The 62770-nt window shown below is 51.8% G+C and overlaps 3 protein-coding genes and 1 pseudogene across 3 annotated transcripts; 3 read left to right on the top strand and 1 right to left on the bottom strand.

Annotated features, from left to right (window-relative positions):
• Positions 1–14593: 14593 nt before the first annotated feature.
• Positions 14594–19432, top strand: CCDC51 (coiled-coil domain containing 51). The gene is made up of 3 exons (XM_049777447.1): positions 14594–14983; positions 17530–17694; positions 18591–19432. The coding sequence occupies exons 1-3, from the start codon at positions 14672–14674 to the stop codon at positions 19344–19346; spliced, it is 1233 nt and encodes a 410-aa protein (XP_049633404.1). The 5' UTR covers positions 14594–14671; the 3' UTR covers positions 19347–19432.
• LOC126014610 (uncharacterized) lies at positions 15507–15625 on the bottom strand (annotated as a pseudogene).
• A 6579-nt stretch (positions 19433–26011) lies between the features above and the next one.
• Positions 26012–48622, top strand: PLXNB1 (plexin B1). Its single transcript, XM_049777293.1, has 37 exons — positions 26012–26254; positions 27540–28652; positions 30398–30580; positions 30809–30937; positions 31020–31120; positions 31272–31404; positions 31640–31796; positions 31988–32096; positions 32176–32284; positions 32700–33386; positions 33563–33685; positions 33830–33952; positions 34351–34444; positions 34527–34699; positions 34815–34966; positions 36414–36519; positions 36700–36836; positions 36986–37162; positions 37340–37511; positions 37685–37924; positions 38445–38621; positions 38701–38849; positions 40724–40824; positions 41379–41596; positions 41805–41983; positions 42142–42208; positions 42393–42539; positions 43788–43956; positions 44163–44266; positions 44344–44428; positions 44597–44769; positions 44857–45017; positions 45122–45269; positions 46563–46627; positions 46748–46823; positions 47194–47268; positions 47879–48622. Exons 2-37 carry the CDS (start codon positions 27546–27548, stop codon positions 47981–47983), a joined length of 6411 nt encoding a protein of 2136 aa, XP_049633250.1. The 5' UTR covers positions 26012–26254; positions 27540–27545; the 3' UTR covers positions 47984–48622.
• A 12355-nt stretch (positions 48623–60977) lies between these two features.
• On the top strand, positions 60978–61292 carry LOC126014112 (40S ribosomal protein S29). The gene has a single exon (XM_049777435.1). It carries the CDS (start codon positions 61006–61008, stop codon positions 61174–61176), a length of 171 nt encoding a protein of 56 aa, XP_049633392.1. The 5' UTR covers positions 60978–61005; the 3' UTR covers positions 61177–61292.
• Positions 61293–62770: the final 1478 nt, after the last annotated feature.

Genomic DNA, 62770 nt, shown 5'->3' with positions numbered 1-62770 from the left:
ACATTATCCTCAATTTAAAGTGTTGGGCTTTTTTTTTTGTTTTGGGGCCACATCCGGTGATGCTTAGGGGTTATATGCTCAGAAATTGCTCCTGGATGGGGTCAGAGACAGTGAAAGCGGTTTGCCTTAGATGCTGTAGGACGGTGGTTCGAATGCCGGCATCCCATATGGTCCCCCGAGACTGCTGGTAGTGATTTCTGAGCGTAGAGCCAGGAGTAACACCTGAACGCTACCGGGTGTGATCCAAATAACAAAAACAAAACAAAACAAAAAAATCCCTCCTGGCTCAGGGGACCATATGGGACACCGGGGATTGAACCCAGGTCCATTCTGAGTCAGCCACATGCAAGGCAAATGCCCTACCTGTGTTATTGCTCCAGCCCCAGTTTAAAGTGTTTTTATCCTTGGTGGTTCTTTTTTTTTTTTTTGGTTTTTGGGCCTCACTCGGTGGTGCTCAGGGCTTACTCCTGGCTGTCTGCTCATAAATAACTCCTGGCAGGCACGGGGGACCCTATGGGACACCGGGATTCGAACCAACCACCTTTGGTCCTGGATCGGCTGCTTGCAAGGCAAACACCGCTGTGCTATCTCTCTGGGCCCTAAAGTGTTTTTATTTTTTTTTTTGGTGTCACATTTGGCCTTGCTTAGGAGCTATTCATAGCTCTGCTCAGGTGTGACCTCAGGTGGTACTAGAGCTCAAACTGGGGTCTGCCACATGGAAGGCAAACAAGATTTTTAAACCCTTTAGAGTCATAGTCTGCCCTATGAATCTGGATTAGTCTGTAGAGGCATCAGGGAAGGTGCAGTTATACAGATTTGGGCGTGACTTCGATGACCCCTGTGAATAAGTTAGAATTAGAATAAGGGTGGTGTTACGGTTGAAATAGGGGGCTGGAGCAGTGGTGCAAGCAGTAAGTTGTTTGTCTTGCAGGCAATAACCTACGACAGACCAGGGTTGGGTACCCCGACGTTCAATATGGTCCCCCAAGCCAGGAGCGATTTCTGAGCTCAGAGCCAGGAGTAACCTGAGTGTCACCGAGTATGGCCCAAATACCAAAAAAAAAAAAAAAAAAAAAAAAGTTGAAGTATTGCAATAGTACAGTGGATAAAGCATTTAATTTGTAAGCGACTGGCATGGGTTTGACTCCCAGCACTCCACATGATTCCCTGACCACCTATGGCACAGGAGTAATCTGATTGTAGAGTCAGGAGTAAGCCCTGAACACCAGTGGGTATGACCCCTCAAAAAGGATAGTAGTGGTGTTAGTACTAGAGGAAGTATACAAGAGCTAGATAAAATTTTGCTAATGGAGTATTAGACATGAAATCTGGCAGGGACCTTTTGAACATCTAGTGGAAATGCAGAAATGCAGACCATCTGGGCTTTGACATATACTTGGGTCTTAGATACATTGGTTCGAATCCCTGCGTCCCATATGGTTCCCCGTGCCCCCCCCCACAAAATTACTACCAGGACACACACACACATGAAATTACTACTGTAAGGACCATACATTGGTCCCATATGGTCCCCCGTGCCTGCAAGCATACACACACACACACACACACACACACACACACACACACACACACACACACACACGAAATTACTACTGTAAGGACCATATGGGATACTGGGGATTGAACCCGGTTGGCCACATACAAGGCAAATGGCCTACCCACTGTGCTTTCCCTCTGGCTAGTAGGAATCTCCTTTCTGAAGTCTTATTCCTTTGACAAGCAGTATGATTTCTTTATCTTGCTCATGGGGCTAGAGAGATAGCACAATGACAGGGCATTTGCCTTGCAAGCAGCTGATCCAGGACGGACAGTGGTTCAAATCCTGGCATCCCATATGGTCCCCAGTGCCTGCCAGGATCAATTTCTGAGCCTAGGAGTAACCCTGGGCACTACCAAGTATGACCCAAAAACCAAAAAAAGAAAAAAAGAAATGCCATGGCAACAGGAAGTATTCGACCTACACGCCCAGACTGCATATAGCAAGGATCCTTCTATGAACAAATGAAATTTAAAGCAAATAACAACAACAATGACATAACAAAAGTGGATTTTTTTTAGAAAATAAATGTCACTCCACTTACCTCATATATTCTTGCTGGGTAGACAACTATACAAAAATAAAGCTATTTCAAATGAGTTGGTTTTAATTCCAGATAGTACAGAATATGGGACAGATTAAATACCTAAAAAGTATACTCAGGCAGGATTCTGGGCTAGGTTTACTGACTTTACAGGTACATTAAAAACAGCTGAGTGAGAACCAAACAGGATGAACAATCTGACGAATTCTTTTTTCTTTTTTTTTACAAAAGTTTATTCTTAAATGTACAATGTTTCAAAACACATCATTCTAGCTACTGTTGGCAATAGAAGCTACTCAAGAGAATCCAGATATTTAACCAGGAATAGAATTAAAGATCACCATGGTCGCCGGCACAATGAAGAGTTTACTTTTTGCCAGATTTCTTAATCCCACCAGTGGCTGTAAAAGAAAAAATAGTTTCCAGTTAGGGGAAAAATACAGATTTTTTGATTGTGTTTCTTTTATAGCATAGAAGATGAACTCAAGATATCATACACTCAAGGCAAGTGCTCTACTGCTAAGCTACAACCTTGGCCCCAAAGTACAATTCTTCTGGCACAAGTTCTAGGGGCCTAAAAAAATATCCCAGTAAAGCTTGGCTCCTGTATTGGGCATTCTTTTTGACACAACATGCACAGGGTTTTATTAACAGTATCTATTCTAAGCAAAAGCAGAATGAGGCAGTGCACAAGTAGAACGGTTTGATCTATACAATGATGTGCGCATCATAGATCAGTTTTTTTTTTTTTAGATTAGATTTTTTAATTCTTTTCCTTTTTGGGAGGGAAGAAGGGAGGAACCTGGGTTGGCAATGTGCAAGAAAAACAACATACCAGCTGTACTACCTCTCAGGCACAACTCTTAATTTTTATTACTTGTCAATCCCTTGCATAGATGACCAAGTTTTGTTTGTTTGTTTTGGGGCCACACCTAGCAGTACTCAGGGGTTACTATTAGTTCTGTGCTTAAAAATTACTCCAGGTGGGGCCGGGCGGTGGCGCTAGAGGTAAGGTGCCTGCCTTGCCTGCGCTAGCCTAGGATGGACCGCGGTTCGATCCCCCGGCGTCCCATATGGTCCCCCAAGCCAGGAGCGACTTCTGAGCGCATGGCCAGGAGTAACCCCTGAGCGTCACCGGGTGTGGCCCAAAAACAAAACAAAACAAAAAAAAATTACTCCAGGCAAGCTGGGGGGAGAACACAGGGGATGCTGCAGATCAAACAAAGGTTAAGCAGCATGAAAGGCAAATAATGAAGTCTATATTGTTAAAAGCCAGGATTCCAAGCTGAGTAGATTGACGACCTAGTCCATGTTCTTAATTTTGGGTTTGGGGGCAATAGAGGCACCCAAGTAGTGCTCAGGAGGTCCCAAGAACCACTCTTTTTTTTTTTTTTTTTTTTTTTTGGGTTTTTGGGCCACACCCGGTAACGCTCAGGGGTTACTCCTGGCTATGCGCTCAGAAGTTGCTCCTGGCTTGGGGGACCATATGGGACACCAGGGGATCGAACCGAGGTTCGTCCAAGGCTAGCGCAGGCAAGGCAGGCACCTTACCTCTAGCGCCACCGCCTGGCCCCGCAAGAACCACTCTTGGCAGTCAATCAAGGCAGAGTTCAAAGTTAGAGCCTTGCAGTGCTCAGGGGATCATGTGGACACCAAGGAGCAAACCCAGGGCCTTGTATCTGACCTGTATATGACCCTGTGCCCAGCTATTTCTCCACAGCCCCAAGACCTGATTATTATTATTATTATTCTTTATGGTACTGGAGATCAGATCCAGAGCTTCACACATGCAAGGCAAGTGTTCTACCACTAAGCTCCTCCCCTGGCTCCTGCAAATCCTTATCTTTTGTTTATTTTTGGGCCACATCCAGCAGTGCTCAGGGTTATTCCTGACTCTGCTTAGGAAGTACCCACTATATACAGGGTGCTGGGACTGAACATAGGTCAGCCACATACAATGCCTCACCTACTGTACTATCACTTTTTTTTTTTTTTTTTGGTTTTTGGGTCACACCCGGTGACGCTCAGGGGTTACTCCTGACTATGCGCTCAGAAGTCGCTCCTGGCTTGGGGGACCATATGGGACGCCGGGGGATCGAACCGTGGTCCATCCAAGGCTAGCGCAGGCAAGGCAGGCACCTTACCTCTAGCGCCACCTCCCGGCCCCTGTACTATCACTTTAGTCCATCCAAGGCTAGCGCAGGCAAGGCAGGCACCTTACCTCTAGCGCCACCTTCCGGCCCCTGTACTATCACTTTAGTCCATGCAAACCCATATTCTCTCCCCCCAATATTAGCTGCCATATCGCAACACATCACATCACAGCATTTACAGCAACCATAGTATATCACATCACAGCACTTACTCAATACCTTTATTATACATAATTAAAAAAATGAGTATGTGGGCTGGTGATAGCACAGGGGTTAAGGTGCTTGCCTTGTTATCACATTGAATCTAAAAATGCCTACATATTGGCACACAATAGGTAGAGAGCTAATAGTAATGTTAAGTATTACTATTACAGAAATAAAGACAAAAATGGGTGGTGAAAAATTGAATCTTTAAAACAGGTGAGAGCAATTAATACAGCAGGTAGGGCATTTGTCTTGCATATGGCCAACCTGGGTTCAATATGGGTTCAACCTGGGTTCCCATATGGTCTCTCAAGAACTGCTAAGAGTAATTCCTGTGTGCAGTCAGGCATGGCCCCTCAAAAAAACATGATGTGGGGCTGTAGTAATATATATTCTCCCTTTGTTTGTATGCCACACCTGGTGATATTCAGTAATCAATTATGAAGGTATCTGGGGGACTATATGGGATGCCATGTGCAAAAGCCCTGCCTGTTGTTATTGATTTGGTCTGGGGCTAGAGCAATAGTACTGCAGATACAGTGTTTACCTCGAAGCCAACTGGGGTTTGATTCCTAGCACCACACTTGGTACTGCCGTATGTGGCCCCAAAACACAACAAAAAAGTAGATGATGCTCTAAGAACATTGTATAGGATTTTACTAAGGATTAACTTTCTCCCTAAACAAAAGCACAAATTAAGGAAAGGTGTAAGATACGTTGCATTATTCTTTTTTTTTTTTTTGGTTTTTGGGCCACACCCGGTAATGCTCAGGGGTTACTCCTGGCTATGCTCTCAGAAGTTGCTCCTGGCTTGGGGGACCATATGGGACGCCAGGGGATCGAACTGTGGTCCGTCCAAGGCTAGCGCAGGCAAGGCAGGCACCTTACCTCTTGCGCCACCGCCCGGCCCCACGTTGCATTATTCTTAAACAACTAGAATATAGGTGACCTGTGAAAAAATTAGGTTAAAAATCTTGGGAAGTCCCAAATGACAGTTCCACTGTGCTACACTCCAAAGCCCCAGTGTGGCTCACAGTGATCAAACAGAACAAGGAAAATATGGCAAAGAGAATTTGTTTTGTAAATGTAAATGATCATTAAGAAGCACAAGAAATTATTACAGCTATGTTTTGTTTTGTGTGTTTTTGATTCACACCTGGAGGTGCTCAGGGGTTACTCCTAGCTCTGCACTCAAAAATTGCTCCTGGCAGGCTCGGGGGATCATATGGGATGCTGGGATCGAACCCAGGCCTGTCCTGGGTTGTCCATGTGCAAGGCAAACGCCCTACCACTGTGCCATCACACAGAAATTATTACAGTTAAAACAGAAACAGAGGCCGGAGCGATGGCGCTAGAGGTAAGGCGTCTGCCTTGCAAGAACTAGCCTAGGATGGACCGTGGTTCAAACCCGCAGTGTCCCATATGGTCCTCCAAGCCAGGAGCGATTTTTGAGCCCATACCCAGGAGTAACCCCTGAGCGTCAACAGGTGTGGCCCCCAAACAAAAACAAAACAGAAACAATACCCAAAAATATTGAAACTGTTGGCCCGAAAAATCTTTCTATATGTACCAAGTTCTCTTACATTCTAGGAAGAGGTGATTAGGTTTAGAGAAAGCATAAAGGACCCTAGTCTGTGCTTTGCCTGCCTGCCTGCCTGAGCCCTGGGTTCTATCCCTGGCAACTCCCCCAGCACTCAAGGAGGTTACTGCAGGCCAGACCATCTCCTCACCACTGAGTGTAGCCCCAAAAGGGAGGTAGAAATAAAGATACACAGCTGAAAGGTAAATTAAGGAGCAAGGAGCCTGGATTTCACCCTTCAGCCTGACAGCACCCCAAAATGATATAGTAAAAATGTGGGGAAAAAATGTGGGAATCCCCAGTAGTGCTCAATATCCTGGTAAATAAACCTCGGGATCCTGGGGCCGGAGAGATAGCATGGAGGTAAGGCGTTTGCCTTGCATGCAGAAGGACGGTGGTTCGAATCCCGGCATTACATATGGTCAGCCGAGCCTGCAGGAGCAATTTCTGAGCATAGAGCCAGGAGTAAGCCCTGAGCGCAGCTGGGTGTGACCCAAAAGCCAAACCAAAAAAAAAAAAAAAAAATCACCTTGGGATCCTGTGCATGCTTATCTATGCAGGGAGCACAAACAGATGAGCCTAGAATGAAATAAATGTGTGCACCAGGAATTTTAACTTCTTCGGGAGCTTCTCTAGTTTCCCATAAGGGAAGTCTACAGCCCCATATCATGCTATTTTTTGGGGGAGACATCTGACTACACATAGGAATTGCTTTTTTTTTTTTTTTTTTTTGGTTTTTGGGCCACACCCGGCATTGCTCAGGGGTGACTCCTGGCTGTCTGCTCAGAAATAAGCTCCTGGCAGGAACGGGGGACCATATGGGGCACCGGGATTCGAACCAACCATCTTTGGTCCTGGATCGGCTGCTTGCAAGGCAAACGCCGCTGTGCTATCTCTCTGGGCCTAGGAATTACTCTTAGCAGTTCTTGAGAGACCATAGGGGATGTCCAGCATGAACCCAGATTGGCCACATGCAAGAGATATGCCTGACCTGCTGTAGCAATCGCTCTCACCTGCTTTTAAATTAAGATTCAATTTTTTCTTACCACTCTTTTTGGTCTTTCTTCCTGTCCTAGTAATTCTGCAAATTACCATCAGCTCTTCCAGAAGGGAAGTCTACAGCCCCATATCATGCCTTTTTTAAGGGGGGGTTCAAACCTGACTGCACTCAGGAATTATTCTGAGCAGTTCTTGAGAGATCATAGGGGATTTCCAGCATTGAACCCAAATTGGCCACATGCAAGAGATATGCCTGACCTGCTGTAGCAATCGCTCGCACCTGCTTTTAAATTAAGGCTCAATTTTTTTTCACCACTCTTTTTGGTCTTTCTTCCTGTCCTAGTAATACTGCAAATTACCACTAGCTCTCCCATAAGGGAAGCCTGAGGCTCGAAAGAGAATCCAGCCCCGTCCTAATGCTCTTGCGAGGAATGTCGGGGCCCACTGGCACAGCAGCACCCCGATGCCCGGCTGAGCTGAGCTGAGCTGGATCGGGCCCTGAGGGCGGGACTCACCCAGGGGCCCCTTGCCCGCGGCCTTGGCCTTGAGCTCCTCGAGCTTCTTCTGCTCCTCCTTCTGCTTCTGCTTGAACGCCTTGTCTTCCTGGGGACGCAGAGCGGGGGAGCTTAGTAGGTAAGAGAAGATTCGCCCCCAAGCCCCGCGCGCCCGCCCGTCCACGCACAACCCCGGCGCCCACTCGTCACCTCGTCCATTTCCTTGCTCTGCTTCTTGGGCTGCTTCAAGGGCTTCTTCTTGCCACCTTCGCGGCCCGACATGGCGCCTGCCGCCCCTGGCCCAGACTCGGCCACCGGAAGCGGAAGTGGCCGCGCCGCGCTCGCCCGCTGATTGGCTCCCTGGACGGAAGTGGTGGGAGGTCGCGCGGACGTGACGTAAGAGGAAGGCGGGTGTTGGGAGGGTCAGAGGTCAGCTGAGTGACAGGCGCTGTTAGGCGAGTTTCAGCTCCGGTGCTCCGCGCGCCAGGTAACGTGGAGGAGGGTCGTGCGAGGCCTGGGGAGGATCCGGAAGCCGGGAGGGTGTTTTACCGGAAGCGGGGCGCCTGCAAAGGAACCCGGGGTGCATGTAGAAGGAAGTGCATGAGCAAGGGGGGTTTGCCAAGGAACTTTTATCTCTGTCCTGGAACCCTGGAAGACACAGGGAGGGAGATGGCATAGTGGGATGGGGTCAGGTCCCTTAACTTAGAGCTTTGAAAGCCAGCGGATGCAGTTTGGGTTTGGCATCTGGTTTGAGCCTTTTTTTTGCAAATGTATTTGCCTACTCCATTTTATTTTATTTTATTTTATTTTATTTTATTTTATTTTATTTTATTTTATTTTATTTTATTTGACTAGGCATCTACTATTTGTTACAAGATTTTCAGGCTTGCAAAATGGGAGCAAAAACTTGTCAGGCTTGGCAAACGACATATACCATATGTTACAAGATTTTCAGGCATGCAAAATGGGAGCAAAAAGTGTCAGGCTTGGCAAACGACTTAGACTGTATGTTACAAGATTTTCAGGCGTGCAAAATGGGAACAAAAAGTGTCAGGCTTGGCAAAGCTGATTTTTTTTTTCTTTTTAGTGGATTGTAATCCCCAAGTAAGTAAAATGTGTGTCACAGGTCCTATGAAGTGTGTGTGTGTGCGCGCAGAATAATATAAAGCAGAGATAGTGTTAAGGAATTGCTGGCGCATGGCAATGATACATGAACAAGTGAACAGTGTAGATAGAGAGAACATTTTGGAATGAGGCCTGGAGGTGAGGAAACCTGGTTCAGCAACATCAAGAAGGTTCATGTGGTGTAATTATGTGAGTTGAAGTGGGGGATAGCTGGCCTTAATTAGCAACATGCGTATTAAATCATTACATTGTATATCTTAGACTCATTTAAGGGCATAAGTCAGTGATATCTCAAGGAAACTGGGGGAAAGGCACACATGAAGAATAGTGAGGAAAAGTAGACTAGTGGATGATGACGTCAGAGAATGAGTCAAATGCTAGAAGCTCTGTAAGCTGTGGAAAAAGCATTTTGACTTTTACCTTGAAACGTTTGAGCACAGAGATGGGATCTGGCCCAATTTTGAGTGGACACTGGTTGCTTTCAAGCATGTTGATAAATAGACCATAGAGACTAGAGTAGAATCTGGGAGACCTGTTTGGCAGCTTTTGATCATTTGGACTGGTTAGTAGAAGTGGCAGAGATTCTGGGTTTAAAAAGGAAGTGACAATAGCTGATGAATTGGCTATGTTGTGAGAAAGAAAGCAGAGTGAATTATGAGTGAGATTTTTGCCTTGCTAAGGACATCACCAAAAAGAAGGCTCAGAGCAGGCAACTCTGGCATGGGGAGAAAGTGCCCTCTCAGCTTTCCAAGCAGAGATACAATGAATTGGCAGCTGAATCAGTGAACCTGGAACTTGAGCCATATCAGTATAGATTATGTATGATGAGTATCGTTTTTTTCCCTTTTTTAAAAACTTTATTCATTTATTGATTGGTTGGTTTTTAGGGCCACACCCAGCAGTGCTCCTGGTTTCTGCACTCAGAAATCGCCCCTGGCAGGCTGGGGGACCATATGGGACGCTAGGAATCGAACTGGGTCAGCTGCATGCAAGGCTAACACTACCGCTGTGCTATCTCTCAGGCCCCTTTTTCTTCTTTTCTTTTCTTTTCTTTTTTTTTTTTTTTTTTTTTTTTTTGGTTTTTGGGCTACACCCGGCGGTGCTCAGGGGTTACTCCTGGCTGTCTGCTCAGAAACAGCTCCTGGCAGGTACGGGGGACCATATGGAACACCGGGATTCGAACCAACCACCTTAGGTCCTGGATCGGCTGCTTGCAAGGCAAACAGCACTGTGCTATCTCTCCAGGCCCTTTTTTTTTCTTTTTTTGATGGGGGGATACCTAGCAGTGTTCAGGGATTACTCCAAATTCTGCTCAGGGATTATTCTGGTGGTACACAGGGTAACATAGGGGTTGCTGGCGATAAAAACTGGGTCAACCGTGTACAAGGCAAGCACCTTAGCTGCTCTTTTATTGCTCCTGGCCCTGGTTGATTTTTCTTTCTTTTTTATTATGATGCTGGGAGGCAAACCCAATACCTTACATATGTAATACATACTTTCTTCCACTGGTCTACATCCTCCATCCAGGGTTAGCTGAATTTAGATACTGGCAGGTAATTCACCGATTTACTGTGTGCAATCAGTTGTTTTGTTTCAACATTCACAATGTTTTGCAGCCATTACCATGGTCAGTTTTCTGTTTTGCTTTGTTTTGTTTTTGGGCCACACCTGGTGATGCTCAGGAGTTACTCCTGGCTTTGCGCTCAGAATCGCTCCTGACTTGGGGGACCATATGAGATGCCGGGGGATCGAACCATGGTCCATCCTAGGCTAGCGCTGGCAAGGCAGATGCCTTACTGCTCCGTGCCACCGCACCAGGCCCTACCATGGTCAGTTTTAGAACATTTTCACAGTTTTTAGAGCCATGGGCCTGTATGAGAGGAGATAGAGGACTGAACCCAAGGCCTCTGGTAGAGCTGGGGGATTATGAGTGGGGACTGCAAGCACCTTTCAAGGAGTACAGTACTGAGGAATGGACTGCAGACCAAGCAAATGTGATAAGAACTGATAACGGATCATTGTTTAGCAATGTTTACTGTTTAGCAATGTGGAGATGAACTGAACAAAAGCCATTCTAGTGGCCTGTTAAGTATAAAGGGCAGATTAGAGAGTTTTTAACCAAATGGGAAGAGGAACTAGAGATGGTTAAATACTGTTTGTCAGGGCCAGAGAGATAGCATTTGCCTTGCAAGCAGCTGAACCAGGACCTGGTTGGTTCGAATATGGTCCCCTGTGCCTGCCAGGAGCTATTTCTGAGCAGAAAGCCATGAGTAACACCTGAGCACCACCGGGTGTTGCCCAAAGACCAAGAGATAGCATGGAGGTAGGATGTTTGCCTTGCATGCAGAAGGACGGACGGTGGTTCAAATCTCGCTCAGCATCCCCCAAGCCTACCAGGAGTGATTTCTGAGGGCAGAGCCAAAGTAACCCTGAGCACTGCCAGGTGTGACCCAAAAACAAACAAAAAAAAATGCTGTTTGTCCAGGAGGTTGATTGTAGAGAGGACCTGAGAAGCAGAACAGGTTTGGGAGAAAATGTCCGATCAATGACAGAGTGTTGTGGGGAAGAGGACATGGTGCCTGGGGGCTTAGTCTTCTTTGGAACACAAATTCTTCATCCTGATCAGAAGAAAAGATGAAAGGGGGACAAGTACTGACAGGAAGGTATGGTGGGAGTTCTTTTCCAATTTCTTGTTCTTTATTTTTTTTTTCCAATTTGTATTTTTCTGGTGAAGTGAAATAAGTTATCAGTTAAAAGAGAGGGTGGCAGGAGAAGAGATAGTACTGCAGATAGGGCACTGGCCTTGCACATGACTAACCGGGGTATTTTCCTTGCATCACATAGAGTTTTCTGAGCCCTTCTAAGAATGATCCCTGAGCACAAAGTCAGGAGTAAGTGCTGACAATTTATGGGTGTGACCCAAAAGGGGTGTGTGTGTGTGTGTGTGTGTGTGTGTGTGTGTGTGTGTGTGTGTGTGTTGGATTTGGGTGTGGTGAAGTGGCTTTTTTTGTGCCAGGTCCCAGCTTTGACTCCCTGTACTTTCATGGCTCCCTAAGTACTAAGTGTGGAATACCCCTGAGCAACAACACCTGGTGTGGCCCCAATACTAAAACAAACAAAGAACAGAGGGTGTTGAAAGCTCCAGAGGTGCTGAAGCAATCTGAGAAGCACCTGTGAGATCTGGCAGTTTAGGGAGGCCTCCAGGAAAACAGTCTGGTGGAATAGGATCGAGAGTGAGGGGGCCTGGAAGCAGTGGCAACCCAGTGCCACCTTGTATCAGATGGTGTCAAGGAGTGTGGGCACTGTGGTTGGCAGGCCTCCAGACTGTATGCTTTGCTTGGATGAGGGGTAACCCTGCATGATTGTTGTGAATTCACAGTTAGTGTGCAGGGCCTAGGAGCTCTCCTAATTATTGCAACCTAACTGGTATGTATGCTCACCTCTGGGCCTTATGAAGGGGATTCAGGAATCCTGTATTGAGCACCAGCTTATAGGGATGTCTTCGTCCTTGTCTCTGTTTGAGCCTACTTTTTTTTGTTTGTTTGTTTTTGTTGTTTTTTTGGCCACACCCAATGCCGCTCAGGGGTTGCTCCTGGCTATGCGCTCAGAAATCAGTACTGGCTTTGGGGACCATATGGGATGCTGGGATCAAACCAAGGTCCTTCCTGGATCGGCCGCATACAAGGCAAACGCCCTACCTCTGTGCTATCGCTCCGAGGGCCCACTTTTTGTTGGTTTGTTGTTTTCCAGTGGTCCTCAAACTATGGCCCTCGGGCCACATATTGTATTTGTATCTGTTTTGTTTCTTCATTGCAAAATAAGATATATGCAGTGTGCATAAGAATTCGTTCATGAGCCCGGAGAGATAGCACAGCAGCGTTTGCCTTGCAAGCAGCTGATCCAGACCAAAGGTGGTTGGTTTGAATCCCGGTGTCTCACATGGTCCCCCGTGCCTGCCAGGAGCTATTTCTGAGCAGCCAGCCAGAAGTGACCCCTGAGCACTGCCGGGTGTGGCCCAAAAACCAAAAAAAAAAAAAAAAAAAGAATTCGTTCATAAGTTTTGTTTTTACTATAGTCAGACCCTCCAATGGTCTGAGGGACAGTGAGCTGGCCCCTATTTAAAAAGTTTGAGGACCCCTGTTTTATACCCTTTGATGCTTAGGAATTATTCATATTAGTGCTTAGGGGATCACATGAGATGCTAGGGATTGAACCCAGGTTTAAAGCGTCACACCCACTGCACTGTTCATTTTACCCAGGAGGCATGTCCCTGTCAATGTTGTTTGTTTTTTTTTTTCCTTTGTTTAAAGGGGCATACCTGGAAGTACTCAAGGCTTAGTCCTGGTGGGCTCAAGGGACCATATGGTCAAACCTGGACCAACCTGTGTAAAGCGAGCACCCAACCCACTGTACATCTTTGTTTTCAAGTGGGCCTGAGCGCGTTCCAGTGGACAGAATAGGGAGGGGCTGAGATGCTGTGAGCTGGTCTCCCCAAGAAGCCCCTTTCCTGGTAACTGGCAGCCTGCAGTCTCCTGCCTACCCTGTTCCCTCTACTCTTCTTCCTCTGCTGTTCATTCATTTGGCCACCAGGTGTCACTCTAACAACTAGCACTAGTTGAGGGGGCAGGTGTGAGTGATGGTTTTTTTGGGGGGCGGTGTTTACTCGAGGCGGGTACAACTGGCTCAGGTTTGCCAGAGCATGGGTCACTGAGTCCTTACTCTGGGTCCTCAGTCACTGCTGCTTTCGAACTGGGCAGGGACTGGCTGGATAATGGGAAGCTGACTCCCTGTGTTGTTAGGGAAATGAGGTGTAGGCGTTGTTGTTGGGGCCCACACTTCAAAGCTATGTGGGAAAGGAGAGATTAAAGAAACCTAACCTGTTGAACAGTGACTAAAATGGGAGAGGAGGGAAGCAGCTTCTGGAAGGTGAGAAACGTGAGACTAGAGTAGGTAGCCGGAATTGGAACCCAAATTTAGGCAGAAAAGGGGTTGGTGTGAGTGAGGCTTAAGGAAGTCCTCTGATGAGACACCTCTTCTATGCTCCCCTTATCCCCTGAACTGCCTTCTTTAGAGGATAGTTGAAGGAATTTTCTGTCTTGGGCATAAAGGACTTTATGCCCTCAAACAATTTTTGGTTTGTGGGCCACACCCTGCATTCTAGGGGCCACTGTACCATGGTGCTGTGGATAAAATCTGGGGTTCCCACAGACAAGGCAAAGTGTACACTCCCAGCCTTTTGGGGGATTAACTGAAATTGCTTTCCCAGAGCTGAGGCAGCCTCCAGGAGGACTGGGTGTTTGTTTTGAATCTTTTGGATGGGGGGGCACATCTGGTGATATTCAGGGGTTACTCCTTGCTCTGTACTAAGGAGCCTGGAAATGCTGGAAGTACTCAGGAGACTATATGGGATGCTGGGATTGAACTTGGGTCTGTTTCATGCAAGCCAAGCTCCCAACCCATTGTACCATCTTTCCAGTTATGTTGTGGAAATATTGCTGGAATTTTTTTTTTTTTTCTGAAATCACCACAGTTGTGCCACAGTTCCCCTGGGAGTCTTTATACATTTTTGTCAGTTTGTTAGCAACATCAGAAATATCAGAGAACTGGTACCAGGATTTTATTTTTTTGTTTATTTTTGGGTCATGCCCTGCAGCACTCAGGTGTTACTTGTGGCTCTGCACTCAGAAATTACTCCTGGCAGACTCAGTGGACCATATGGGATGCCAGGAATTGAGCCCAGGTCAGCCGCGTGCAAGACAAATGCCCTACCCACTGTGCTCTCACTTCAGCCCTGGTACCAGAATTTTCATCTGGAACCTCCTGGTAATCCTGGTTCTCTCCTTCCATCTGGTGTCATTACCCAAGAGCCCCGGGGGGACAGGAGGTTGCCTGCCCAGAAGCCCAGCAGAGTGTTCTGCAGAAATTATCAGAATTTCTCTAGGCCCAGAGACCTGACATGCCAACTTTTTCTGGCTGTGAGCTGATCTGTCTGGCATTTACCCAACAGGTTTCCCCATGACAGGGTATAGCCCTGTGTTCAGCATGCAGCATGTGGTGGGTGCACCCCCAGTTTTGGTGCGAAGAGGCCTCCTGGGAAGGGACCTCCTTGTGACCAGGACATTCTGCAGCCCAGGCCCCAGCCAGCCCAGAGAGAAGCGACCCCAGGAGGTAGCCTTAGGCTTGTACCACCGCCTCACAGCCCTGGGCAAAGCTATGGGGCGCAGCTTTCAGCAACAAGCATCCTCCACAGCCAAGATCTGGTGGGATAGATACGAAGAATTTGTGGGACTCAATGAGGTTCGAGAAGCCCAGGGAAACGTGACTGAGGTAAGGCGGTGAGGAGGACAGTTTCCTCTGACTTGGGAAGTGTGACCTTGGGGCTTCTGCCACAAGGTAATGACCTGGGATGGTGGCATGGTATAGTGAGAGCCGGAGTGGGAACAGAGACTGGACAGGGTTTAGGGGTTGTTGGCTGCACAAGGCTCTCAGGAATATAGTGCTGGCCACTAGCCTAGAGGCCCATTATTTGGGATGTACTCGATCTCATGGCCATCTGGGACAAGCCACTTTTCAGCCCACCACTTCTTCAAATTCCTCTGCATTGAACTCGGTCAAGCTCTACTTCTTGGAGATATGAATCTCCTAGTGGCTAGGGAACTTGAACCCGGCCCAGCAAAGAGCCTTGGTCACTCGCTTTTCGTTCTGCAGTTTGGTGTGGATGGATGTGATGACTTGGCCACTGTATACCCTGCCATTATACCATGGGGCTTTCCAAAGGCTGACCACATAGCTATTTTGGAATCTTGAGATGGGGCCAGCATGAAAGCAGATAGGAAGGTCCACTGCAAAGGAACATATTCAAGGTCCCGTAGAACAATCCATATAAGCCATAGGCTGCAGACACTGCCAAGGAAGCTACTCGCTGTCTGCAGCCATTGCATACTGGGTCAGAATTGCTTTTTGCTGAAGCAATACCATTGGGGGCTTGTTTTTCTCCCAATAAGCTGGGTTCCTTCCATGTAGCACCAAGCACCAATCTAGATGAGGATCTCTGTATAACTGAAGTCAGTGGCTGTGTTTAACCAGTTGCTGACTGTTGACCATCCTGCCAGAGTCTCTGGCAGTATTATCTCTAAAGGGTGGATACAGAAGGTATAGAAGGCCTGGAATTAGGCCTTCTTAGCTGTTAGGAAGGTCTGGATGCTGAGAATCATGCTGTGAAAGAAAGAAGTGCCCTAGGGGCTGGAGAGATAGCATGGAGGTAAGGCGTTTGCTTTGCATGTAGAAGGTAGGTAGTTCCAATCCCGGCATCTCATATGGTCCCCAGAGCCTGCCAGGGGTGATTTCTGAGCATAGAGCCAGAAGTAACCCCTGAGCGCTGCTGAGTGTAACCCAAAAACAAAAAAACAGGGGCCCGGAGAGATAGCACAGCGGTGTTTGCCTTGAAAGCAGCCGATCCAGGACCAAAGGTGGTTGGTTCGAATCCCGGTGTCCCATATGGTCCCCCGTGCCTGCCAGGAGCTATTTCTGAGCAGACAGCCAGGAGTAACCCCTGAGCACCGCCGGGTGTGGCCTAAAAAAAAAAAACAAAAACAAAAACAAAAAAAAAAAAGAGGTACCCATAGTGGGAGGCCCCAAGGCCCAGTGCTTTGAGAAGATGCAGCTTGGTCTAAGGTGGGGTTTCTTCTATAAAGGACGCTGTTGCAGCCATGCCTCTCACATAGCACTGTGTGGGGCAGAAGGAAGGTGACATAAATGAAACAGCTTCAGGACATGTGTAGAATTAACAGTCCTAGACAGAGCTGGATGATGGTGAGATGGATGGAGGAAGGCCTTTCTTCTCCAGCTCAGACCACGCGCCTGCAACTCTCCTTTCAGCCTGCAGGTCTGAGGGTTCAAGATAGAAACGAGGAAATGATCCACAGCAGTCAGGTTTCAGGAGACATCAGCTTTATTTTGGCCCTAGCCACCACATGTGGCTCCTAAGCTCTAAAACCGTTCAAGCCTGGGCCTGTGATATAGCTTGGAGGCAGGGTGTTTGCCTTGCCTGCTGAAGGACCGCAGTTCGAATCTTGGCATCCCATATGGTCCCCAGAGCCTGCCAGGAGCTATTTCTTTTTTTTTTTTTTGGTTTTTTGGGTCACACCCGGCAGTGCTCAGGGATTACTCCTGGCTGTCTGCTCAGAAATAGCTCCTGGCAGGCACGGGGGACCATATGGGACACCGGGATTCGAACCAACCACCTTTGGTCCTGGATCGGCTGTTTGCAAGGCAAACACAGCTGTGCTATCTCTCCGGGCCCCCAGGAGCTATTTCTGAACGTACAGCCAGGAGCGACCCCTGAGTGCTGCCGGGTGTGACCCAAAAACAAAACCAAACAAAAAACCTTTCAGGCTATCTCCATTCAACCTATCTCTTCTCCATCCTGCTTCTCTTGCTGAATTTCTCTGAATCAATCCCCTTCCTGCCCCTGAGGAAATCCTTTTGCTACCTACAGAGGACCCTTCTCAGAAATGGGCAGGTCTTACCATCAGGTAAGGTTATGCAGAAGATGGGGGTGGGCTGACAGACAAGTTTCTCAGGTCTTTGGCAGGCCAGTGTTGACCGGGTCTGGTGTGTTGTTAGCTATTTCCAGATTCCTGGAGAACATCTTATTTCTACACGAATGCATAAATCTGCTTGCTTTGATGGGCATGGCTTGGGGCACTTTGAAGACCACTGGGAGAGCCAAGACAATGGGTCTGAGTAACTTGACTTCTACCCTTTGCACTGATATTCCTGTGACCTTTCTCAGCCTTGGAATGGGAATAGGGCTGGCCCCGTGTGCAAGTGGAGAGAGAAGAGGCTACTCTCCTCCATTGTTCTTTCTGCAGGCAGAGAAAGTGTTCATGGTGGCTCGAGGCCTTGTCCGAGAAGCTCGGGAAGACCTGGAGGCTCAACAGGCCAAGCTGAAGGAGGTGAGGGACCGTTTGGACCGTATCTCCCGAGATGACAATCAGTACCTAGAGCTGGCGACCCTGGAGCACAGGATGCTGCAGGTAAGCATCTTGGTAGCAGCCCTCCTCATTTTGGGCCACCCTCACCTGGCACATTCTGGAAGGCTTGGGGGAGAACCTTTATTTCCCATCCCCTAGAGAACCTTTTTTTTTTTTTTTGGTTTTGGTTTTTGGTTTTTGGGTTACACTTGACAGTGCTCAGGGGTTCCTCCTGGCTCTACGCTCAGAAATCGCTCCTGGCAGGCTTAAGGGAACCATATGGGATGCCGGAAATCTAACTACCATCCTTCCTGGATTGGCCACGTGCAATTGGCCCTGCCGATGTGCTATTTCTCTGGCCTCCAAGGGGAAAACCTTAATGTTCTGCTGGTGTGAGAGCCATCGAGGAGATACACCTACCAAGTGGCTAGGGTCAGAACACCAAGCAGGGAGTGCCAAGGTACCAGGGGGCACAGACACTGTTCTTTTTTTTTTTTTTTTTTTTTTTTTTTTTTTGGTTTTTGGGCCACACCCGGTTGATGCTCAGGGGTTACTCCTGGCTATGTGCTCAGAAATCGCCCCTGGCTTGGGGGGACCATATGGGACGCCGGGGGATCGAACCGCGGTCCTTCCTTGGCTAGCGCTTGCAAGGCAGACACCTTACCTCCAGCGCCACCTACCCGGCCCCAGACACTGTTCTTTTAATAGACACAGCCTACAGACTTTGGTCAAACCCAAGACCATGCAGGTATGAGGACAGTGGATCTTTTTGATCATGTTCTCTTCCTGGGCTCTCTTACCAACTGAGTTTATGCTGCTTCATATGTTTTGTGTGTTTCTGGAACACCTGCTCAGTGCCAGGCATGAGCCTGAGCCCCAGGGATCCAGTGGTGGATATTGCTGGTGGCTGCGGTACTGGGGCCATCTGGCTGCCATCTAATACAGCTTTGCTTTTACAGGAAGAGAAGAGGCTTCGTGCAGCCCACATGCGTGCAGAGGATTCAGAGCGAGAAAAGTTCTCCCTCTTCTCTGCAGCTGTGCGGGAAAGTCATGAGAAGGAGCGCACTCGGGCAGAGAGGACCAAGAACTGGTCGCTCATCGGCTCAGTCCTCGGGGCTCTGATTGGTGTGGCCGGCTCCACCTACGTGAACCGTGTACGGCTCCAAGAGCTGAAGGCTTTACTCCTGGAGGCGCAGAAGGGCCCCGTGAGCCTCCAGGAGGCCATCCGAGAACAGGCCTCTAGCTACTCACTCCAGCAGAAAGACCTCCATGACCTCATGCTTGATCTCAGGGGCTTGGTGCAAGCAGGGCCAGGGCAAAGCTCTGGGTCCCAGGCAGATACTATCCCCACCCGAGACAGAGACACAGATGTCCTTTCAGCTGCCTTGAAAGAGAACCTCAGCCATTCCAGGCAGGTCCATTCATGTCTAGAGGGTTTACGAGATCAGCTCCATGGCTTGGAAAAGACTTTAAGCCACACAGCTGGGGCGCTGCAGCTTGCAAAGGCTGCCACACATCCAGGCCTGGTCGAGCCTGCAGATAAGGCTCTGCCTGGCTCTTTGCTGGAGCATGGGAGCGTGATCCTGGCATTGGCGGACATGGAGCAGAAGCTAGAAGCCCAGGTCAACCGAAACACCGTCTACGGCACACTGGTCACCTGCCTGGCATTTGTGGCCACGTTGCCTGTGTTCTACATCCTGTTCAAGGCCAGCTAGCCCCTCATATCCAGAGGTTCTAAGGAATATGTGTGGATGTGGATTTAATTCGATTCCCAGCAATGAAGTAAAATAACCTTTGGGGGTGCACACCACTTTTGGGGATAGTCTGAATCTGAGAAGCATCTGCTATGGCTTGTCAGCTGGTGAACTTTGCTTTTTAGCCAAGGCCCACTTACGTTATCTTAAAACTTTGTGCTAATATACAATTAAAATGTCTTTGCGTTTGTATCATTGAAAGTAATTTATATCAGATTGAGTCTTGGCCATTGAAGGTTGAGATTTGGGACTTCAGGGTTGGGCCTGGGTTTTATGTAATTGCTCCCCCTGGTTTTTCCCCAGCTCCTCTCAGTTTAGTTCTCAGTTGAGGACCATTTTGGATTTACTTACCTTTGAGGCCTGGTTTCCATTTTGGATTCCAGGCCCTCCTCTTCCCCAGTTTTCTTAGGCCTCATGCTCTGGGCTTTCCACTGGGTGGAGCCTATTCTGCTGCCTATCTTGGGTGACTGGCTGCTTCCCTCTTCCACAACACTTGGTCTGCCATGATGGGGAGAATCTCCTGGCTTTGGCAGTGGAAATAAACAGAGGAGAGCAGTGGGGAGAATGGTTGATAAATATTACTGGACATCATTATTGGGGTGGGTGGGTAATCTGGGTTCCAGGTACAGCATGCATTGGGCAGCATTGTTCTGCCTGGCATGAGGGGTGTATGTTCTCCCACAGCCACAGAATGATTTTTGGGTGGCAGGGGCAGCCTACTAGCAGGGTGAACAATGGGACAGTGATTGGAAGGGGCCTCTCAGAGATATGAGGCGCTGTGGGGCCTAGAAGTAGACTGTCCAGAGAACTGACCTCTTCAGAGAGGAATAGTCACCTTTGACCTCACTAAATGGTGACAAGTGCCTTTGCCCTTGAGTAAACAGGAACAGTGGGGCCATTCCAGGCTCCAGCTGGAGGACTAGAGAATGTATGGCTCAGACACACAGGAGAACTCGCCTTTTTTTGGAGTGGGAGCCTGTGGAACCACCAGTGTTTCCTATGAAGTACTGTCCCTTCTTGGGGAGCCCAGGCTCAGGGGCCATGGGGACATTATGAATTTGAGTGTTCCTGGCCCCTTGAACATTTGGTCTCTCCATGTGCTTTATTGCCTTTATATGGAATCAAAACATGGTGTGGGAATGAGACATTAAAGCGTTTGCACCTGGGAAGCTCAAACTTCTGATGCAAAGAAGTTGTAAGAAGAAAGAAGTAACTGTAGAATGGGGTGCTTTGGAGCTTGAGAGGCCTAGGCCCCTCTCTAAGGCTAGGCAGAACCATGGAACCAGGTACTCTGAGTGACCAGAGCTGGGGAACAAGAATGTATAAGGGGCAGGGGAAGGGAGGGAAGGAGGAAGAGCGACCTGAGGCTAGCTGACTAGGCTGAGGGGGTAGGGTTGTGGAGCAGAAGGCCTAGAAGTTCCACATTAGCTGACAAGGGGTCTGTGTCAGAGGGTAGGGAAAGTACACTGGAGGGGGCAGGTGTGTGTTGGGGTACAGAAGGAGCAGAGTGCCTGGGCCAGGTCCTGGAAGGTCAGATGAATGCTCTTCCAAGAGGACAGAATTGGAGAGGGAGAGGGAGAGAGAGAGAGAGACGTTGGCACCAGGCAGTTGAGAGTGAAGGGAAGTTCATGAGTGGGTGAGAGGTGGAAAGAGAATGTCTGTAGTGTTGGTCTTTGGACAGTAGAAGCCAGTGTGAAAGACGGAAGCCTTCTGGTTGTGTACAACCTCCCCTCCTCCCTGCCCTTCACCTCCAGGAAGTTATGTAGGCTTCCAAGGTAAAGTATGTGCCCATTTTGCCTCTCAAGAGGCTGGCCCAATTGCCTTGGGCTAAAGTTCTCGGAAAGTCCGAAGGAAGATCCAGGCTGGGCGGGCTGCTGACAGTGTGCAGGCCGGCTTGTGAAGGGTCCGGCAGATGAGGGAGGAGGGTACAACCTGACCTTAGCAGACAACCCTTCTTCTGCCCAGCGTTTCCTCCCTGAGAAGGCCCAGGTATGTGCCAGTGAGGGGAGTTCAGACTTGCCCAAGGCTTTCTCAGCTTGGGGTGGGTCCTGGTTAAAATCTGGGAAGAAAGGAAAGCAAAAAAACGCGATGCGCCCTTGCACCCTCAACTTCTGCAGCCGGCCAAGCCACCCAAGGCCCAAGCTGTGGCATCACCCCCACTCCACCGGTGAGCAAATAAGTTTGTATTTGTGAGAGGGGAGGGGGGCAGGGATCGTCAGGTTACTTGGCTCGGGGGATGGCACAAACCCAGGAGGCCCAACCCCGAGCAAGCAAGCCAGCTCTTCCCAAACCCGCCAGAAGTGGGGGCTGGAAGGAGGGCCTGCTAGTTGGGGGAGTCCTGGGGAGACAATTAAAAAAAAAAGAAAGAAAGAAAAAGGCAGTGGGGGATCAAGGAGGCGCTTAAGAGGAGCCCAGGTAAAAAGTTGCCGGAGTTCGAACCCGGAGCGAGGAAGCCAAAGAGAAGCCGGGGAGGCACAGGGCGCAGAGCGCAGAGCGCGCGGGCCGGGCGGGCAGGTAAAGTGACCTGGAGGTGTGTGGGGGGGGACCTCCCAGTGGGAGGTGCATGCCAAACCCGCGTGCTCCACCGTGATCGCTAGCTTGGGGTGCAGGGGTCCCGCTCCCCAAGCACCCCTATCCAAGAAGGAGCACGAAATCGGGAGTCCCGCGCGCGCGGGGCGGTGCGCATCGGTGCGGTGCCCAGCCAGGTGATGCGCGCGGGGATGGCCGGGGCCGGGGCCGGGGAGGCAGGCAGGCTCGACCCACGTTGCCGGGGCGACCGCCGGGGTGCGGGGCGGAGTCCCCGGAGCCCCAGGGCTTGGAATGCGAATGCGTGCGGGGTCCGGTCGGCGGGGCTGCGGGCGTGGGGGGAGGCGCGGAGCCGGGCCGGCTTTGTCTCCTTTGTTCCCGGCGGTGGCAGCGCGGCGAGGGCGGGCGGGGCGCCGCTTTCCGCCCCTCGGTCTCCGGGTAACAGCTGCGGCCCCGCCAGACCCACCTCCGGGAGGCTGGGAGGAGCCGAGCGGGCCGGGCCGGGCCGAGCCGAGCCTCGTAGAGCAGATCCCCAGCCGGGCGCGGTGCGGTGGTGAGTGCGGGCGCGGGGCGCACCAGGGCGCATCAGGGCGCACCAGGGCGCACCGGGGCGCACCGGGGCGCGCGGGGCGGGCGATCGGAGCCCGGACCACACGAGTCCGCGCCCGGGGAAACTCCGGCTGCTCCTCCCGGTTTGCGATTGGGAGACGGAGGAGGTGGAGGAGGTGGAGCTGCTGCCCCGCGCCCCCTCCTCGCAGCCGGCCCCTTCCCCGCCCTCCAGGACCACTGGTGGGGTGGCTGGCTCGGGACCCCGCGCTTGGGTGGCCGGGTGGATGGAACAGGGTCCCCTCCCTGGGCGCACACCCCCTTGTTTCCAGGCTAGGCTCACAAAGGCGCTCTAAGTCTCCTGACACGCACCCCTTCACACAAACACACACACACACCCCAGAACCCTGGTCTCCCCACGTGCGCACCGTGGCATGGGGCCCTGGGATGGAGGAGCGCTCCATGGGGCCTCTCTCCCTCCATCCTTCCCTCCCAGCTTCGGGGTGCCGGGTAGAAGAAGGGTCCTGGATGCCGCCACCCCAGCTCCACGCGCGACCCGGGCGGGCGAGCAGTGTGTCCTCCTGAACTGTCAATGAGTAACTCGCTGGACTAGGAGGAAAGGCCACTTTTCACACTCCCAGGATAGACAGACAGACTGACCGGCTGCTCTGTGAGGGCCTGGGTGGGCTTGAGCGTCCTTTCCATCTTCCTCCTCCTTGGTGGGGAGAGGAGCCCCTGGCTGGCCTGGGCTAGCTGGGGCGGTTTGGTTTTTTTTTTTTTTCTTCAGAGAGTTGTTAGGTACCCTTGGGTCTTCCTGATTCTTTGGGTCGCGTTAGGAGAACCCAGATTTCTACTTAGGGCAGGCATGGGCCAGGCTAAGCTAGACCTTGGCTGTGTGAGTCTGGAGAGTCCAAGATTTGGGGAGTAAGCTGGACATCCTGCCCGGATCTGAGTCTTGACTCCTAAACCGGCTGCGATTTGGTTTTTTTGTTTGTTTGTTTGTTTGTTTGTTTTTGTTTTTGGTTTTTGGGTCACACCCGGTGGTGCTCAGGGGTTACTCCTGGCTATCTGCTTAGAAATAGCTCCTGGCAGGCACAGGGGACCATATGGGACACCGGGATTCGAACCAACCACCTTTGGTCCTGGATTGGCTGCTTGCAAGGCAAACACCGCTGTGCTCTCTCCGCGCCCTGCGATTTGTTTTTTAAAGTAAGCTTCAGCCCATCATTAACTAAAGTGACATTGACTCCTTGATCTTTTTTGGAGAAGCCTGTGTCTATCCTAAGAGTGGGTTTCCTCTCTGGTGAACTCGAGGTTCTTTCAAAAAGGCAGGGAGCCTGTACTAATGACATCTGTCCTTTTGGGGGAAAAATTCATTCATGAACCCCAGAGAGTCAGGTGTCCTGTGGACTGGTCAGAGAAGTCCCTCCTCTGGTTCTGAGACCCCAGGGTACATAGCAGGTGGCTGGGTGTGCCCATGCTCATCTGTCCCTCACAGGAGGAGCAGCCCCGGGCCAGGGAAGATTGGCTGGGAGGATGGGAGGGTAGGGACTTCTGGGACAGCTAGGGAGTGGGCATTCCAGCCTGTGGGAACCACCACCAGGCCAGGCCTAAGAGAGTGTGTGGGGGAGAGCTGGCAGAGAAGCGGGCCTGCGCTGGAGGGGTTTGACCTTTATCCTTCTGGCCCTGGGGCCCCCAGAGAGAGAGAGAGAGAGAGAGAGAGGCCTGAGGGAAGTGTCCTGATTCTGTTTGAAAGATGTGAGAGGAGGTGGGGACTGGGGGCCACTCTGTGCCTGTGGCAGAGGTTGCAGGAAGTGTCTGCGGACAGACTTCTTTCCCTTGGTTTGTGAGCAAGACAGGGTGGGGGACGGGGCCACTGGTGGAGAGGGGACAATGATTGGAGTCTAAAAGTTTTCCCAGAAGGGTCAGGCATCCTCCCTTCTTGCTTGTGGCCTTGCTGTTCCTATTCCTCCCGGTCCTCTTCCTATGGGCCAGTTGGCTCCGCTGAGATTTTTACATTTGGGGAGTGTCTTGGTAGCGGCCCCTCGAGAGCTGGAAATCTTGGCACTCGGGAGGCACTGAGCAAATGTTTGTAAGTGAATGAAAGCGGGCGTGTTGGTGTAACCTCAGGCCCGTCTGCCCAAGGCGCATCTCTGGGTGTGAGGTGCAGGAAGGGAGTGCACCTTGGGGTCCAGGGGTGCCCTCTTTCCATCCTCAATCAGACCCCAACTTCACACAGAAAGAAGTCCCCTCCTCCCCCCACCCAGCCCTTGGAAATCAAGGTGGGGGGCTCTTGTGAAGTCTGGCTTTGCTACAGTCCTGGGCTTCTCGCCGGGTTCGCGAATCTCCCCGCCACCCCTTTTCCACCACCCCCCTTAGTGACAAACAGAGGCAGCCTTGTTCCCGCTCCCATAGAGCTGCCCTGTTCTCTGCACACTAAAAATGGAAACCCCCAAGCTATTTTGGGAGCAGTGCCCAGCCGGGCTGTGGCCATGGCTTCACTGCTCGCACCGGGCTGCCTGCTGGACTCTCCTCTGAGCCTTTTGCCCAGCCCAGCTCTCTGTGGGGCAGTCATAGGGCAGCTGTGGCGGGGAGCCCCCTGCTGGAAATGGGGCTGGGACTGGGCGGAACTAACCTGCCCTGCGAAGTGCAACATGTCCCGGAAACTCTCAGATCGGCATCTGGAGATGGGCTGGGCTGGTCTGATCTGGGCAGCGTGGCCTGGACGCCCACAAGTAGGGGAAGTGTCTGGGGCCTGCAAGAGATCCTAGCCCAGCCCTTCACTAACCCCCCTTGTGCCATACCCCCTCTGGAAGCCTGGGGTGCGGGTGTTGCTGGGGTTTTCTGGTGCCTATGAGGAGAGCAGGCACCTACCCATCTTGGGAGTACCTGGGGGGTGGCGGGTGTGTAGTGGAGGGTCGTGATGTCTCCAGAACTCCCCCACCCCTCCACACAGCCACCCTGCATCCTGGTTCTGCTCTGACCTGCAGGAGAGGAAATAGCAAGCGATGACCTGGCCTCCACCACCCTCTAGGATTTAGGGCTCGCCCCAGGGAAGTGTGTGCATGAGTGTCCCAGTGCAGGGGGCGGGGGTGTGTCTGCAGGGCGTGGAAGGAGCCTCATGGGGCTCTGCATGTGTGTGAGTGGGGCCCGAGTGTGTCTCTGGGTGGCAGCACAGAGGAACTCTGCATGTATCTGTGATCTGTGCGTAGGGCAGCGCCCATGCGTGTGCATGCAGGACAGTGCTGGGGACGCTTCTGGGAGCTTGGGGGTAGGGATGGAGGTGGGGTGCGGAGCATGTCCTTGCTTTTGGGCCCTGGCAGGTCAGGCTGGGACAGCCTGTGTATGTGTAGGGCCTGCCCTCAGACGCCTCCATTAGGCTGAGTTGGAGCAGAGGGTCAAAATGGGAGTATGCTGGGGAAAGGGGCGAGGGGCTGCCCCTGCAGAGTGGGAGGGTCAGGGAGGGGGTGGGGGCTGCTAGCTAGCCACAGGCCCTGTCCTAGCTGCCCTTTCCCAGGCCCTGCTGAGGCCTGACTCCTTTGCCCTCCCCCTTGCTGTGTGGGCTCTGAGGAGGCGTCCCCTGTGGAATGTGTTTGGTGGACGAAGGCCAGGCTGGGCCCCATTCCACCGACAGGCTGGGCAGGAGGGAGGGGGTACCTTTGTGCTGCCTGCACGATGGGGAGTCCGGGGCTCCCACATGCCTGCAGCCCAGCCCCTCGCTTCATGCTCTGCTTTTCTCCCTGGCCAGGTGACTTCGTGTAGGTCATGCGGTTGACTTCTCGAGCCAGTCCTGCCAGGTGAGCCTGACCTCAGCATCCTGGATCAGTGCTTCTCTCACCTCTGCTGAGTGATCTCCGAGGTGGGGTCCAGCCTGAAAGGCCCCGGGCCTGATGGCTTTTCTCTCCTGCTTCCCTTTATTTGTGGGCTCTACACTAGTTATTCTGGATCCCACCCTGACCTTCGAGACCCCTCACTTAGTCCCTATGGGGCTCTGAACATGGGAGGGCATCTTGGGTCCCTCCTCTCTTGGTTCTTTCTCCCTCTGAAAAAAAATTCAGGGCCAGGAGATGACTCCAAGGTGGAACCAGCATTTGGGCTGTCAAAGCCCCTAGTCAGATCCCTAGCACCTTACAATGCCTTGAGCACTGCTATGGTGCGTGGTCCTAGAATAAAGTAGAGGGACTAGAATGTGCAGTGGGTAGGCACTTGACTTGCACGTAACCTGACCTGGTTCGATCCTACCATCCTATATGGTCCCACAAACCTGCCAGGAGTGACCCCTGAGTGCATAGCCAGAAGTAGCACCTGATGAGGCCAGAGAGATAACATGGAGGTAGGGTATTTGCCTTACATGCAGAAGGACAGTGGTTCAAATCCCAGCATCTCATATGGTCCCCTGAGCCTGCCAGGAGCGATTTCTGAGCATAGAGCCAGGAGTAACCCCTGAGTACCGCCTGGTGTGACTCCAAAAGCCAAAAAGAACAAAAAACAAAAAAAAAGAAGTAACACCTGAGCACTGCCAGGTGTGACCCAAAACCCAAAAAGCAAGCAAACAAACAAACAAACAAGAAAAGGGGCCGGAGAGATAGCATAGCAGTAGAGATTTGCCTTGCATGTGGCCAATCCAGGACGGACTGGTTCAGTTCCTGCCGTTCCATATGTGTGCGCCACTGGGTGTGGTCTAAAAACCTAAAAAGAAAAAAGAAAAACAAAACAAAACAAGAAAAAAATAGAAACCAGTGTCATGCAGAGGGGCTTCTTCCTCCTGGGGTGTGTGCCAGCCCCTTGTTCCTGCCACTTGCTCTGCTGCTCCTGTTCATTCTGGGATGGACAGTTTCTGGCATCTGCCCCTCTGACCCTGAGATGATGCAGGGCCATGTTCCCGAGAGAAATATCCTTGCAGAACGTGGGCAGTGGGGAAGTTTCCAGAGAGTATGGATTACAGGTTATTCCAACCACCACTTCCTTGTCAACCCCACCCTTCTTAGTTCACCAGGGCTAGATGAGGCTTTTTGGCAGGGTCCCAGCCATGTTCCTCATCAGGCAGTCCCCTGAAACCCTCTCTACCTTTCTCCCTGCCAGGTGACCATGTCTGCCCTTGGCCCAGCTCTCCTCCAGGCACTCTGGGCCGGCTGGGTCCTCAGCCTGCAGCCCTTGCCACCGCCAACCTCTTTCACTCCCAATGGAACGACTCTGCAGCACCTAGCTCAGGACCCCGACACAGGCACCCTCTACCTGGGGGCCACCAACTTCCTGTTCCAGCTTAGCCCTGGGCTGCAGCTAGAGGCCACGGTGTCCACTGGGCCTGTGCTGGACAGCAGGGACTGCCTGCCCCCTGTCATGCCTGACGAGTGTCCCCAGGCCCAGCCTACCAACAACCTGAACCAGCTGCTCCTGGTGAGCCCGGGGGCCCTGGTGGTGTGCGGAAGTGTGCACCAGGGGGTCTGTGAGCAAAGGCACCTGGGGCAGCTTGGGCAAGTGCTGCTCCGGCCTGACCGTCCTGGGGACATGCAGTACGTGGCTGCCAATGACCCTGCTGTCAGCACAGTGGGTTTGGTAGCCCAGGGCCCGGCAGGGGAGCCTCTCCTCTTTGTGGGACGGGGATACACCAGCCGGGGTGTGGGAGGCGGTATTCCGCCCATCACCACCCGGACCCTGAGGCCACTGGACCCCCAAGCCGTCTTCTCCTACGAGGAGACAGCCAAGCTGGCAGTGGGTCGCCTGTCTGAGTACAGCCACCATTTCGTGAGCGCCTTTGCGCGAGGAGCCAATGCCTACTTCTTGTTCCTGCGCCGTGACCTCCAAGAACAGTCCCGGGCCTTCCGGGCCTACGTGTCACGAGTGTGCCTGCGGGACCAGCACTACTACTCCTATGTGGAACTACCACTGGCCTGCCAGGGTGGTTATGAGCTGATCCAGGCTGCGGCTGTGGCCAGGTCTGCCGAGGACGCCCACGGGGAGGTGCTGTTTGCGGCCTTCTCTTCAGCTGCACCCTCAACTGTGGGCCGGCCCCCCTCTGCCGTGTCGGGGGCATCTGGGGCTTCTGCCCTCTGTGCCTTCCCCCTGGACGAGCTGGACCGCCTGGCCAACCGTACCCGGGATGCCTGTTACACACACGAAGGACGAGCGGAGGACGGGACCGAGGTGGCCTACATTGAGTATGATGTCAACTCAGACTGCGCACAGCTGCCCGTGGTGAGTGCTCACTGCCCTGCCAAGCAGTCCCCTGGTCTCTGGGCTCAGCGTGTGGTTGGTGGTTGGGACTTAGAAGAGACCCTTAGGGGCCATAGAGATAGCATGGAGGTAAGGCCTTTACCTTGCTGCAGAAGGACGGTGATTTGAATCAGGAGTAGTCCCTGAGCACTGCCCGATGTGACCCAAAATAAAAAAATAAATAAAAGAAGAAGAAGAAGAGAACCTTAGTGCCAGAGTGGCATCCAGGGTGCAGAGAGGTGCAAAGTGATGTGGAAGTGGCATTAAGGGGGAAACTTTTATAGAGATGCATTGAGAGAGTTTTGAGGTTCTGCCAGTGGTCCTCAAACTTTTAAAACAGGGGGCCAGTTCACTGTCCCTCAGACCCTTGGAGGGCCGGACTATAGTGAAAACAAAAACTATGAACAAATTCCTATGCACGCTGCATATATCTTATTTTGAAGTGAAGAAACAAAACGGGAACAAATACAATATGTGGCCTGCGGGCCATAGTTTGAGGACCACTGTATGGCACTGTAGTTCAGAATGTGTAGGGAGGATCAGGAAGTGAGATTGAAAACCTTGGGCTGGAGATGGTAGATGGGAAAATACTTACCTTTCATTCCAACCCCAATTAAAAAAAAAATCCCCCCTTGGACTGGAGTGATATCTCAACAGATATCACTTGCCTTGCACATAGCCGCTGAGCCTGGTTCAATCACAGGTATCCCATGTGGTCCCCTGAGCCTGCCAGGAGTGATTTCTGAACGCAGAGCCAGGAGTAACCTGAGAGCTGTGGGGTGTGGCCCGGAAACAAAACAAAACAAAAATTCCCCAGCAGTGCTTATGACTCTTAAGCACCACTGGGTATGACCCAACCCTGCCTTCCCCCACCTCCCCCCAATAATCAAAACAATGTGGCAAAGGTGAGACCTATTTTATTTAGGTCCTTGAACAGGAGAGGTGGTAGGTTTGAGACATTGTTTGACTCTGAACTCAGGATGGGGGGACAGTCTGAGAGAGGACTACTGGAGGAAGCTGAGTGCAGACACTCAGCTCCTGGCTGGGAATTGGGCAGGGCAGGGTACAGCCTTTCGTATCCCCAGGTGGGGATAAGAAAAGGGGAAGTGCTGCTGGACTTCCTCTCTCTATGGCAGGGCTCAGGATGTGGCTATGGAGGCTATGCCAGGAGGAGGTTGTCTAGAGACCTGGAGGGTAGAGGATGGGGGTTACGTTACCCCAGGACAGTGGTCAGCAACCTTTTTTTTCAACTGAGCCAAATCTCACCAAAACCACGACTAAAAATTTTTTTTTTTGGTTTTTGGGCCACACCCGTTTGACGCTCAGGGGTTACTCCTGGCTATGTGCTCAGAAATCGCCCCTGGCTTGGGGGGACCATATGGGACGCCGGGGGATCGAACCGCGGTCCGTTCTTGGCTAGCGCTTGTAAGGCAGACACCTTACCTCTAGCGCCACCTTCCCGGCCCCGACTAAAATTTATTTTGAGAGGCGCGCACTGACAGAGGTTAGGAGCAGAGTCCTGACTCCTGGAGCGGCCGCCCGGCACACAGAAGAGCCCAATTAAAAGTGTCAAGAGCCACATGTGGCTCGAGAGCCGCAGGTTGCCGACCACTGCCCCAGGAGACCCAGCTATGCAGGGCTATTTGAGGAGAGCTGGCAGAGGGGAAGCAGTTGTCCAAGGAGGACAGGCCAGGGAGATGGGCCTGACTGATGTTTGGGGCCTGCAGGATACCTTGGATGCTTATCCGTGTGGCTCAGACCATACCCCGAGCCCCATGGCCAGCCGGGTTCCACTGGAAGCCACGCCAGTTCTGGAGTGGCCAGGGGTCCAGCTGACAGCTGTGGCGGTCACCACGGAGGATGGTCACACCATTGCTTTCCTGGGTGATAGCCAAGGGCAGCTGCACAGGGTGAGTGCCTAGGAAGCTCATGCTCTTCCAGGTTCTTCAGCACAGAGGCTGCTGGGACCGACCCGGTGGTAATCTGTATGCACCATGGAGCTGTCATGTATCTTCCCTTGGTCTCCCTAGGGCTGAGTGGGGTTGACCTGTGGAACCTTCACCCCCAGTCATTACTCCCAGAGCGGGGAGAGGGTGGCCGTGACCTTAGGGTTCAGAGCTCATGGCTTCTGGCTTTAGGTCTACCTGGGCCCTGGGAGCGACGGCCATCCATACTCCACCCAGATCATCCAGCAGGGCTCTGCAGTGAGCAGGGACCTCACCTTTGATGGGGCCTTGGAGCACCTGTACGTCATGACCCAGAACACTGTGAGTGGCGGGCATCTGTAGGGAGTATGTCTGCCTCAGCCTCTGGTGCTCCATCTTCAACCTTACGTCCCTGCTGTCCCAGCTTCTCAAGGTTCCTGTGGCCTCTTGCACCCAGCACCAGGACTGCGAGTCTTGCCTTGCTCACCGGGACCCTTACTGCGGATGGTGTGTGCTCCTGGGCAGGTTCGTGTGCACCTCTCGCCCTCACCCTGGATGCCCACATCCACACTGGCCTCCTTGCCATGCCAGGGCAGACCCTGGGGCTGTGGGTTCATTCCCCTGCATTCTGCTGTGATTCTTTCGGGTGCCAGGTGGATGTCACTGTTGTCTGCAGGTGCACCCGCCGTGCTGAGTGCTCGAGGGGCCAGGACCCCGAGCCTTGGCTTTGGAGCTTCCAGCCTGAGCAGGGCTGTCTGCGTGTGGTAGCTGTGAGTCCTGCCAACATCAGCCGAGAAGAGAAGCGGGAGGTTAGGGGCCCTGCTGCGGAAGGGAGGGTCTGAGCATGGGGCTGGATGTGGGGGTTTGGTTGTCAGGAGCATGAAATATCACATGGCCCCCCCCAACTGGCCACTTCTCTGGACTTTGCTTTTTCCATCTGCTGCTAACACAAGCCAGCAGGTGTTTGTGAAGGCCAGACATCCCTGGGTGTCCCCAAATGCCACTTGTAGTTTGTGGCCCAAGCCCTTCCCATCCTCTTGACAGGTCTTCCTGTCGGTGCCTGACCTGCCATCCCTGAGGCCTGAGGAATCATATTCCTGCCACTTTGGGGAATTACGGAGCGAGGCCCTGCTGACGGGCTCAGGCGTGATGTGCTTTTCCCCAGAACCGAATGATACCCAAGCGCTGCCCAGAGGAGCCGGTGGGTGAGAGAAGGGGACCTGGGAGCCCCATCCTCTCCCACATGGCACTGAAGCATAGGGGGTGGGCTGAACCCTGACATCCTTTGCCTTGTGTTTGGAAAGCTGCTCCCCCAACCTGGTGCCCCCTTCCCTGCAGGGTACTGACTCCACTCTGGTCCTGAGCTGCCCCCCCACTCTTGCCCCCTTGCAGACCACATCGTGGTGAGCGTGGAGCTAAGACTCGGCTCCGTCCTGATCACTCAGGCCCCCCTCACTTTCTACGACTGTGCGGCTGTCACTGACCTCCGCCCTTCGGCACCGTAAGTCTCTCCCCTCACCCTGGCCCCGGGCCCCCAGCTTCCCCTTTGGGACCCCTGCCCATGGCTGTGCTCCATGCAGGTGCCAGGCCTGCGTGAGCAGCCGCTGGGGGTGTAACTGGTGTGTCTGGGAGCACCTATGCACGCACAAGGACACTTGTGACACTGGGCCCATGATAGTGAGCCAACAGGTGAGTGTTCCCCAATCGGGCCACATGGGGCAGGGGTGAGGACTAACCCTCATGAGGGTCTCTCTGATGGCCGGGGTCAGTGCCAGCTGCACATGGGAGGCTCCGTTCTAGCACCAGAGCAGTGTGGGAAGGACTCACTGCAGAAGGTGCCTGTCCTATCTCTTGTGTCTCTGGGGGTTCGTGTAGCAGAGAGGCCAGACAGGCTAGGCCTAGAGCCTCCCACCCCCCCACCCCCAGCACAGAGGCCCTGGAGCCTGCGTCCATCCCTTGCTCCTCTGGAGAATTAACGGGCCGTTTTTGTTTCTCTTTTCCTTCGTCTCCTTTCCTCTAAACATGCTCTTTGCCTACCTGCCTCCTGGTCCCCTGCCTGCCTGCTGAGTGGTTCTTCCTGTCTTCCTCTGCCACCCCCCCTCAGAGCCTGCTTCTCTCTCCAACACCTCCAGCAAGGGGGCCTCCCACCCTCTTCCCACCCACAGTACTCCCGGCCATAGGCATCCCCTCTCCTGACACCCTTCTTGAGGAGCCCGGAGCTCCTTACCCCACGGCCACCTCAGATGTGCTCCCTGAGACGGAGCCTTCCCTGCTCAGTCCCTGGGGGCCTTGGGCAGGTCCTGGCCCCCCACCTACCTCAGCCTCCTCAGTATCACCTCTCCATGAAGAAACACCCCCTCCGAGCACCCCCGATAGGCTTGCAACCGCTGACCCGGCCCCCCTTGACTCTGAACCCATGACCGTCTCAGAGGATCTTTTGGGCCCTTCCCCCTTGCCCTCCACCGAGGCCACACCGCCTCCGGCCCTTGCAGACCCCAGCTCTGAGGCTCTTCCCTCTGCAGTACTCCTGGATCTGCCCCCCGGCACTGCTCCCACCACCACTTTCCCAGGGGCCACAGGCTCCCCCAAGCCCGCTCTGGACTGGCTCTTGAGAGAAGGCGGCGAGCTGCCCGAGGCGGACGAGTGGCTGGGGGGTGATGCGCCCGCCTTCTCCACTTCCACCCCCCTCTCAGGTGATGGAGACTCGGCCGAGCATGAGGGCCTCCCCGCCCCTCTCTTCCTCCTGTCCAGCCTCGACCACCAGCACGACAGCCTGGGGCTCTGGGAGCTGGTGAGGCCCAGCCCTGAAAGGAGCCTCAGTGGCGGGCAAGGCCCGAGCAGCCCTTGCCCCTTCTGGCATTTGTGCCTGGGAAGGACCGAGGGGCCGGGTTGGGTGCGCAGCCCCTGGGGGTTCTGCACGGTTGGCGGGGTGGGCTCCACAGACTGCCTTTCTCTTGGTGTCTGCAGAAGGAGGTGAGCTGGGGTGCGAGTGCCTGCCCTTGTGTGGAGCGTGTCCAGGGCTCTGCGCTGCTGCCCGTCAGAGTGGAGCGGGAAGTGCAGCTCTTGGGCAGGAACCTGCGTCTCCTGCAGGTGAGAGTGGCCAGCTCAAAGGCAGGGGACAGGTTCCAGGGAGTGGGAGGGCTCAGGCAGGCCTCAGTCCCCATCGGGGGGCTGTGTTGGGGCTCTGCTGGAGACCCTCAACTCAACCCAACTCTTGCCTCTGCCTCTGCCCAGGACATCCCAGGAGACAACGAATGTGTGCTGGAGCTGGAAGGTCGCGAGGTGGTCGTAGGTGCCCTTGTCCAGTGCGAGCCACCTCCGGATACCTTGTGCCGTGTGACGTGCCAGCAGCACCAGGTGTAGACCTCAAGCGTCCCCAGGAGGGGCAGGGGTGCGCTGGCCGCAAGCTGTCTTCCACACCAAGCCCTGACTTTGAGGGAATCTCTGGACCCACTTCCCACCTCTGACCTCATGCCCTGTGGGTTCCTGGCATGTCATCTTGGCCTCTTACCCTGTGGCTCATGGGACCCTACTTTGGTCCTTTTTCTAGCTCTGTGTCCCCAGAAGTTCTGAGTAGCTCAGACTGCTGACCCATGATTCCTGGCACCCAACTCTGACTTCTGACCTTGTAACCCTCACAACTAGGCATTTGGATGCTTACTCTGACCACTTCTCCTCAAAACTTTGTCCCAATACCCACACCGCCCCCCAGCCCGAGCCTAGATCTCACCCCTCTCCCCGTTTCCCATCTCCAGCTCAGCTATGAGACTGTACAGCCAGAGCTCCAGGTGGGGATTTTTCTGCGCCGGGCGGGCCATCTGCGCATGGACAGTGCCGATGGATTGCATGGTGAGGCCTTGAGGCTGCTGGGGTGCTGGGTGGCAAGGTTTCTCCAGGCTGACCTCTTACATCATCTCTTGTTACCCCCCAGTGGTGCTATATGACTGTTCCGTGGGACACGGGGACTGCAGCCGCTGCCAGACAGCCACACCCCACTACGATTGTGTTTGGTGCAAGGGGCTGCATCCACGGTGCGAAGCGAGGGAGGCCTGTGGCGAGGCTGAGTCCGTGGCTACCCAGTGCCCTGCGCCCCTCATCCACATGGTGCGTTGGAATGCCGGTGCTGCTCTTCCATACTGCCCAGTCTAAGGTCCAGCGGTGGGCGGTTTGGGGCTGTCTCTCCAGGCTGCCCAGGTGAGAAGTTTCTGTACTGAAACAGGTGGAGCCATTGACTGGACCTGTGGACGGAGGCACCCGGGTCACCATCAGGGGCTCCAACCTGGGCCAACACGTTCATGATGTGCAGGACACAGTCAGGGTAGCCGGAGTGCCCTGTGCTGTCAGCGCTCAGGAGTACGAGGTCTCTAGCAGGTAAGACAGCTCTGTACTCTTTTTTTTTTTTTTGTCTTGGCTCCATCCCAGGCCCTGGAGCACCTCACTTGCAGGCCCCTGCGCCTGGTTCCTGGCACACTTTCCAAGTGCCCATGGGTGGAGTCGGAATAACAGTTGTCACAGGTGCCTACCCCTCTCTCACAAGCTCTGTCTGGGTGGGCTGTGCATAAGCAGAGACTGGTCTCATACCTGCCAAGTGCCAGTTTACCCCCCACTTCTGTCCCCACCCCTGAATCAATTGGGGTCTCCTCCATTTGGCTATATGCAACGTAGGTGCCTTAGCTCTTATACTATCTCTCTAGTCCCTAGAAGTTCTGTTTTAAGCAAGACTCTGCCAGAGCATGTGGTTTTGCTGACACGCATTAGACCAAGCGCTTTAGCTGACTGTACAGACGGTGATTGATTCTAGCACCAAGAGACAGAAGTGATGAAAATACATTCTGGCGGAAACCTCCCGCCCATTCACACATCACTTGTCCTATTTTCTCGGCTTTTGGCAGTGACCAGGACACTGTCTGTGGGGACTCAGCAATGCAGCTTCACATGCTGGAAGTCAGCTTGCTCTATGCATCTTTTTTCTCTGGTTAATATCCAGAATTTTCTTAGATGGTTCACTTTCTTTCCCAGTCGCTCCCAAAAGACTCTTGGGGGCGGTTTTTCAGGAGCAGATCTTGACTCTTTTTTTTTTTTTCACTAATAATATCGTTTTTTGGGCGTGGGGTTGGGTCACACTGAGCTGATGCTCAGGGGTCACTCCTGGCTCTGCACTCAGAAATCCCTCCTGGCAGGCTCGGGGGACCCTATGGGATGCTGGGAGTCAAACTCGGGTTGTCCTGGGTTGGCCGCGTGCAAGGCAAATGCCCTACCACTGTGCTATCACTCCAGCCCCATCTCCCTAATAATATCTTTATAAGCACCATGGTAGTGCTTACGGGGTGCTGTGCACACAGTGCTGGCTGCTTATTAATATCAATGGCTCAGGCCCAGAGAGATAGCACGGCGGTGTTTGCCTTGCAAGGAGCCGATCCAGAACCAAAGGTGGTTGGTTCGAATCCTGGTGTCCCATATGGTCCCCCGTGCTTGCCAGGAGCTATTTCTGAGCAGATAGCCAGGAGTAACCCTTGAGCACCACCGGGTGTGGCCCAAAAACCAAAAAAAAAAAAAAAATACATATATCAATGGCTCACCCTAGTCCCAGCTGCATAGGGCCTTTGCATCATGCAAAGGACAAATTCCTTCTCATTCTATCACTCTGGGGTTGGATTTGAAGGAAAGTACATACATTGATTCCCAGATGTCATGTACTCCTGGGATACCCTAAAAGTGTTCCCAAGTGAGAGGAGCTTTGTCAGTCTCCAGGGGGCAGGAGGGAGCAATCAGGCCAGTAGGCTGCTGCTTATCACCCTAACCTGCCTTGTGTCCACAGCCTTGTATGCATCACAGAGGCCAGTATGGAGGAGGTAGCAGGCACTGTGACAGTTGAGGTGCCAGGAAGAGGACGCGGTGTCTCAGAGCACAGCTTTTCTTACCAGGTGCCTGTATGACCCGCTCCCCCCATCTGCAGGCAGGCCTCTCTGGTTGTTGCTGCCAGTCCATTGGGCTGTGCCTCCCCCGCAAGCACCCCACCTGCAAGCTTCCCTATCTGCCTCGGCCTCCTTCTGCCTCTGTTTCTGACCTTACGCCTGTCTGCTCTCCCATCCCTAATCCCTTAGGACCCAAAGGTGCAGTCCATCTTCCCAGCCCGAGGCCCCAGAGCAGGGGGTACCCGCCTCACCCTGCATGGCTCCAAGCTCCTGACGGGGCGGCCTGAGGATATCCGAGTGGTAGTTGGAGAGCAGCCTTGTCACCTGTGAGGAGGGTGTCTTCCTGTGAACTTCGTGTGGGCTGGGGCAGGCGCTGGGGAAAGGAGAGAGAGGGGAGAGCAGTTGGATGCCGAGGGGAGTGAATGAGGCCTGCATCCCTCTGGTCCAACCTGGCCTCCTTTCCGCACTCCCTCAGGCTGCCCGAGCAGCAGGCCGAACAACTGCACTGTGAGACCAGCCCACACCCTGTACCCGCCACCTTCCCTGTGTCTGTGTGGTTTGGGGGCGCTGAGCGGAAGCTTCTACACAGCCAGTTTGAGTATACACCAGACCCCAACGTCACCTCTGCTGGACCTGCCAAGAGTTTCCTCAGGTGTGTGGCAGGGAGGTCAGATGGCTTCAGCAAGTGTATGTGGCGACCCTGAATGCTATGTTGTCCCCTAGAATGGGAGCGTGTGGCTTGGGGTGAGGGGCTCTACTAACCCCGTGGGGATGAAGCTTTCGAGCCTCGTTTACGGGGACCATGAATGGCTTCTGGTTTGTGTTTCAGTGGAGGACGTGAGGTGTGGGTTCGTGGACAGAATTTAGATGTGGTACAGAAACCGAGAATGACTGTGACTGCGACCCCAAGAACACCGGGGCCTAGCCAGGGGCTTGAGCGAAGGCGCCGTGTGATCCCTGAGACTGCCTGCCCTGTGGGAGCCTCCTGCGGCCTTCAGCAAGTAGGACCCTCATGGGCACCTCCTGCTGGCCTGGGCCAGCTGCTACCCACTTTGCTAGACCCAATTTATGTGCAGCTGTGGGCAGCTGGTTATCAAAGAAGCCTCTCCCTGTCTTTGTGGGACCCTCTTCGAGCTCACTTGCCTCCATTAACCCTCTCCTCTCCCCGTTCTAGTTTGAGGGACCATGCCATGTAAACTCCTCTCAGTTGATCACCTGCCGAACGCCTGCTCTCTCGAGCATGCCTGAACCTGGGTTTCGCGTGGAGTTTATCCTGGACAACCTGGTCTTTGACTTCGCAACATTGAACCCCATGCCCTTCTCCTATGAGTTGGACCCCACTCTGCAATATCTCAACCCCGAGGACTCCACCGTACCTTTCCGGCACAAGCCTGGAAGCGTGCTCTCTGTGGAGGTATGGCTCTAACTTGGATGGGGAAGGCCCCCACCACACCCTGCTGCCAGTGACTAAGAGGGCCTGAAGGCAGGCAGAGCAGGGCACAGGCCCAAGGGGCCTGGCCTGGCACACCTGGTGGGAGGTTGACCACTTGCCTGGTGGCCTGGGTCCTGCCACTCTAAATAGTATGCAACATCTGGGCTTCTTGGTGTAGTGTGGGTTGTGGACTTGTGGCTGATGTCTGTGAGAGAGCTGACTCATGGGGACACCTAGTGAGCTCTCTGGAAGGCCTCAGGGAGACAATTTGTCTTCACCTCTGACTGGTGACTGGGAAGATTCAAATGTTCCGTGTTTCTAGCTGGAGAAGTAAAGAATTGAGGAAGGACAGGGCAGGCCACGGGGTCACTAGAGGGCACCATGGAAACATAAGGGAAGAGTCGCTGAGGAGGCATCAGCTCTGTTCCTGTGGCTGGGGCTCACTTCTGGGGAAATAGGATACCCTTTGGGAAGCATCCTGAATGTGACCCCATTGTTCCAGGGGGAGAACCTGGATCTTGCCATGTCCAAGGAAGAGGTGGTGGCCATGATAGGGGATGGGCCCTGCGTGGTGAAGACTCTAACTCGGCACCATCTGTACTGTGAGCCCCCCGTGGAGCAGCCCTTGCCCCGGAACCACAATCTCCGGGAGGCCCCTGACGCCTTGCCCGAGTTCACGGTCAGTGGGGCAAGCACCAGGCTGGGCCCAGCCATAGGTATGTGTGTGGATTCTTGCTCAGAGCTGGTTCTGCCTGCAGGTACAAATGGGGAACCTATACTTCTCCCTGGGCCAAGTGCAATATGACGGCGAGAGCCCCGTGGCGTTTCCTATGGCGGCCCAGGTGGGCTTGGGCGTGGGCACTTCCCTCCTGGCTCTGGCTGTCATCGTCATTGTCCTCATGTACAGGTGTGTGCAGCCCCAGGGGACTAGACTGGGGTAGGTAGTGGGGTGTGGTTGGATTGGGAAGGGGCAGTTAGATCAGAGGTTAGTAATTGTAGGGAGGATGTATTTTAGCTCAGTGCCTGGGTTACTCTTAGGGGTGTTCAAAGAATCCTGCAGTGTTGGGGATCAAAGCTTGTGTTCCAGCTCTGGCTCAACAAAATTTTTTTTTCTTAGTGAAGCAAGATGGTTTTTGTTGCTTTTGGGGGCTTACTCCTGATTCTGTCCTCCAGAATCACTCTTGGCAGGCTCAGGGTACCATATAGGGTGCCAGGAATCAAACCTGGAGCAGTTAGTTGTGTCCAAGGCAAACTCACTATCTACTGTGCTATTTCTCTGGCCCAGAAAAAAAAATTTTTTTGGAGGGGGTCACACATGGCAGCACTCAGGGGTTACTCCTGGCTCTATGCTCAGAAATTGCTCCTGGCAGGCTCAGGGACCATATGGGATGCCGGGATTCGAACCATCGACCTTCTGCATGAAAGGCAAACGCCTTACCTCCATGCTATCTCTCCGGTCCCCAGAAAAATGATTTTTATTGAACAAAACTTCCTTAGAAAGCAATGGGGGGGGGGGCCGGAGAGATAGCACAGCGGCGTTTGCCTTGCAAGCAGCCGATCCAGAACCAAAGGTGGCTGGTTCGAATCCCGGTGTCCCATATGGTCCCCCGTGCCTGCCAGGAGCTGTTTCTGAGCAGATAGCCAGGAGTAACCCCTGAGCAATGCCGGGTGTGGCCCAAAAACCAAAAAAAAAAAAAAAAGTAATGGGGGGGGGACCCAGAGTAACCAGGAGTAACCCCTGAGCACTGACGAGTGTGACCCAAACACCAAAACCCCAAAAAAAAAAAAAAAGTAATTAGGGGAGAGAAAGAAATAAAGTAAATGTTCAAGGGAGAACACAGGCCCCTCTAGAGTAAAAAAGCAGAGAGATACAGGCATGCAAGATACAAGGGAGAAGAGGGGCTTAAAGAGCCAGCCCAGACAATGATTTAAAAAACTGGATGGGGGCCAGAGAAATAGCACAGCGGTAGGATGTTTGCCTTGCAAGTGGCTGACCCAGGACCAACAATGGTTCAAGTCCCGGCATCCCATATGGTTCCCTGAACTTGCCAGGAGAGATTTCTGATCAGAGAGCCAGGCGTAACCCCTGAGCGCTGCCGGGTGTGGCCCTAAAACAAAACAAAAAAAAATTAAAAAATAAAAAAGAACTGGGGGGCTGGAGGGATAGCACAGCAGATAGGGACAAATAAAATCAATTAAATTAAAAAATAAACAAGAACTAAAGAATGACATTTTTTGGCTTTGTGGGCCAGGTAGTCTCTCTCAGTTTTAACCACTCAGTTCTGTCAGGGGCAAGAACTGTTACACATACCATGAAATACGTGGCCATAGTTGTGTTCCAACAAAACTTTGTAGTTTTTTATTTGGGGGGGGGGCTATACCTGGTGGTGCTCAGGAGTTACTCCTGGCTCTTCACTCAGAAATCATTCCTGACAGGCTCTGGGGACCATATGGGATTCCGGGGATTGAATAAGGGTCAGTTACATTCAAGGCAGAATCCCTAGCTGCTGTGCAACCAGCCTCCACAAAGCTTTGTTTCTAAGACAGGCTGCCAGCCAGATTGGCCAGTGGTAGTTTTGGGGCCAAGCTCTTAGGCTAGACAAACAGGCAGGAATGTCATGCTTGGGCTAGGACATGGGAAGTTTCGTTGGGCTAGTCCTTATCCTAGCTGCTTTTAGGTGTACTACCTGATGAGGTCAGGGTGAGGAAGTTTGGCTGCCTAGGCCAGGGACAAGGGCACTGAGTGATATCCTTCCCCTTTCCAAACATGACACCGAACAGGAGGAAGAGCAAGCAGGCTCTTCGGGACTATAAGAAGGTTCAGATCCAGCTGGAGAATCTGGAGAGCAGCGTACGTGACCGCTGTAAGAAGGAGTTCACAGGTGAGGCTGCAGAGAATGAGTCTTTTGTTTGTTTGTTTGTTTTGAGTCACACCTGGCAGTGCTCAGGGGTTCCTCCTGGCTTTACGCTCAGAAATCGCCCCTGGCAGGTTCGGGGGACCCATGTGGGATGCCGGGATTTGAACCACCATCCTTCAGCATGCAAGGCAAATGCCTTATCTCCATGCTATCTCTCTGGCCCCAGGACATGAGTCTTGGACCAGGATTAAGGCCTTGCATTGGGGCTGGAGAGGTAACACAGTGGTAGGGCATTTGCCTTGCACGGAGCTGACCCAGGACGGACCTGGGTTTAATTCCCTGCATTTTATATGGTCCCCTGGGCCTGCCAGGAGTAACCCCTGAGTGCCACCGGATGTGGCCACCCCCCAAAAAAAACCCCAAATAAAAAAAGACCTTGTATCGACTAATTCCATCCCTGGCACTACATGGTCCCCTGAACACTGTGCAGGGAGGAACCCCCAAACACTGCCAGGTGTGGCCTGAACTGATCCGTGACATGGAATCTGAGCCCAGGCCCGTCCTCTTCTGGTTACCAGACCTCATGACCGAGATGACTGATCTCACCAGCGACCTTCTGGGCAGCGGCATTCCCTTCCTCGACTATAAGGTGTATGCCGAGAGGGTCTTCTTTCCTGGGCACCAGGAGTCGCCTTTGCACCGGGACCTGGGTGTTCCTGAGAGCAGGAGACATACTGTGGAACAAGGGCTGGGACAACTCTCCAACTTGCTCAACAGCAAGCTCTTCCTCACCAAGGTACTACTGGACACTCCTGATCCATCCACACAGCTCCACCCAGATCCCACCCCCCCACTCTGGGCCTGCCCATCTGTGGGCTGTCCCGGCTCCACCCACTCTGGCCTTACCCCAAAGTTGGCCTGGTCTGCCCCGCCCACCACGCCCTGCCCCTTCCCTCCCATTGACTGACTGGCCCTGCCCACCCCTCTGTCTTCCCTGGTGCCAGTTTATCCACACCCTGGAGAGTCAACGCACTTTCTCTGCTCGGGATCGGGCCTACGTGGCATCTCTGCTTACTGTGGCTCTGCATGGGAAGCTTGAATACTTCACCGATATTCTCCGAACCCTGCTCAGTGACCTTGTGGCCCAGTATGTGGCCAAGAACCCCAAGCTAATGCTGCGCAGGTCTGTGAGACTGTCAGAAACTGGAGGGGGGGCTTGTTTGTGGTGTCCAGCTAGAACCAGGGGTCAAATTTGAGATCTGGACACCGCAGGATAGAGAGCCTATTGCTATGCTACTCGTTGACACCCCCCCCCCCCAACTCTTCTTCCTATCTCTGCAGGACAGAGACTGTAGTGGAGAAGCTGCTCACTAACTGGATGTCCATCTGCCTCTATACTTTTGTCAGGGTGAGGAAGCAGAGTTTTGGGGACAAGAGAGGGGCAGGGCTCTGAGCATGCATCAGACTTTGTGCACCTGCCCAACTCATCCTCCATCATTCAGGCCTTCTGCAAACAACAACTTCCTGTCCCTTCCCCAGTGTGGGTCAGATCCCGAAGGCCTCTGACCTCTGACCCCCTGCCATGCCCACAGGATTCAGTAGGGGAGCCTCTGTACATGCTCTTCCGAGGAATTAAGCATCAAGTGGACAAGGGCCCTGTGGACAGCGTGACGGGCAAAGCCAAATACACTCTGAATGACAACCGCCTGCTCAGGGAGGATGTGGAGTACCGTCCCCTGGTGAGGGAGAGTGCATGCATATGTGGGTGTGTGTGCGTGAGCATGAGTGTTTCTCTGCATACATGTGTGCGTTCATGCACATAAGTGAGGGGAAGGGGAGGGTATGTATGATTGTGGGGCTGTGTCAGTAACTGGACAGAGCCAGCCTGTCCTCACTGTACCAGGACTGTGGTTCCCTGATGTCCTGCCAGGGAGGCAATTATTATACCCACCACATGGGAATTCCCACTCCACCCCCTTCCGCCCATCGCTTCCCTCTGGGTTAGGCCTTTCTGTGGAGTTTGGTGACCAGGTGCCCTGAGAGAATGTGCTGCTTGGGCTCCTGGTTGAGGCTGGCAGGTCTCCCTCAGGGAGGGGCAGGGCTTTGACCATGCAGCATCAGATCCGGTGCAATTTGTGCGCCTGCCCAACTCATCCTCCATCATCTAGGCTTTCTGCAACCCTACCCCAGTGTTGGTCAGATCCCGTTAGGCCTCTGACCTCTGACCCCCCTGCTTGGCCCTGACTGCGTGCCATACCCACAGGACTCAGTAGGGGAGTAGGATCCATTGACCAGAACTGGAGATTCCAGTGACAAGGACCTTCTGGCATTTCTTTTTCTTGCCATTCACCCTGTATGGATGGTTGCTGGTATACTGTGCTCAATGCTAGCATATAGGGAGAAGACCATGGGAGGGAGGGTGGGAGCAGATGAAGAAATAATAATTAGGGCATGAGGGGCTGCAGAGATAGCACAGCAGTAGGGTGTTTGCCTTGCAAGTGGCTGGCCTAGGACTGACTTTGTTTCGAATCCCGACATCCCATTTGGTCCCACGTGCCTACCAGGAGCACAGAGCCAGGAGTTACCCCTGAGCACTGCCAGGTGTGGCCCCAAAACCAAAATAATAATAATAATTAGGGCATGTTTGGTGCTTGTAGATCAGAGGTCAGAGACACCAAGGCACTGGCTTTTCTGTGTCTTGTTCCTGTTCTTGGCCTGGGTCTTGGTCATCTTAAGAATGGTGAGATCGGGCCCGGAGAGATAGCACAGTGGCGTTTGCCTTGCAAGCAGCCAATCCAGGACCAAAGGTGGTTGGTTCGAATCCCGGTGTCCCATATGGTCCCCCGTGCCTGCCAGGAGCTATTTCTGAGCAGACAGCCAGGAGTAACCCCTGAGCACCGCCGGGTGTGGCCCAAAAACCAAAAAAAAAAAGAAAATAAAAAAAACAAGAATGGTGTGATCCTTGACCGACTGTGTGTCCTGTGCAGACCCTGAACGCACTCTCATCTGTGGGGCCTGGGACAGGAGAGGCCCAGGGTGTGCCTGTGAAGGTCCTGGACTGTGACACCATCTCGCAGGCCAAGGAGAAGATGCTAGACCAGCTGTATAAAGGCGTGCCCCTCACTCAGCGGCCAGACTCTCGAACCCTGGATGTTGGTGAGGGTGGCCAGGAGGCTGGGTGGGGCTGGGCTGGTGTCACACCAAGGGGAGGGGGCAGGCACAGTCTCTAGAGTCTCTATCAGGGTGCCTTCCTGCCTGGCCAGGAGCCTCCACACCCCATCTTGGGTGAGGCAGGATGAGGCTGCCACTGGGAAGAGATGCCGGCTCTGTGCCGTCCTCTCAGCATCACCTTCCCCTGGCAGAGTGGCGTTCTGGGGTGGCCGGACATCTCATTCTTTCCGACGAGGATGTGACTTCTGAAGTCCAGGGTCTGTGGAGGCGCCTGAACACTCTGCAGCATTATAAGGTGGGTGGGGAGGGCAGGAGGAGTGGGATGGCAGGGCAGCTGGAACTGACGCAGAGATCACCAGTGACTGTTAGCAGGTCCCGGATGGAGCAACAGTGGCCCTCGTCCCCTGCCTCACCAAGCACGCTCTCCGAGAAAACCAGGATTATGTCCCTGGAGAAAGTGAGTATATATATGTCTGGTTCCCAGGATGGCCAGATGATTCCCAGGATGTCTGGATGGACTTGTATACTTGTATCTGCTTTCCCCACACCCAAAGATGCTTCTCTTGGACCTTCCCATGCCCTGGGGTCCCTGCTGAGGGGTGATGAGATGTGGATCCTCCAACAGGAACTCCAATGCTGGAGGATGTGGATGAAGGGGGCATCCGGTCCTGGCATCTGGTGAAGCCAAGCGAGGAGCCAGAGCCCCCAAGGCCTCGAAGAGGCAGCCTGCGGGGTGGAGAGAGAGAGCGTGCCAAGGCCATCCCCGAGATCTACCTAACCCGACTGCTATCCATGAAGGTGCGACTGAGGACCTTCCTGGGGCTCCTGGGGCAGATATCCAGGTCCCCTGGCTCAGTGCATCTATTCTGTGCCCTCTCTTTGCAGGGCACGCTGCAGAAGTTTGTGGACGACCTGTTCCAGGTGATTCTCAGCACTAGCCACCCGGTGCCTCTCGCTGTGAAGTACTTCTTCGACCTGCTCGACGAGCAGGCCCAGCAACACGGCATCTCTGACCAGGACACAGTCCACATCTGGAAGACCAACAGGTGGGGCTAGGGTGGGTTTGAGTGGGCCAGACCTCCCCCCCGCCCCCCGGCTCTTCTCTCCCCACCTCAATGCATGCTCACCAGCCCACGGCTCCTGCCCACAGCCTACCCCTGAGGTTCTGGATCAACATAATCAAAAACCCGCAGTTCGTGTTCGATGTGCAGACATCCGACAACATGGACGCCGTGCTGCTGGTCATCGCACAGACCTTCATGGACGCCTGCACCCTGGCCGACCACAAGCTGGGCCGGGTGAGTGCAGTCTTTTCTGGTCAAGGAGAGGAGCTCAAGCAGGACCCTGACTGCCTTGGTCTCTGTGCCACCTGGAAGGTGGTGAGACCTCAGTGTGCTGGGGCTAGCCAGGCAGGGACATTGGTGCTTCCTCACAGCGGGTGACCTGGCCAGTGCCTGTAGCTGCAGTGAAGGGGCAGGAGGCTGGAGCTACTTGGGGACGGTCCACCCTGAGGCGGGGGTGAGGAGGGTGGGTGCCACACAAGGCTTGGGAATATATGGTGCCACTGCAGTGTGAGGGCATCCTGAGACGAAGCTGTGTTTCTTTTATTTTGGGGGGAGGGTTATACTCAGCAGCGCTCAGGTGTTACTCCTGGCTCTGTGGCTTGGGGGACCATATGGGATGCCAGGGACCGAGCCTGGGTCTGTCCAGTATAAGCAACCTGCAAGGCAAACTCCCTACCGCTGTTATTGCTCTGGCCCCAAATCTGTGTTTCTTAGGACCAGCAGGACCAGGTGCAGATTAGGACACAAGAGCAGGGCAACTGCAAATGGGAGTGAGGGAGGTCGCTCACAGCGACCTGCAGCCCTTCCACTATGGCAGGTGCAGACTAGGAGGAGAGAGGCTGGGGTGGGTCCCAAAGGCAGACCTGGAATCTGGTGGGGTCTACCTGCCTGAGCTGGAGTTATGGGGAACCCAGCTGGCAAGGAGCACCAAGTGGAAATCTGGGCGTGGCAGCTTGGAATGGGGCTGAGTTAGTACACAGTCAGCCAAGAAAGTCCTCATGATAGATAACAGTCCAGCCTTTGTTTGATTTAGGGCAACACCTAGATGTCACTGTGGTGCTCTGGATACCCTGTAGGGCTGGATCCTTGCTGAAGGCTTGATATGATCTAGAGCCACAGACATTGTCCCCTAGGGCTATCCCCTAGATAGCCACAGGCACTGGACATTGACGGAGTGGAATGGAATGAGGAAGGAGTGGAGAACCCCTATAGAAGGAAATGTATTTCAGTTGAATTTCCACATTTTAGTTGTCCCAGGATTGTAGAGTTCCAGGGATTTTAGGCTCTTGGAGTGTTTTGGGATTTGGATTTTGGCAGTGTTTAGAGGCCATCCTGGCTTGATGACTAAACATGGATCCAGGGTATGAAAGAGAGCTGGGGATTGAAGTTGGGTCTCTTCTTAAGTTGTTCTTTCAACCTTGGGACTTTTAGTTTCATACACAAAACCCTTTTGGAAAATACTTAGACCCCTGACATATTCTCACCCTTCTTTTCTCTTTTTTTCCTCTTCACTGCTCTGCCACTCAGGACTCCCCCATCAACAAGCTCCTATATGCCCGAGACATTCCCCGTTACAAGCAGATGGTGGAAAGGTACAGGCGAGCTGGTGGCTGTGTGGGACTGGTGGACTGGGGCCTGCAGTTGGTGTCTGAGGGTGGGCTGGGGGCAGAGTGGCAACTGTTTCCTCACTGGCTCGTCCCCATCTCTGGCAGGTACTATGCAGACATCAGACAGACCATCCCTGCCAGTGATCAGGAGATGAACTCCATCCTGGCTGAACTGTCCCGGGTAAGGCCTCCCCCTCTGGCTCCTGTGGGCACTTGCTGGGTTGAGAGATCCGGGGCAGTGAGCGATCCCTGGGATGTGGGCTCAGGAATGGCTTGTTTGAGAGCAGCATAGAGTTGGGTCATCCTGTCACCATAGCTGCTGTCATTTCTGAGGTGACAGAACTGGAGCCTGCAAAGGAAAGGCAGGTTCGGGGCTCTTATCAGGGAGGCCCTTTGGCTCTTTCCTGGCCCCACATGAGCCGCTGGTCTGGGTTTCCTGCTTGGGGAAGGAATTCTGCTTCTCACAGGTCCTGGCCCTCATCTCCTTGTCCCTGGCTTCCTGTGGAATGTGGCAGAACCCTTTATCTCTCTCCTGTCTTCTTTCTCCCTAGAACTATTCTGGAGACCTCGGGGCACGAGTGGCCCTCCATGAACTCTACAAATATATCAACAAGTACTATGACCAGGTAGGGCAAACCTGGGGCCCTGACAGGGTAAGGAGTGAAGTTGGCAGAGTGAGGCCCTAGGAGGGACTAGGGCATCTGAGTAAAGTTCTTACAACTTTGTTTTTTTTAAATCTTTATTTAGGGGCCAGAGAAATAACATGGAGGTAGGGCATTTGCCTGGCATACAGAAGGGCGATGGTTCGAATCCAGCATCCCATATGGTCCCCTGAGTCTGCCAGGAGCAATTTCTGAGCATAGAGCCAGGAGCGACCCCTGAGCACTTTCGGGTGTGACCCAAAAACAAAAAAACAAAACAAAACAAAATCTTTATTTATTGACTGGTCAGTGGTTACTCCTGGATCTGCGCTCAGAAATTGCTCCTGGCAGGCTAGAGGGACCATATGGGATGCCCGGAATCGAATTGGGTCCCTCCTGGGTCAGCTGTATGCAAGGCAAACACCCCACCACTGTGCTATCTCTCCAGCCCCACCCCCCAAGTTCTTAGAACTTTAAGACCCCATTATTGCCCAGTGAGGGAGGCATTCCCCAGGGCTTCTGGGGGTCCTCTGTTGGAGTCTGAAACAAAGCCAGTGCAGGCACAGTGCCCAACAGCTTGGCCCCTGCCTTTCAGATCATCACTGCCCTGGAAGAGGACGGCACAGCCCAGAAAATGCAGCTGGGTTATCGGCTCCAGCAGATCGCAGCTGCTGTGGAGAACAAGGTCACGGATCTATAGCAACCTGGAGCTGCCTGCCTTTGCCTCAGCCCCAAGATGGCCGTGGCAGTGCGAGGAGTGGAGAGACGCCTCCGTAGATGCTGTAGCGCCTGCGAGCAGTTAGTGGAGGTGCCCCAGGCCCTGGTGCCACTAGCCTGGCCCAATGGATGTGCCTGTGGACGCAGGGCCTGGAGGCCAACGAGGGGCGGCCCGGTCTGCTCCCCTAACTCATTGGCCCTTGTGGGACTGTTTTCTGGGTGGTATCAGTTGTGGGAAGACGGAGACTAAGGGCTCCCAGGAGTGGCTGGCGGGGCCTCCGGAACTTGGGGAGTCGGTACGGTCCCACACACTGGCCGTGGCCCATGGGGACCCGGCCAGGAGGAAGAGGAGAAGTAGGAGAGAGCCTCTTCTGACCACTTCCTAACCTTGACCTCTGACCTCAGTCTAGCTGCCTCCGGCCTCACTGCTGCCACGCTCCTGGGTCTGAGAAATGGACGCATTTTCGAGGATGCCACAAACAGACCCCTCAGCAGGTGGCTATCCCAAGGGGGGGTGGTCACCCTGCCTTCCAGGGTGTCGGGCACCTGCTGTAGGGAGGCGGGGTGCTCAGGGCTCAGGTGGCCCCACTGACACAGCTCCTCATTAAAGAATGACACACTGTGTGGTGTGTGGTACGTGGGCGCAGCTCAGCCCTCCCCCGTGCAAGGGGCATCTGTGTCTGGAAGACCTGGGTGAGGGGGAGCAAATCAGCAGCTGGGGGTGTCTCCTGGTCCCCTTGTCAGTCTCCATGCTGCTTGAATGGCTGGATTCTCCTCAGCTCCTGGGTGAAGTGCTGGGTCAGAGCTGTGAAGAAAGTGAGAGTCAAACAAAAAACAAAAAAGAGAAAAGAGAAAGTGAGAGTCCATGCAAGAAGGAGCTGGGAAGAAGCCCTACGGGAAGAAACCCGTAGTTGGGGGCTGGGCTTTGTTCTGGGGAGCCTGTCTGAGTTTCAGTTGCTGGCTGTGTCAGGGCCATTGACCTGAGTGATTCAGAGAGTATGGCAGCTCAGAGTCAGTCTCAAAACCAAGACTTAGAGCCGGGTGGGAGGATTGTTTCCACACTCCTGTTTCTGACTCCCCAAATGCCTTAGCCTGGAATGTACTAAGGGGCCCCTGGTTACAGGACAGGGCTGTCTTCCTGGTCAGGGTGTCTGGGCAGGCTCTGAGCCCAGCTGCAGGCAAGGAGGTTCCTGTGACAGACCTCTGGCAGGTCTGGAGGTTTGGGGGGTGAAGTTGTCTCGGAAGAAACGACTCTTAAGTCTGACTGGAGGCCTGTGTGCAAACAGTCGAGCCCAGTGCTTCCTGCTATGAGTCTTCCTTGGCTCTCTATTTGCTCCTATAATCAGACTAACCCCAGTCTTCTTTCCTTCTGGTGACCCTTTCACTGGGGCTTGAGGGTTTGATGGTATTAAGGCTGAGGTATAAGGAGGGGAAGCACTGAATGTAATGTCTGAGGCTTCGTAGAACCACCTTGTTCTCGTAGATGGAAAAGGGGTCAGGGAGTGTGAACCAGCACAGGGCCAATCTCAGGTCCCCCCCATCCCATATGCCTCCCCCATCTCAGAAGTGCAAAGACAGGAGTAGCTCCTGGGCACTAGGTAGGTGTGGTTCAAAAATCAGGGCCCGGAGAGATAGCAGAGCGGCGTTTACTTTGCAAGCAGCCGATCCAGGACCAAAGGTGGTTGGTTCGAATCCCGGTGTCCCATATGGTCCCCCATGCCTGCCAGGAGCTATTCTAAGCAGACAGCCAGGAGTAACCCCTGAGCACTGCCGGGTGTGGCCCAAAAATAAAACAAAACAAAACAAAAATCAGAAAGGTGTGTGTGGGGGTGAGTAAGGAACTGAGATGTGGCTCATGTCAGGCCCTGAGTTTGATCTTTGGCACTACCTTCCCCATTGCTATCACTCACCAGCTCCAGCACCACCAGGAGTGATCCTAAGTTCAATCTTGTGTACCTCTGGGTGTGGCCCCTATTAAAAAATGTATAAACGATAAGAATGAAAAATCTACTTGTGATAAGGTAGGAATTTATCATCTGTAAGATAAAAAAAAAAGAAAACTTTCACTCAGACACCTGGCTGATGATTTAGAGATAGTACATGGGTCGGGCACTTGCTTTGAACTGGCTGACCTCAGTTCGATCCCTGGCACCATACATGGTCCCTAAGCACCCAAGGAGCAGCCCCTGGGCACCACCAGGGTGGTCCCTAAACCAAAGCCCCAGCTTTGTGAGTGGGCCCTTGGGGCCTCCCTGTGCTTCACTGCAGGGATCAACGGCTCACTAATTTTTTCTGGTTTTGTTCTGGGTCACACAAGGTAGTTCTCAAGGGACCATGCAATGTGGGGGGGGTTGAATCCAGGGTTTTCATCTGTAGAGCATGTGCTCCAGCCCGTTCAGCTATCTCGCCAACCCCCTGGTTTTTCTCGGATGGAGATTGCAGAGATATGCTGTCATTTCTACATCCCACAAACATGGTCAAACACAAAGGACCTTTTGTCGCTGAGAGCACAAACAAGGTGGTTCTGGGGTTTAGGGAGTGACTTGCTTTGTTGAGAGAACTTTCGCCAATGCTGGAGTAAATGTCCAGACTCTTTTTTGCAGGGGAGGGTAGAAGCTGGTGGGGGGATTTCTACGAAGCAGGTCTCTGCTTGGAAGCATCTAGTGTTCTCGGATAGTGAAAGCACCTGAGATTGTGTTAAACTGCTGGCTGGTGGTTCTTGGCTAGATTGGGGTTGTGCAGTGAACCTGGTTTCCCCAGGCTTCCCTTTGTAGAACATGTTCATGACCCCAGCCCCCCAGTGCTAGTTGACATGTTTCATGCTGATCTTTTAAGTGTTTGCTCAAAGGGTTGGAACATTTGCATTGTATGCCAAGGCCTGAGCTCAGTCCCCAGTTTTTGGTCTCCTAAACTCTGTGCTCGGAGTTGCCTGTGAGCACCACTGATATGTCCAAAAAGAAAAAGAAAAAAAGAAAAAAAAAAAAAAAAGACCCACAAAACTCCCCAGGGCCAGAGTGATTGCACAGCAGATAGGGTGCTTGCCTTGCACACAGTTTGACGCCAGTTCAATCCCCATCATCCTATATGGTCTTCTGTGCCCACCAGGAAAGATTCCTGAGTGTAGAGCCAGTAGTAACCCCTATCACCACCAGGTGTGGCCCCAAAATAAATAAAACCTCCCCAAGTCTTTTGGTGTCAGAGATAGTATAGGGGTAAGGTGTCTACACTTGTTAGGATCCCAACACCACATATGGTCCCCCAGGCACTGCCAGAGGTCAATTCCTGAGCACAGTTGGATATGGCCCTAAAGCCCTAAAAGAAATAAACAAAAATATTTGATCCAGATCTCTTTGGCCCTTTATCTCAAAAACACAACAAAAGGGCCGAGAATGTTGCTTAGTGATCTAGTGCCTTGCATATGTGAGTCCTGGATTTGAACCCTTGCACTGAAAGAAAAAAAAAAAAGTCCCAAAAGTGTTTTATCCTAGGCAGGAATGATAGTGCAGTGGGTAGGGTGTTTGCTTTGCTTGAAGCCAATCTGGATTCAATCCCTAGCATCTCATATGATTTCCTGAGCCTTCCAGGAGTGAGTGCAGAGCCAGGAGTAACCCCTGAGTACCACCAGGTATGGTTTCCCCCCCCCAAAAAAATGTTCCATCCTAATGAAGATTTACTCAAGTACACACGTTTGTGAGAAATCTAAGAGCTAATATCACAGTATTTCATTAGTTTCAGTTTTTGGGTCTTATTGAAAAGTCTGGGAGATTTGGCTGATTGCCTTAGAATCAGACCTGAGGACTCCTACATAAGGAGCTGGGATGGTGACAGACTGCCATCTTCTGGCCATGCTGTGGAGTTTGTCAAGAACAGTCTGGGAGATTTGAGTTCAAGACTTGAGGACATGGGGCCGGGTAGGTGGCGCTGGAGGTAAGGTGTCTGCCTTGCAAGCGCTAGCCAAGGAAGGACCGCGGTTTGATCCCCCGGCGTCCCATATGGTCCACCCAAGCCAGGGGCGATTTCTGAGCACATAGCCAGGAGTAACCCCTGAGCGTCAAACGGGTGTGGCCCAAAAACCAAAAAAAAAAAAAAAAGGAAAAAAAAAAAGACTTGAGGACATATAAACAGTGGGAATGGGCTGAACTTGGGTATTTTTTTTGTCTCTAACTCAATTCTGTAGGCTGGAGATGTGGCTCAGTTGGAAGGCGGGTGCCTTTCCCGTGGGAGTTTGCTCCCTTGCATGGCAGTTCATGGAGGGAGGGGAATTGCTAGCTGTGATTTATGTTTTAGTTTTGATTTTAGAACATAATCAGTTGTGTTCTGGGCTGGCCCCTCAACTTTCTTTTCTTTTATTTATTTTTCTTTTTTCCTTTTTTTTTTTTTTTTTTTTGTCACGCAGTGACAGGGGTTATTCCTGGTTATGCGCTCAGAAATCGCTCCTGGCTTGGGGAACCAACCTTGGCTTATGGGACGACGGGGGATTGAACCACGTCTGTCCTAGGTTAGCGCGTGCAAGACTGCCCTCTTACTGCTTGCGCCACCACTCCAGCCCCTCAACTTTCTTAACATGGAAGTAGAGGGAGATAATACAGCAGGCAAGATGCTTGCCTTGCATGCAGCCAGCGCTGGTTCAATCCCCATCACCATATCCTCCGAGCCCACTAGGAGTTATACCTGAGTGTCAAGCAAGGAATTAGCTCTGAGCATTCATTCCCAGGTGTGACCAAAAAAATAAGGGTAAAAAAGAGATCATTGAGGTAGTAGGTAGTGTTGCAGTAGAAGACTAGCTAGATGGGGCTGGAGAAATAGCATGGAGGTGAGGTGTTTGCCTTGCAATTAAAAGGTTGGTGGTTTGAATCCCGGCATCCCATATGGTCCCCCGAGCCTGCCAGGAGCGATTTCTGAGCATAGAGCCAGGAGGAACCCCTGAGTGCTGCCAGGTGTGACCCAAAACAAAAGACTAGCTAGAAGACCAGAAACATTTTTCCAATAGAAAAAAATATGAGAATTGGTACAGAAGTGAGTGTTTTTTTCTTTTTTTGTAGGGGTGTGCATTTGGGTCGCACCTAGCTGCACGGGGATCAATCCTGGTCTGTTCAGGGGACCTTGTGGGGTGCCAAGGATCAAACCAGGGTTGACTGCCTGTAGTTAAAAACCCTACCTGCTTGTATCAGTCTTCTAAAAGTTGGAAGGATAAAGAAGCAGTAAAATTAGCTAGACATTAGTGACTACAAGTTTGGGGGAGGGGCTGTTATGAGAGATGGCTCAGTGGCTAACAACCTGCCTTCCAAATATGAGACTGGGATTTTGCTCTCAGATGCCATCACATGCACCAAGCACTATCCCGGGCAGCTCTGCTGTCCTGTTTCTTTTCTGGGACAGGGGCACAACTGATGATACTCATGTTACTCCTGGCTCTGCATTCAGAAATCACTCCTGGAGGGGCCGGGTAGGTGGCGTTGGAGGTAAGGTGTCTGCCTTGCAAGCGCTAGCCAAGGAAGGACCGTGGTTCGATCCCCCGGCGTCCCATATGGTCCCCCCAAGCCAGGGGCGATTTCTGAGCGCATAGCCAGGAGTAACCCCTGAGCGTCAAATGGGTGTGGCCCAAAAACCAAAAAAAAAAAAAAAAAGAAAAGAAAAAAAGAAATCACTCCTGGAGGTGCTTGGGGGTGCATATAGGATGCTGGGCATCAAACCTGGGTTGTCTGCATACCAGGTAAGCACCTTATCTGCAGTATTATCACTCCAGATCCTCTGCTGTGCTGTTTCTGACCACATCTGAACTAAAGGGGTGTAAGCCCTAGCAAGTGTACGTTTAAGCACCACAGCTTGACCTTTGACCTGATGTGTACTACAACCAAGAGTGTGTGGGACCACAATAATGTCAGCACAGGGAGGGAAGATTTAGAGCACATGCCTGCGTGTTTGGGATGCGTGTATCTGTGTGTGCATACGTTGGGTATGTATGTTTGGGGGTGCATGTATATGTGTTTGGCATGTATATATACATACATTTGGTGTGTGTGTGTGTGTGTGTGTGTGTGTGTGTGTGTGTGTGTGTATGTAGCACTGAGTATAGTCAGAAGCTCTGGCCCTGGTGGAAAGTCCCAAAGCCTTGAAGATTTAGAGCTGGGACCCAGGACTGACCACCTTGGAACAAGTTGCCTCTTTCCTGAGCCTCAGGTTCTCTCCTCTGACATGTGTACGATGCACCTGTCCAGTGTGGGGGAACTGGGAAACCTATTCCTGAAGATTCCAGATCAGTAGCTGCAAGGAAGGGAGGGCCCCCCTTCACTGAGGCTGAGGGCTCACTGCAGTCCGTAGAGGGTGAGTTGCGTGGCTGGAGACGCAGTTCAACGAGTACAACACTTATCTTGCACCACAAAACTAGTTTGACTCCTGGTCTGAAGCCTCATGCCTCCATTCTCCCTAGGTAACTTGACCTTACCTGCAAGACCCCACCCATTCCTGGGAGGGGTCTTGGAAAAGGTAGATAAGCTTTTGACCAGAGGGGATTGGGGCCTTTTTGGTCTTTGGCCAGCATGGAGGTCAAAGGGAAGATGGCTGAAAGGAGTTAAGATGCAGGGCTAGCTAAGAATGGCTGAATGCATAAAAGGTTATGATATAGGCCACACGTGGTGGATAGGGCATGAATAAAGCTGATGCTTCCTGATGCCTGTCTCTGGATGAGTCTGGTTCACCTAAACCTGGGACCCGCCAGCTGAATGGGGGTTGCGGAGCCACGTGGCCTGGGATGGCAGAGAAAAATCCCTCCATCAATCCACCTCTATCCAGCTCCATTGCTAATTATTTAATGCAACATCTGGATCTCCACCCAGCAACCATCGTTAATTATTTAACACTACACTGGTCCCCTCTTTATCCCAGCAGGACTGATCCCCGAGCATAGAGCCAGAAGTAAGGCCAAAGCACAACTGAGTGCAACACAATAACAAATTTTGTTCCCATAGTATTTCAAAATCCAGCTGGTTTGCCATAGTATTTTATCAAGCTACCAACCCAATGGCTCCTGTTGAATAGACTTAAGTCTTGCATTTATATCTCAGAGTTCTCATTAGCAGAAAACTCGGCTTGGAAAAGTTGATGCCCCCAGAGTGTAATTTGTGTTCCTGTGCAATTGTGATAATGACTTTTTTTAGTAGGTTAATTCACAGTGGTCTAATTTGAACTCACTTTAGAGATTCACCCTAGGAGTCGGGGCCGCATGCAGTCTGCGTGACAGGCTAATGACATCCCAGTGTGGGTTGTGGTTCACTGCCTCTGTACATGGTGCTCCAAGACACACAGGCAAGCTCAGCAGGAACCAGCCCTGCCACAGCAGTGCCCACATCCTGCCTGGGGCTGGGCAGGGAACAATGAGGAACACACTTGTGAGAGAAACCTTTCTCTAATCAATAACTTGTTTAAAATACACACATACACAGACACACAAAACCCACCTTCTTCTAGTTACATATCTCTGCATCTTTCTCATTTCTCATTTAATTTTTTTCTCTTGTTTCTCTGTTCTGCATTTCCTTCTCTTCATTTCCCCATTCTATTCTAATTCTCTCACTTCCTTTTCCTGCCCAGTTTTTTTTTTCCAATCCATTGCACATTTTATTCTCCTTTCCTCTTTTTTTTTTTTTTTTTTTTTTTGCTTTGGGGCCACAAAAGAACATCCTGGGGGTGGCCCCTGGCTCTATGCTTAGGGTTGATCCCCGTAATTTTCATGTAAAGCCTGGAATTGAACCCCAACTTTCTGCATGAAGAACACATGCTCCAGGCAAATGTGCTTTCTCTGGTTCCCTCTGCTTTGAAATTGCTTTTCTGTGACAGACCATCAATCTCAGAGAAAAATCAAAGCATGGCCTTTTCCTTTTCCTTTATTTGGAAGGGGGTGCACATCCGGCCATGCTCAGAGCTCTGCACTCAAATGTCACTCGTGGCAGGCTCAGGGGACCATATGGGAAACTGGGGATCGAACCCAGGTCAGCTGTGTGCAAGGCAAAAGTCCTACCCACTTGTTATCACTTTAACTCCCCAAAGCATGCCCATTTTTTTGTTTGTTTTATTTTGTTTTTTTTTTTTTTGGACCACAACAGTGATGCTCAGGGGTTACTCCTGGATATGTGCTCAGAAATAGCTCCTGGCTTGGGGTACCATATGGGACACCAGGGGATCAAACTGTGGTTCATCCTAGGTTAGCAGGTGCAAGGCAAATGTCCTACTGCCTTCGCCATCGCTTAGACCTTATCTTTTTCGTATTCTCTTTCTCATCATCTCATCAGTGTATTTCTCCATTTCAGGAAATGGACCCCATTCCCTTCACATTCCCTTTCTGTTGGCTTTGGACGTCTTGGACCCTCCCACTTCAGAAACACATTTCTGCTCATTCCTTTTCTCATGGATTATTCAATCTGACTCCTTTCACTTCTCTACAGCTTGCTTATCTGAGAACATTTTTTTTGTTTTTGTTTTTGTTTTGGGGTCACACCCAGCATCGCCCAGGGGTTACTCCTGCTCTTTGCTCAGATATTGTCCCTGGCAGGCACAGAGGACCATATAGGATGCCAGGATTTGAACCACCATCCTTCTGCATGAAAGGCAAAAGCCTTACCTCCATGCTATCTCTCTGGCCCCAAATAAAGATATTAAAAAAAAAGAAAGAAAGAAAGAAAGAAATGGGTACCGGAGAGATAGCATGGAGGTAAGACGTTTGCCTTTCATGCAGAAGGATGGTGGTTCGAATCCCAGCATCCCATATGGTCCCCCGTGCCTGCCAGGGACAATTTCTGAGCATAGAGCCAGGAGTAAACCCTGACTGATGCCAGGTGTGACCCAAAAAAGAAACTCTATATATATATATAGAGTTGGTTTTTATTTATTGGGTTTTATTTATAAAAAAAAAAGAACATCCCCCCTTCTCCAATGCAACATTCCCACCACCAATAACCCCCCCCAAACTCCCACCTGGTTTTTATTTTGTTTTGGTTTGGGGGGGGGCACATCCAGTGATGCCCAGGGGTTACTCCTGGCTATGCACTCAGAAATCTCTCCTGGCTTGGGGGGACCATATGGGATGCTGGGGTATTGAACCATCCTAGGCTAGCGCTTACAAGGCAGATATCTGCCTTACCTCTAGCACCACCACTCTGGCCCTTTCTCCTTGTTTTTATTTATTTGGGTTTTTTGTGCCACATCTGGTGACACTCAGGGGTTATACTCCTGGCTATGCACTCAGAAATCACTCCTGGCTTGGGGGACCATATGGGACGCTGGGGGATTGAACTGCAGTCGGTCCTAGGCTAGTGCGTGTAAGGCAGATGCCTTACCTCTAGCGCCACCACTGCAGCCCTCCCTCTTTGTTTTTATTTATTTAGGGTTTTTTTTGTGCCACACCTGGTGACACTTAGGGGTTACTCCTGGCTATGCACTGAGAAATCACTCCTGGCTTGGGGGTCCATATGGGACGCCGGGGGATTGAACTGCAGTCAGTCCTAGGCTAGTGCATGCAAGGCAGATGCCTTACCACTAGCGCCACCACTCTGGCCCCCAGTCTGATCATTTTTTTATTTCTTCTCAATGTTCATATGACTGTTTGATTCTGGTACTATCCATTTTTCCCCCTTCAATTTATGAGGTAGATATCAGGAGTAATTTCTGAGCTCAAAACTAGGAGAAACCCCTGAGTGCCACTGGATGTGGCCCCCAAACCAAATTAAATCAAAGGATCACTTTTGGTGGTGCTCAGGATGTGATGCTGGGGATCAACCAATCCTTACCCATTGTACTATTTTTTTAACCCTTTCACAAAATAGAAAAAAATTTGCTCGATTAAGTTGTTTTTTCCTTCTTGTGTTTAACACTTGGTTTGCTTGTTTGTTTTTTGTTCCAGTGGTTGGAATAGTGTGGTTGTGTGGTGGTTGTTTTAGGGAGCCAGGGATTGAACCAGGGTTCTCTTGATTTCAAGGCCTGCATCCCTTCATGCAGGTGTGTGTCCTTGTGTGTACATATGTACGTAAGTCCAGGGGTCAGGCTATTTTAAGAGATAGTGGCCTGAACTGGAGCGATAGCACAGCAGTAGGGCGTTTGCCCACAGCCAACACAGGATGGACCCAGTTTGATTCCCAGCACCCCATATGGTCCAACAAGCCTGCCAGAAGTGGCTTCTGAGAGCAGAGCCAGGAGTAATTCCTGAACACTACCAGCTGTGACCCACAAATCAAGAGACAGAGAGAGACAGAGACAGAGAGACAGAGAGAGACCTTATGATTTAACATTAGTCCATTAACATTAACATTCCTAATGCTAAGAACCACCAGGTGTCATTCAGGTTCAGTGGTGCCAGGGGCCACCAGGGACCCCCAGCACTGCTGGTTAGGACCATACTGTATTGGGGTCCAAACTCTGGACTTAGTTTTTATGCAGTAAGTTAGGCTTAGACTGTAGCCCTTTGAACCATCTCCAGTCCTCACTTGTGTTTTGACACGATCAGTTGTGACATGTATTAACAAATTCTACTTTTGGCTGTTCTGGATTAATGTTTCTCCTAAACATATTTGAAAATATTTTCATCTACTCTTGTTACATGCAACTCTTCATAGACTCTAATCTTTCAAAGACCTTTGTTCAGCATTAGCTACTTGAATAAATAATAACTGAACAATACTGGTATTATTACAACTCATCAAAAGTCAAGGAAAATCACTTAAAATAATTTACTTTGGTTCTTAATTGGTCATTTATGTCACTCTCAATGTCTTGAACTACTTGAGCAATTCTTATCTAAGGCTAATAGTTTTAAACAAGTTTAATTTCTCTCAGTCATGAGGGCTGGAGAGATAGCACAGTGGTAGGGCATTTGCCTTGTACGAGGCCCAACCAGGGATGGATTTGGGTTCGAATCCCAGGGTCCCATGTGGTCCCCTGAGCCTGCCAGGAGCGATTTCTGAGCCCAGCGCCAGAGTAACTCTTGAGCACCGCTGGGTATGGCCGCCCCCCAAATTTTTCTCATTCTGGTGTCTGTATTTAAACTGTTTCAATTAATTTTCCAATGCTACATTAGCTTTCTTGCTTGACTCCCAAAACCATTGATAAAGTTACTGTGGTTGGCTTTTCTTTCATTTTAACTTTTATTTATTTGTTTCTTTTGTTGTTGCTACACCCAACTGTGCTCAGGGCATATTGCTGGTTCTGCGTTCAAGGATCAGTCCTGGCAGTGTTAGGAGAACCCTATGGGGTGCCAGGGGTCGAACCAGCATGCACCATGTGTTAGCCCATCCCCCATTCTTCCTGTAACCTTACCTGCTAATAAGACATGTCCGTTTCTGGGAGGGGTCTTTGGTGGGTAACAAAAGGTTTTGCCTCAGGGGCAGGGGAGAGATTTGGAGGGAGGAGAGATGGAGGAAGAGGCAGGAGGAGAGATGGCTGAAATGGGTAGAATGCAGGGCCAATAATGAATCTGGCTTGAAAAGTTATGATAGGCCACACATGGTGGCTAGGGCCTTGAATAAAGCTGATGTCTCATGAAGCCTGACTGCTGTGGATTTTCTCCCCACCGTTATCCTGAACCCTCAGAACCACCGGCTGAACAGGATGGCAGACACGTGGTCCAAGCTGGAGGAGAAAGACCTCTTCCTTCATCCCATCATCATCTCATCATCATCCAGCCCCATCCAGGCTGACCTGCAACACCATGTGCAAAGCAAGCAAAGCATCCAGTGAGCTCACTGTATATATATATTGCTTTAAAGATACTATATATAGTTAACTTATAGAAAGTCATAATACTTGGGCTGGAGTGATTAGCATAGTGATAGGGTATTTGCCTTGCACGTAGCGACCTGGGTTCAATTCCTGGCATTCCATATGATCCCCAAAGCCTACCAAAGGTAATTTCTGAGCGCAGAGCCAGGAGTAAGCTCTGAGTGCCACTGGGTGTGCCCCCCCCAAAAGTCACAACACAGTGATATTCATGTAATTCACAGTACCTTTGAGTTATTTCTGTATCTCTTTGGGGGGCCACACCCAGCGGTGCTCAGGGGTTACTCCTAGTTCTGCACTCAGAAATTGCACCTGGCAGGCTCGAGGAACTATATGGGATGCTGGGATTCAAACCACCATCAGTCCCAGGTCCTCTGCGTGCAAGGCAAATGCCATACTGTTGTGCTATCACTCCGGCTGCATTTCTGTATCTCTTTGATTTGTAATGCAAAACAGCAGTGCAAAGCAGAAAAGAAACCAGGTATGATTTGTCACAGTTGCTCAGATCTGCTACTGTAGTGGAAAGGGGCCATTAACAATATACAATGAAAGCATGTCTGGTTCCAATAAAACCTAATTGTGGAGTAAGAGTGATAGTACAGCGGGTAGGCGATTCGTTTTACATGCAGCTGACCCGGGTTTTATTCTCAGCATCTCATGATTTCTCAAGCACCACCAGGAGTAAGTCCCGAATGCAGAGCCAGGAGTAACTCCGAGCATTGCTGGGTGTAGCGCCTTCCTCAAAAATTTTTTAATTGATAGTTTCTAAAATAGAAATTTCACTTAATTACATGTCACAGAATACTATTCTTTTGATTTTTCTCACTCCCCCAAGTATTTAAGAATGAACACATCAGAGTTTGAGGTTGGATTTGGCCTGGGGCAACAGTTTTGGTCCCTAGACATAGTCCTGTAATTTTTATTTGTTTCTGCTATAAGTGCTAATTACTATGAAGTTTGCTAAGTTGTCATGTAAAGACAGCATCTTCCTTCTCCCTTGCACATTTTTGAAGGCTTGGCTTATATATATATATATCACAAGGTAACACAGAGATTGTAGAGAGAGTGAGGGAAGATTGAGGAAAATTGGGAAGTGAAAAACAATTGACAAGGATTTAGAGGCATCGAAGAGAAAAAAAAAAAACAAGGTGGTAAAGATTTACAGGCACAAGAAGGGGTGAAACAAGTAAGATAAAAAGAACTTATGGGTTCCTTTTGCCTTGTTGCCGCCGAGAAAGCAAGATGGGTCACCAGCAGCTCTATTGGAGCCACCCGAGAAAGTTCGGACAGGGTTCGCGCTCTTGCCGTGTCTGCTCGAACCGGCACGGCCTGATCCGCAAATACGGCCTCAACATGTGCCGCCAGTGTTTCCGCCAGTATGCAAAGGACATCGGCTTCATCAAGTTGGACTAAAGTGGACTTCTGGAAGTGGTCATCAAAGACATCTACGTGACATCAGAAGATGCTGGCCCTTTGTACATAAATAAAATGACTTCAATTATAAAAAAAAAAAAAAAAAAAAAAAAGAACTTATGGGGGGCCGGGCAGTGGCGCTAGAGGTAAGGTGCCTGCCTTGCCTGCGCTAGCCTAGGACGGACCGCGGTTCGATCCCCCGGTGTCCCATATGGTCCCCCAAGCCAGGAGCGACTTCTGAGCGCATAGCCAGGCGTAACCCCTGAGCGTCACCGGGTGTGGCCCAAAAACCAAAAAAAAAAAAAAAAAAAAAAAAGAACTTATGGTTGGGCCGGAGAGATAAGCACAGAAGTGGGGCGTTTGCCTTGCATGCAGAAGGACGGCATCCTGCGTGGTCCCCTGAGCCTGCCAGGAGTGATTTCTGAGCGTGGAGTTGGGAGGAACCCCTGAGTGCTGCCGGGTGTGTCCCCCCCCAAAAAAAAGGACTTATGGGTATGAGGCATCCCAAATCACAGGAACTGAAGCAAAATGGCTAAGTAGATCAAGAGCAAAACACTGTTCTTCAAAGGCATGTCAGCTTTAGCTCCAGTTAAGCTTGTGCAAGAATGTTTGCTTGTTTCATTATCTCCATAGTGGCATGTATAAAAACGGGGTGGACCCTTTGTTCAGGGCTGAGAGTTTCCAGGGCTACCTGAACTCTTGGTGGGTGTGAATAAATTCCTTGCTCTTTCACTCACTTTGGCTGCAATATCTATTGACTTTCCCCAACAATAAATAGTACAGCAGGTATGGTGTTGCTTGCCAGAATTGATCTCATTTGCTCTCTTATTCCCCAGATGGTCCCCTGAGCATCATCAGGAGTGATCCCTAAGCCCTGTTGAATGTGGTTCTGATTCCAAACCAAAGAAAACAATGTGTATGGCAGGGAGATGTTTGTGTTGGTGGTACCAGGATAGAAAATGCTCTCAAGCAAGTCAAGCCTGCACTTTACTGCCTAATATTCTCTACCCAAAACTGGACTATTTTATTTTATTTTTGTTTTTTTTTTGTTTTTTTTTTTTGGCCATATCTGGCAGCACTCAGAAGTTATTCCTGGCTCTGTGTTCAGAAATTGCTCCTGGCAGGCTCGGGGGACCATATGGGATGCCGGGAATCAAATCCGAGTCCGTCCTGGGTTGTCTGAGTGCAAGGCAAAAGCCCTACACTGTGCTATCACTCCAGCCCCAAACTGGACTATTTTATTTAGTACTAGGAATCAACTTAGGGTCTCATGCACACAGACAAGTGTTCTATGGTTGAGTTGCATTTCCTTGCAGGCTCTCTTTAATTTTTTGTGTGGGGGGGGTCACACCGGCAACACTCAGGGGTTACTCCTGGCTCTATGCTCAGAAATCACTCCTGGCAGGCTTGGGGGACCATATGGGATGCGGGATTTGAATCAGGATTCGAACCACCAACCTTCTGCATGCAAGGCAAATGCATTACCTCCATGCTATCTCTCCAGCCCCAACTCTCTTTATTTTTTATTTATTTTTTTTGGTTTTTGGGCCACACCTGGCGTTGCTCAGGGGTTACTCCTGGCTGTCTGCTCAGA

This window comes from Suncus etruscus, chromosome 7, assembly GCF_024139225.1.
Source record: "Suncus etruscus isolate mSunEtr1 chromosome 7, mSunEtr1.pri.cur, whole genome shotgun sequence".
NCBI lineage: Eukaryota > Metazoa > Chordata > Mammalia > Eulipotyphla > Soricidae > Suncus > Suncus etruscus.
Note: the sequence above shows the minus strand (reverse complement) of the source record. Positions and strands in the feature narration are given on the sequence as shown.

What these genes read in the sequence shown, in the direction of transcription:
- CCDC51 (XM_049777447.1), top strand. Translation starts at nt 14,672, where the DNA reads ATGACAGGGTATAGCCCTGTGTTCAGCATGCAGCATGTGGTGGGTGCA. An exon ending in CCCAGGGAAACGTGACTGAG is followed by an intron (nt 14,984 to 17,529) that starts GTAAGGCGGTGA and finishes TTCTTTCTGCAG; the next exon opens with GCAGAGAAAGTGTTCATGGT. An exon ending in TGGAGCACAGGATGCTGCAG is followed by an intron (nt 17,695 to 18,590) that starts GTAAGCATCTTG and finishes TTGCTTTTACAG; the next exon opens with GAAGAGAAGAGGCTTCGTGC.
- LOC126014112 (XM_049777435.1), top strand. Translation starts at nt 61,006, where the DNA reads ATGGGTCACCAGCAGCTCTATTGGAGCCACCCGAGAAAGTTCGGACAG.
- PLXNB1 (XM_049777293.1), top strand. Translation starts at nt 27,546, where the DNA reads ATGTCTGCCCTTGGCCCAGCTCTCCTCCAGGCACTCTGGGCCGGCTGG. An exon ending in CCCAAGCTAATGCTGCGCAG is followed by an intron (nt 41,984 to 42,141) that starts GTCTGTGAGACT and finishes CTATCTCTGCAG; the next exon opens with GACAGAGACTGTAGTGGAGA. An exon ending in CTCTCGAACCCTGGATGTTG is followed by an intron (nt 43,957 to 44,162) that starts GTGAGGGTGGCC and finishes TTCCCCTGGCAG; the next exon opens with AGTGGCGTTCTGGGGTGGCC.